Below are 72,089 nucleotides of genomic sequence, written 5' to 3'. Positions count from 1 at the left end.
TGAGAAGCTGTTGATTTCCCTGATGGCCACCTGACTTCCATCTAGCCGCCCTTGTGGTGCTGGAGTGCCCATTGTTGGCGGTATGTGCGTGAGACTATCATCCATTGGCTGGGAGATGAAGTTGGTACGAAAATTCTTCTTGTCAAGATGAAACTGTATTCCTCTAATCTGCAGCCAGGATTCTTCCTTTGACATAGAACATGTTTTCTCTCCTTTTTTCATGATCCATTCCAAAAATATTTGAAGAGTATGACTTCTGTGTTTTCTCTTCTGCATGCTAAGCATATCAGATAATTCAGCTCTTCTTATGTTTGTCTCACTGTTCTAGTCACTGTCAGTCTTTTTCTGGACTAACAGTTTGTGGGGGTCCTTCATGAAGCCCCAGGCTGGAAATAGAACTTAATTCTCTGGATAGGGTCACTCACTCTAGGTTAAGACCATTTGCCTATTCATGGTGCATAATGTGACCTGTCTTGGTGAATGTTCCATATGAGCTCGAGAAGAATGTACATTTTGCTGTTATTAGATGAAGTAGTCTGTATATATCTGTTACATCCAGGTGATTGATTGTGTTCTTGAATTCGATTATGGTTTTCTGCCTGTTGGATCTGTCCATTTCTGATAGGGGATGGTTGAAGTTTCCAATAGTGATAGTGGGTTTTTCTGTTCTTCTTGCTCAATTCTTGGTTCTTATAGTTTGACATTGCATTGTTAGGTACATATATGATAGATTGTTATGTCTTCTTGGAGAATTGATCCCTTTATCATATGCAGTGCTCTTGTTTATCTTTGCTTACTTTCCTTGCTTTGAAGTCTGCTCTGCCTGAAGTTAATGTAGCTGAGAAAGTAAAAGTCACTCAGTCGTGTCTGACTCTTTGTGACCCTGTGGACTATACAGTCCATGGGATTCTCCAGGCCAGAATACTGGAGTGGGTAGCCTTTCCCTTCTCCAGGGGATCTTCCCAACGCAGGCATCGAACCCAGGTCTCCTGCATTGCAGGCGGATTCCTTACCAGCTGAGCCAGAGGGGAACTCTTTTTCATTAGTGCAATCTTTTTAGTGCTTTCTTTTCATTAGTGTTAACCTGGTGTATTTTTCTCCATCAATTTACTTTTAATCTGTATGCATCTTTATGTTTAAGGTGGGTTTCTTTTTAACAACAGTTAGTTGGTCTTGTTTTTGAACTATTCTAACAATCTCTGTCTTCTAATTGGTGATTTAGACCATTGACATTCAATGGGATTATCGATATAATAGGATTAATATCTACATATTTGTTACTGTTTATTTATTGCCCTTGTTCTTTGTTCCTATTTTTATTTTTCACTCTTTTTCTGCCTTGTGTGATTTTAATTGAGTATTTTTATGTGATTCCATTTTATCTCCTTTCTTAGCCTATCAGTGATACTTCTTTCTTTTAGTGATTGCCCTAGAGTTTGCAGTATACATTTACAGCTCATCCAAGTCCACTTTCAAATAACACTATAACACTTCACGGGTAGTATGAATTATAATAAAATAATCCTGTTTTCTCCCTCTCATCCCTCATATTATTGCTGTCATTCATTTCAGTTATATATAAGCATGTATGTGTGTACATGCTAAGTCACTTTCAGACCTATATACTTTAATTCTTTCTGAAGAATATCATTTAACATTTCTTGAAAGGCAGGTGTATGGCAACAAATTCCCCCCAATTTCTGTTTGTCTGAGAAAGTCTTTGTTTTTTCTTTCATTTTTGAGGAATAATTTCTTAGGATACTGGATTCTAGGTTGGCTGTATTATTCTCTCAACATTTTAAATATTTCACTCCACTATTTGCATGGTTTCTGAGGGAAGTTGATTGTTCCTCTGTAGGTAAGGTGTCTTTTCCCTCTGGCTTCTTTCAGGATTTTTTCTTTATCTTTGATTTTCTGTAGTTTGAAAATGATATACCTATGTGCAGTTTTTGTTTGTTTTTTTATATTTATCCTTCTTGGTGTCCCCTGAGCTTCCTGAATCTGTGGTTTGCTGTTTGACACTAATTTGAGAATATTCTGTCATTGTTTCAAATACTATTTTCTTTTTCTTTCTTTTACTTCTGGTATTCTCTTCACATGTATGTTATACCTTCTCCGTTGTTCCACAGTCCTTGCATGTGTGCTAAGTTGCTTTAGTCATGTCTGACTCTGTGCGACACTATGGATGATATCCTGCCAGGTTCCTCTGTCCATGGGATTCTCCAGGCAAAAATACTGGGGTGGGTTGCCATTTCCTACTCCAGGGGATCTTCCTGGCCCAGGGATCGAACTCATGTCTCTTATATCTCCTGCATTGGCAGGTGGGTTCTTTACAATTGGCACCATGTGGGAAGCCCCACAATCCTTGGATATACTGTTTGTTTTCAGTATTCGTTCTTTTTGCTTTTAGAGATTTCTATTAAGTTATCTGCAACCTCAGATTTTAGAAGTGTATGGAAAATTATGTTAAAAAGATATAAGCAAAGTCATTTGCCCCAACTAGTTGGGAGTCTGGCCTAAGACCTTCTTATGCTAAGTCCTGCTAAGGCTCTGTAGGCATATGAAACTTGGGACAAAAATTTGCCATGTACTTTTCCCCTTGCCAAGGTAGAAATTTATTTAGGGTTCTTTTAAGGTACTGCCCTCATACAAGAAGGAGTAAGTGAAAGGGCATTTTAAAGGGAACCCTGAAATGGGATTCAGGGAAGCCAATCTCACTGACCATCAGGAGAGAAATATTAGCTCTTGGAGTTCTGGGTAATAAGAATGATACATGGAAGAAGGAAAGGGGAGATGGGGATGATAGTTAAAGAATATGTAATTTCTTTTTGAGATGGTAAAAATATTCTAAGATTGACTTAAGATGGCGATTGTTGGATGTACCTGTGAATGTACTAAAAATCATTGAATTACACACTTTAAATGCATTAAATGGGTCAATTATACAGTTACGAATAGTATATCAATAAAGCTTCTTTTAAAACCTTAAAAAAGGAATAATACATTATTTTCTTTGGCAAGATTTTATATAACTAACACGTAGCTGTGCCTGACAACTTCTAGAAAAAATATATGTGTGTCAGTTGACATTTTAGACATTTAACCATTTAAAATCTTTTCTATAAAAAGATTTTTATGGGCATTTATGATGAACCATAGTAAGTAAACCAGGTCTAAATACCGTTTTTTCAATTTACATATATTTGTATCTTTTGTACTTTTGTATCTTTTTAAATCTCTCCATATAATTTAAGTAAGAGACATATCTTAGTTTATAAGAATAGAAGCCCAAAATTATAGTCATTTTTTTCTTAAATAGACAAAGCTCTTTTACTTTTCTGTCAAATTATTTCATGATTTCTGTAGCTCTTCTTTAAGCTTCTGGTGCCCCTTTTCCTGTGACTTTAGTAGCAGTGTATGGGGCTCCTGTTATAATTAATGAGGCACCTTACTGTAGACTGGTTGTGGGTGGCTGAGGGGAAATAGAGAATCTTTAAGTGGTGAACCTGAACAGCCTCAAAGCCTTTTTTCACCATGACTGAGGTTGGATTTTTCTGACCACGTGGACTTCATATGTCTAGTTCTACTAAGGCTGATGTGGCGGCATGGAGTATGATGATAAATCAGCTTGACCTTATCAAAGAGTTGCACAGTATCCTAGTGATAACTGGGAACTGATAAAAGCTTGATGCTGCTGCTGGTGAAATAAACTTATTAATGAAAATTTAGAACCTAGTATATATGCTAATAGGAATAGCATTAAAAAAAAATGGATAGCATCATGTCATTGAGGATGCCTTGGCTTCAAAGGAAATAAACAGTAAGACTTTTAAATAAAGAAGAATTTATTATTTCACATAATAAAAACCCTAGAGGTAGGACAGTTTCAGGATTGATTAATTCAGTGGCTCAACAATGACACGAGGACCCCAGTTTCTGTTTTACTGTTCTCAACATGTTGGTCTTTTCCTAGGTTTATCCTCTTATTGTTGTAAAATGGCTGCTGGTGCTCTAGGTATCATAGCCTCAATTCACTTAGATGAAGAGAAGGATGGTTTCTCAATTAGTCTCTTTCAAAAGAGGAAAACTTTTCCTGGAAGATCATTAGTGGATGTCCCCTCACAAATCATTAGACAGAAGGAGTTATGTTGCATGCTTATTCCTAAATAAATTACTGATTTGAGAAATGAAATTATTATAATTGGAATAGTTTAGATAGGTAGATAAATATGAAATGAAACAGAAGTATTTTCACTGAACATGTGGCCCCATGAAGGGTGATAAAGATCAGCGTTCATTTAGCAAAGAAGAGCTGGTGCAAATATTTGTAGGGTGGACAACCAGCACTATCTGTTACAAGTACTTTATGCTTGAGCAGCACTCCTCCTATCTCATTTCATAAGATAGTTTTATGGCACTGAAAGAGAAAAGGTAATTTGTTTTATACCAAATTATCCTTGGAAACAAAATGGACATACTCTACATAAAAATAAAAGTCATATTTCTGCTTTTATGTAACAGCAGAAAAAGAATCTGAAGTTTTTCATTGAGATAGAAAACAAAAACAAGGGAACACGAAGACACTATTCACTGAGTACTCAGCTATCATGTTCACCCTCTTTACTCTTTCTTCCTTGCTGATGAAACTTGATTTCTTTTGACAGTACTAGACTGAAGGCTGAGGCTGAATCATGATTATTCAAGCTTATTATAGTAGTTTCATTACTAGATACACACATGTCCTTGCTGTTAGTGGTGTCCAAATGATACAATTCTGGTCTATAAGTAGAAATCCTCTGGGGATGAGGCTTCTGGGAAAGTTTTCATTTTCTGGTTTAAAGGGACAAGTGTTAGAAGAGAGTTTCCTGGGACCTTCCCTTTCCTCTTCTTCCTACTGTGAATGTAAGTGTGATGTCATCAACTCTCTTTGCAACATGGATAGCAGTCATGGGGAAAAAAAATTCACATTTGCAAATGGTAGAGGAGAAAGGTGAAAAGATCCTGAGTCACAAGACCAAGATTTGAACTACCTATTTTCAAATTTCTGGTTATGTGAGATGACCTAATGGCCTCGTTATTTAAATGACTCTAGTTGGGTATTCCATCACTTAATCCGTACCTACTTAGTACATTCTAACTGGTACATGAGCAATGAACAATATCTCATGTAGATATTACAGCTCTCCTGTTACCTGTCTTCCCCAAGCATTTATACTTTGACTCTGGGTTCAGAGAACCTGAATAACTTGCCCATAGCTATATAGCCCTTCAACACCATCTCACTCAGATTACTCCATTCTTATACACCCTCAACACTTTTGGTTCTCTACTTATTTTTATACCTATTTATGTTTTCTTTCCCAACTATGTTTGAATCATCTCCTGGACAGAGGCTGAGTCTTGCTATTTTAGCGTGTATTCCTGTACCCAGCATAGAGAGGGCTCCCAGTGATGGGGAAGTTAATGACTACTGTGGCTTCTCTTCTTTGTCTCAGCCAGCAGGGAGGGGAGTAAGTAAATGACTTATTTTAAGAAGATACAAACTTAATACCTTCTCTCAATTGGAAAACAGAAGATAGGGAATATCCTATGGAGATTTCTTTCACTAATCCTCACAATTGGATGTAATTTAAATTTTGGTTGCATATCAATATTTCCTTTTTTTATGAACAATTTAGATATATGATATGTTGGTATCCTTTAATGATTAGCTTGAAACAAAGCAGTTTTAGGGAAGCACCCCCATGTATTTGAGTTATATCTGGCAAATGTGGAATAAGGGAACTTTGTAGCTTAAGGAGGATCTCCAGTGGACATTGTGTTTTTGAGGGCGGTTGGATTGCTACAGCTAAAAAATTCCCTTGCATGAGTTTGTCAGTTTCAGGGGATTTTGGTCATGATTCAGTGAAGTGGAACTTTCAGTTAAAATGAGAATCTCATGGCTTTTTTGCATCTTTGCTCATAGTCAGGGTATAGCACCTTGGGTGTGTTAATGTCCATCACCCATGTCGCTGCTTAGGGCACATGCTCTCTCTGGGTTGTTCTCCACATCCAAAGCCTCAACTGCTATTTCTTTCTCTATGAGCACAAGTGCCTTTTGTGGCCACAAGATGTAACTCCAATACAGTGCTTTATGCTGATGACTGTGGGTTTTCCTTAAGGTAACTGTGGGTGGCCCCTTCATTTATTTTCTTGCTTCCTTTTTGTTTCTGTAAATTCTGCCCTCCACTTTCCCCTGAAGCACATGCTGTTCATGTAATCTGAATGGCCATTTAGAGGAAAGATCAGAAGTTTGTTGTTTCATTAGGAACATAAATCAAAACTTTGTGTTCACACTGCAATCTGAGTGAGTCCAGGAATAGCTTTGGGATTGCTAAGTGTCTGGAGAGCACTGACTACACAGACATGTTTTGAAGCCGGCTATAATAGTTTCTACAGCTGTTAACAGTTTGCAGAAGAATGGCAGCATTATATATCAGCGATTAAAATGTGCATGACTTGCATTGCACAGAAGTCAGATTGGGATAGAATCAGATTTTTTTTCTTCTGAAACTTGGCCAGGAAAGTCTTCAATAACTAGAGAAATTCTTTTCACTGCTGAAATCAACATGAAGGACATTGTGTTATTATAATTGCTTATAGCTCACCATGAAGGTTGTCTTTGTATGAGTGGATGTACGGGCTGTACTGTTTTGTTTTTATTTATTCTGCATTCTTTATTCTAATGTCCTTTCCTTTTTCCTGACCAGAAAGATTGTTATTGAGCCCTTTACAAAGCTGAAATAATGCAGTGTGTTAAAAAATGTTAACAATTCAAAGAAGTTATAAAAATTTATAACTTGGCTGAATGCTTGGGAAATTTCTGCATATTTTAATATAAATAGGTAATGCAAATATTTGTTCTTTGCATTGAGAGGTGAGTCTCTGTTTTCCAAAAGGCTCTGTTATTTAAATTAAGTTCACTTGATTGTATTGAAATAAGGACACCTTCCATTTTGAGTGATGGCAAAGATTAAATACCACAGCTGTTATCAAATACAAAAAGCTTAATAAGTTAGATGTGTTACTGCATCATGGGGTTAAAAAAATTTCCAGAAATAGTAGGAATTGCTTCATGACTAGAATTCTCATGACAGTAACTTACTTAGTAAGTTTTTTTAAGATTTCCAAGTAGACATTGAAGTTTTGCATTCAAGAAGGACTACCTGCATCATCTCTGTACCTTGTCAGTTTTACTGTCTCTTTAAAGAATTAACTGACAGACTTAATTCAAGGTTGGAGTTGGTGAGATATCTTGGAGAATCTGTATAAATAAAGGAAAAAGTAGAGTAAAAATCAGAAAAAAATAAAATTGTGAGAGGATCTCCTTCTGCTGAGCTATAACATCAAATTATACACATTTTGAATGACCATGCATCAAAGGTCTTTGCTGAAGGATTAAGATCTAAGGTCTTAGATCTTTCTGATGAAGTATGCCAAGGCTTACCTTGACGATGAGAAGCCAGAGTACCCAAGTGGCACTACACAGGGAAAGCCCACCTAGCGGAGTCAGTTTCTAGAGGTGAAGTTGAGATTTGATCCTGAAATCAAGTCCTAGACCCAGGACACCCAGCATTCTGGACAAGTGACAATAGACTGCTTCTTCATAGGCCATGCAGACTGTTGAGTCAGCTTGATGATCTGAGAAAACCTCACCATGGACCTTGAGAGGCTCCCTTTGAAAGTGCTAGTGAATTCTCATATCTCACTTTGTCAGCTCCTCATTTACTAGCTAATGCTTCAGCAGTTAGCTATCGGGGTGATAAGGACCGAGGGAGACAACAGGAGAGTATGAAAGGAGTCTCCTAGAGTGGTTGGAGTGCCCCCCACAAACTTTCCATACCACCACACAATTTTACCCAAATAGGCATTGGCCATCATCCTCTCACTTCATACTGATGGCATAGGTTCACAAGCATCGTCTTCAAGGCCAGTCTGCAACTTGCTGTTTTCCTGTGCCTCTCATAGGCTTGTGGAAACTAAGGAGACATCTGGAGGAGTTTACTTTTCTTGGGGAAAGTGATTTGCCTAGGAATTAAATCAGTATTTTCCAGGGAGAGCAATGTTTGAAAACATTGAATTTTCACTTTCCTATACTAAGTGGGCATACTTGATTGAGAAATAAGATCAAGAGCTGACATTTTTATTGAGTACTTATGATGTGCCAAGCATTGCATTATTTAAAAACAGAGATGACAGCTAAGTAGTATGACCAGCAGAGTGAAATGTAAAAGTAGTCTGATGGAAGATAGTGCATAGGCCAGAAATGAACTGGAAAAGAAATAGGAAAACTAGATTTAAATTCAGGTTTCTCTAGTCACTGAGGGTTCTTGGTATACTTTCCTCTAATAAAGCTTGATTTTGTTATAAAATAGGAGTAAGTACCAGCCTGGAATTTGTAACTGAGTTTGAACAGTCAAGAAGATGGCCCTAGAGCAGTGGTTTTGTTTTTTTCTTCTCAGAATCATGAACTCTTAGAATCTAAGTTCTAAGTGTTCTTGCTCAAGAAGCACATACATGCATATATGCAAACAAAAGGTTACACATGATTTCTGGGGTTACCAACTCTCCTGGAGCCAATCTTCTTATGTAGGCAGAATTTGACATCAGTAAAGTCTGGTAATAGGTAATACCTTTAGATCCAGGCAGAGAGGGTGGCAAGTTCAGAGAGAGCCTAGCAGGAGTTTCTCAGCTGTAGGAGGGGGATCAAGCAAAGAAACATGTTTCATTGAGGTGGGAGCTGCTGCTGGGAACAACTAGCTGTAGGTGTTGGACCCTTGGCATGGGTACTGAGATTTAGTGGTATAATGCCCAGCTGGATACTCTTGAGCTATGAAAAGGAGCCAAGAGAAAGCATCAAGAATCATAGGAGAGAAGAGCAACTGAAAGTGGGCTAGAAAGTAAAGGCTGGGTCACCAAGAAAGTTCAGTAACCAGAGCTAGGTCTAGAGCTGACTTGGGTGGGCTCAGGATTTTCCTGTCTGTGCGATAGTTGGCTTCTGGCCCTAGTAGGGGCTAAGCCCTTAGGCAGGGCAATGTGGACCTGTCTCTGGGAATCTGGTAGGTAAGAGGGAGCTGGGCAAAGAATCTCCTTAGTTATTGCAATTCTCGTGTTATCCCTCTTCAAAGTTTTAGTTTTTTTGGCCAAGGATGTGCATTAATTACCATTTTAAAATCTTTTTAACACATTAACTTTGAGACCAGAGAATGTTCTTTACCTTTTATACTTTTCTCATCTTGAGGTTTTGTCCATTTATATTCAGTTACTTTTAGCCTGCCACTCCTGTACCATCAGCAAGTTATGTTCTAGTCTTTCACTGGGATAACCACTGATTTTCACAACTTGATGTTCCTCAGCAGAATAAAATGTTGGAAGCATTTGTTAGTCTATCAAAATATATTGGGAATTTTACTAGTCTGTAAAATCTAAATACTGGGAACTATTGGATTATAGTATACTTGATTGGGTAAAGTAGGTACTCAGGAATATTTATAGTTATATTGAATGAATGATTAAATGAGATATGAATTGTATCACTTAAAGCTAAGGGTTGAGTTGTCCACTACATGTTTACCTCACTTCGAAATCTTCTCGGAGGATAATGCTAAGATAAGTTGAAGTTCATATAAATGTGGTAAATTAATGGATTGTACCACGCTTGATTATTCAACAGAGTAAACTGTCTAAGTGGTGGTACTTTCTTTGATGGCGGTTAGTATATTAAAATAGTGCTGTTGTGTTTGTTAAAGTGGTGCTTGTTTTCAGCTATTATTAGTTGCTGGAATTTCAAAAGAGAACTTCTATAAAGGAAGAGACCATTTAGCTGATAAGGTAAATTGGGACAGGAGAGACTCCCAGTTCTTCTTCACTCTGGAGGGTACTCTTTCCATAGAGTGAATCTGTAGCCTGAATCATGAATGCATGCGTGCTAAGTTGTTTAGCCATGTCCCACTCTCTGTGACCCTATGGACTGTAGCCCACCAGACTTCTCGTCCAGTGGATTTTCCAGGCAAGGATACTGGAGTGCCATGCCCTCCTCCAGGGGATCTTCCTGACCCATGGAGTGAACCCACATCTCTTACGTTTCTTGCATTGGCAAGCTTGTTCTTTACCACTAGGCCACCTGGGAAATCATGAATCATGAATGTTTAACAGCAATTAATTAATCTGATTTAGGAACTTAAGTAAGTACTAGCTGAAATTTAAGATGTAAAATTTGAAGTCATGAGTACCATGAATGTTAGAGGGAAAAAGAAATGGGGTATGAAGGAGAGTTATAATTCTGCTTGGAAGATCAGGCCAAATAGTGCAATAGAGCTTTTGTGCTTGAATTCATGAGTTTTCTTCCTCAAATAAAAGTTATGAAAAGGAGTTTTTTCTCTCCTTGATGGCTATATTTAACAGGAGAATAGTTGCTCAAATTTATTATTTGACCCAGTAGAAAAAAGCACAATGTAACTCAAAGTCTAAATCAATGTAATTTATTTATTTTTTTTTTTTTCCATTAATTTTATTTATTTATTTTTCCATTTATTTTTATTAGTTGGAGGCTAATTACTTTACAATATTGTAGTGGTTTTTGTCATACATTCACATGAATCAGCCATGGATTTACATGTATTCCCCATTCTGATCCCCCCTCCCACCTCCCTCTCCACCCGATTCCTCTGGGTCTTCCCAGTGCACCAGGCCCGAGCACTTGTCTCATGCATCCAGCCTGGGCTGGTGATCTGTTTCACCCTAGATAATATACATGTTTCAATGCTGTTCTCTCGAAACATCCCACCCTCGCCTTCTCCCACAGAGTCCAAAAGTCTGTTCGTACTTTCCAATAGCTTTTAGTATATTCAGAGAGTTGTGCATCCATCACCAGGATCAATTTTAGAAAATTTTTATCATCATGAAAATAAACTCTACACCCTTTAGACATCATGGTCCAATCCCCCAACCACTTATCTACTTTCTGTCTCTACAGATTTGCTCATTCTGGACTTTTAATATGAATGAAATCATGCCACATGTGATCTATTGTGGCTGGCTTCTTTACTTAGCATGTTTTTAAGGTTCATCATGTTGTATCACAGCACTATTTCATTCCTCTTTATGGCTGAATAATATTATATTATTATAAGAGGATATACTACATTTTATTTATTTATTATTGAATGAAAATTTGAGTTGTTTCAAACTTTTGTTATTTTGAATAAAGCTGCTATGAACATTCATGCTCAGATTTTTACGTGGACTTATGTCTTTATTTATCTTGGATAAATACTTAGGAATAGTATTGATGGGTTGCATAGTATGTGTACGTTTAAAATTTTAAGAAACTGCCAGACTATTTTCTAAAATGGCTACACCATTTTACATCCCTACTAGCAATGTATGAGATTTTCTTCACATCTTGCCAACCATTGTTATTGTCTATCTTTTTTTTTTTTTTTTTTTTTTTTTGTTTTTGTTTTTTTTGTTTTTTTTTAATATTGTTTTATTAGTTGGAGGCCAATCACATTACAGTATACTAACACATATATACGGAATTTAGATAGATGGTGGCGATAACCCTATATGCAAAACAGAAAAAGAGACACAGAAATACAGAACAGACTTTTGAACTCTGGGGGAGAACGTGAGGGTGGGATGTTTTGAAAGAACAGCATGTATATTATCTATGGTGAAACGGACCACCAGCCCAGGTGGGAGACATGAGTCAGGTGCTCGGGCCTGGTGCACTGGGAGGACCCTGAGGAGTCGGGTGGGGAGGGAGGTGGGAGGGGGGATCGGGATGGGGAATACATGTAACTATATGGCTGATTCATGTCAATGTATGACAAAACCCACTGAAATGTTGTAAAGTGATTGGCCTCCAACTAATAAAACAATATTAAAAAAAAACAAAAAAAACAAAATCAATGTAATTTAAAATATAATTATGTGTGTATGAGAGTGTCCATGGCAAGTGAGATGAATGTGTTCTAAAGAAAGAATAAGAATCCAGGGATTGGAAAATTCTTGTTAAATAGGAAAGAATCAATAAGTAGACAAATTTCCTCATTAAGAGATGATCGCTGCATTTCTGAAATAAATGATAATTTAAGTGACTGAAAAAAATATGGCATTCCCCATGGAGATTCATAATGTCTTTTAAAAAAATTATTTTTTTTTTTATATTTTGCTTTGCTGGGTCTTTGTTTCTGTGCTCAGGCTTACTGTAGTTGCAGTGAGTTGGGGGCTACTCTTTGTTGTGGTACGTGGCCTCTCATTGAGGTGGCTTCTCTTGTTGTGGAGCCAAGCTTTAGAGCACATGGACTTCAGTAGTTGTGGTGCATGGGCTTAGTTCCCCTGCGGCATGTGGGATCTTCCCAGACCAGGGATCAAACCCATGTCCCCTGCATTGGCAGGCAAATTCTCAACCACTGAAGTACCAGGGAAATCCCTCATAATGCTTTTAAGTGGCTGATGTGTATGTATGTTTGTGCACATGCACGCATGTGTGTGTGTGTATGTGTCACATACCACAGAGTAGTCAGATAGGAAGAAATCACGAGAGACAGGGGATGGAGATCCGTTGGGTAGAGGTAATCATACTTGACTCATCTCTTCTTCCCCATTAGCACCTTGACTCCTCACCACCTCTCAGTGCCAACACTTTCTACCCAGGTGAGAACCCAGTTACTTCCAAAATAGGGCATTTTTTTTTTTTTTTAAGATTTCTTTTTTATTTCTTTTTATTTTTTTTTAAATTTATTTCTTTTAATTGGAGACTAATTACTTTACAATATTGTAGTGGTTTTTGCCATACATTGACCTGAATCAGCCATGGGTGTACATGTGTTCCCCATCCTGAAACCCCCTCCCACCTCCCTCCCCATCCCATCTTTCAGGGTCATCCCAATGTACCAGCCCTCAGCACCCTGTATCATGCATCAAACCTGGACTGGTGATCTGTTTCACATATGATAATATACATGTTTCAATGCTATTCTCTCAAATCATCCCACCCTTGCCTTCTCCCACAGAGTCCAAAAGACTGTTCAATACATTGGCTGTCTCGCATATAGGGTCATCGTTACCATCTTTCTAAATTCCATATATATGCATTAGTATACTGTATTGGTGTTTTTCTTTATGACTTACTTCACTCTGTATAATAGGCTCCAGTTTCATCTACCTCATTAGAACAGATTCAAATGCATTCTTTTTAATGGCTGAGTAATATTCCATTTTGTGTATATGTACCACAGCTTTCTTATCCCTTCATCTGCTGATGGACATCTAGGTTGCTTCCATGTCCTGGCTATTGTAAACAGTGCTGCGATGAACAGTGGGGTACGAGAAATTTTTTAATCTTGTTTTCTTTTTAGCATCACTTAAGGGTAGGGATCAGGACAGAGGGAAAGAATGAGGTGAAATTTTGATGTGGGCCTTGGGAAATGGCAAAGTTTATGTGAGGTGAAATGTGCTATAAAAGGAAGGGTATAAATAAAGTCCTATAGAAGTTCTAGAGGAAAGATTACCTTTATGGGCAATCAGGAAAGTCTTCAGAGAGGAGGTGACATTGAAACTTGGCATGGAAGGATGGATTGAATTTTGATAGGCACGATTAGAAGAATATTCCAAGGGGAAGTACACAGCCCAAAGGTATCATGGCAAAAAAACAGCAACCCCAAAACAGCAAATACTACAAAAATCTATTATTCCAGAAATGATGTGTGATTCAGTGTAGCTGGAGATAAAATGGGTACAGTAGGTACAGGCCAGGTTATAAGAGACCATGAATTCTAGTTTTTATTTAATATACAAATAAACTCCTCACACAACTCACCAAATATGAATGTCTGTCTCCTAAAACTTATGCTTGAGAGATTGATTTCTTTTGTAAGCAAACTTTTTCTAAAAGTAGGGGCATCTTTAAGGCACACACCCATCTCTTAGTGTCTTAAAGGCAGGGGCTTGGCCAGCTTAACCAAAGCTTAAACTATCCATGAGGTTCAGGAGATCCTTAAACACTTTGAGATTTTAAGATGCTGTATGTGGTGGTTTACTTTTTCTTTTTTTAAATATATGTCTTTATCAAATGATCATTTACAAGGTAATTGTGCCAGGTTATATTTTCCATAAATGACCAAGTTTTCCCTTTCCATATAATCTTATTACACAGTGACCTTGACTTTCCTCCTGTTGAGGGGTGGGATTTGTGTTCTCCTCCTTAGACTGCTTGAGATTATAGTGGAACTGACACCATATGACTTCTGAGGCTAGGTCATAAAAGGCCATGCAGCTTCCTTCTAGTTTCCTTGGAATGTTGGCCTTTGGAGCTCTGAACCCCTATGTAGGGATTCAGGGGTCTCCATTCTGTGGGGAAGCCTAGGCCACATCTGTAGGCCTTCTGGTTGAGAGCTGGCATCAATCTCCAGAAACATGAACGAACAATGTCCCAGATAATTCTTGGCCACAGAGGTTGAATCTTTAGGTCCTTCCTGTTGAGGTTCCAGATGTTACAGAGTAGACCAAATCACCTCCGTGTGTTCTTTCCAAATTCCTGACACATAGACTCAGCATAATAAAATGGTTATTTTATGCAGCTAGATTGAGGTAATTTGTTATGCTGTGGTAGTAACTAGAACAGTAAGCAGTGATGGCCTTCTCTAGTTCATCTTTCTCTGTTCAGCAGGTTCAGTTTTATAGGGAGGGAATTATCATTGGTTAGAAGGCCCTATTAGGGGATTCACATATATTATCTCAATCTTTCTAATAATGTTTTGAGGTTAATATTATCAACCATATTTATGGAGACATAGGCTAAGAGAGGTTAAGTGATTTGTGTAAGGCCACACAGATAGAAAGCAAACCCAGTTTTTCTAGCTCTGTTCTTCAAAAGATTTCTTCAATCTGGTGAAGGCTCCCTAGGCTGGATGAAAGTTCCCATGGTATCATATGAACAATGAATTCTGCTACCTGTCTCACCTTCCCCTCAGATGGCACACTTGCTAAGCACCTGGGCCAGGAGCTGTGAAGGAGGAGAAGAGAGACATGCCCCCTGATTTCAGCAGTGATAAAACATTTTGGTGGCTAAACTAGGCAGCTGTAAGTCCCATGGAGAGATAAAAGCAACCCAAGGCAGTCTGATCCAGTACTGTAGCCCTTCATAGAGGGGTACGGTCACTTTGGTGTTTTGGGCAAATAGGTAGCCTCCCAGTTGTCTCTTTTCTAACTGGTGAAAGTGGGAGGCTTCGTGTGCCCCATTTCTCTCAGGTAGTCTTGGTTTATGCCTTGGTTTATGCCTGTTGTCCCAGGGGAATTATCAGCAAAGCCTTATTTTGGACAATAAATTACAAGGTCTCCTTAGGGTGGTGCTTTTTCAAATTGGACTTTTCAAGGGAATGGGGTGAAACACTATTGAATAACCTTATGAAATGGTGTGAAGGCAGTGACTAATGGCCCAAAACAATTAGTAGAGTGCGGTAATTCAATGAAAAACTTGTCCATTTATTGTAAAGCAAAAAAAGAATAGTGATTTTGTTCAACATAGACAAACGTTTATTGGACATCAATTATATGCCACAATTAAAAATCCAAATTGACAATAACAAACAACAAAACCTCCCCAACAAACCAAACAAGCCACAATTGAATTGGTCATCTCAACTGACCTCATTGGTTTGTGTCTGGCCAGAATGGCAAGGACAGTCCATATCTTTCTTGGAGTAAATGAAGTATATGAATGTAGTACAAGGACTAGGCTTCATTTCTCAAAGTGTGGTCCACAAACCACGGGCATCAAACTCGCCTGGAGGTAGTGGGGGAAGTAAGAATGCAGAGTCTGGGCCTTCATTTCCAGACCTTGAAATCATTCTTAAAGGATGGGCCCAGAACTTGGCATATTTATAAGTTCTCAGGTAATTCTGCACCCTAACGTTTGAGGATATCTGGGATTTGATGCTTGGAATCAACAAAACACTAAGGCCCTAGAGAAAGTTCATTATTTGGATTTTATTATTAGTTGGTTTGTTATTTTAAATGACAAATACATTTAGAACTTGGGCAAGCAGATTAGCCCCGGGGCAGTGTTAGCTTCTGTCAGCACTGTTGAAAGAAGTTGGCCTTGATTTCAAACTGCTTCCCCATGTTATGAGCCCTGTGAAGATAAAGAAAGGACTGCATCATTTTATTACAAGAAAAGGGATTATGTTTAAACATCAGTCTTGTTCTCATTATAACTTCTGTCATTGGAATTAACTTTGTAGTGGATTTGTTAAGTGTTCTCTAATAGTATTTAGGAACTGCAGAAAAGAGGGGCAGTATTGATTGGAGTTTGGCCCATTTTTCCCAATTCTAACAAAGTTGGGTAGAGGGTAGAGCAGTACAAATGGATTCCTGCAAGTTCAATGTGGAGTAGGTTGAATAGTCACTTTCCCTGAATATTTGTGAAAGAGACCAGATATTAGAGCTAAAACAGATTTTTGCGTTCATCACACCCAATGTTTGTATTGTATAGATGGATAATGGCTGGAATAAATCCTGACTCTGGACATGACACTTACTGTGTATTCTTGGGTACTTACTTGTCATCTCTGAAATGCAGGATAATAACAGTGTCTGCTTTTTGTAGTCTTGGGGAAGAATAAATGAAATGAGGGCATGAACATGAAGTGCTGAGCATAGCGTTTGGCACCGGGGTTAGCATTCCTTCCCGAAGTGCTGTTTACTATTGTTAGCCAAAGTCACAGAGCTAGTTAATGCCAGAACCAGGCCTAGACCTGGACCTTACATCTACCTTTGTTTTCTGTAATATCTGTGGAGTTCCTGAGATCAGTCACATGAGATACCTGTGTGTCTCCACATCATCAAATGCTATTTTAAGACCTTCTTTCAGAAGGGCCCCAGGACAATGGGCTCTGGCTGGCTGCCTTAATCCGCACAGTCTGTTCTCAGGGTCATTCGGCTTCTGTGCTCTGGCTGGTCCTCTGTCTGTGCTCCACAGGGCCCTGTACTGCTGGCCCCCTGACTGCTCCTGAGCTGTGTGGTGGTATGAATGGGCGACTGAGGCGGAAGATGCCTGAGCCATTTTGTAGGGAGTGTTCCTCAGAAGTGAGATAATCAGGAGGCCTGGGAAGTGTGGGGGCAAAGTGTGTGGGTCCTGAGGACAGACTGTCTGGTTCTACCTGGCTGTGGGACTTGGCTAAGTTCCTTGCCCGTAAGAAGATCCTCAGTCTTCTCATTTGTAAGATCTGTAACAAGAATGCCTACATCACAGGACTGTTGTGAGGGTCGGTGACTAAATTCACACAAAGCAGAGAGCCTGGCCCACTGTCTACAAATGGTGTCGTATTGCTAACTTATAATAATGCTTCATGAATCTAGAGGGGAATTAGGATATATAGAATGTCCTGATGGAAAGGATAAAAATCAGAACAGAGAAATGTAATTTGTAATGAGTAATATAAAAATATTTTAAATATCGCTGAAAGGTAAAACTGAAATTGAGAACTGGTTAAAAATATTGTATGGCCATTGATGAGATCAGAGAAACTGGCAGTAACTCTGCAAAGGAAAAGCCGAAAGTGCCTTCTACATATTTCTGCTTTCCAATGTCCTCCCCTTACATGCCCACATCTCCCTCAGCGTTTATTATGGGTATTTAAATATGCCAAAAGTTTCTCTCCATGTTTATAGGTCTACAGTGTAGGCACTTTAGAAAAATTTTAATTAATAATAAATTACATCAGTGGAAATTATTAACATTGATACTCTTCAATTATATAGAAACCTGCTGGCCACAGTATAGTAGGCAAGTGAAATGAATTACTAACTACTAACTCTCTTTAAAAGAATTGCTGCTATAGGTTAACTAATGTGGATAATGACTCACAAAACCTCTGGCTTCTTAAAACTTCTGCCATGTTGGATATTTACTGCATTAGTCAGCATGGGACAAACAACTGCCAAACTCAGTGATTTAAACAGCAAGATTTCTATCTTCCTTATGAGACAGGCCCTTATCAGTTTGTCTGAGGCCCTGCTCCAAATTAGCCTCCCTGGGGACCTTGGCTGATGGAGCAGCCACCATGGGACTTGTTGCCAGTTATGGCCCAGGGAAACAGCCCAGGCTTTTGAAGCATCCAATTGAAAGTGGCACCCACCCTTCAGCTCCAGCATCACTGGCAGAAGCGCGGACACACTCTACTTTTCGGAAGCAGAAACTGTAAAAGTACAGTCCTATTCTGTTTCTGGCTAGAACTACTCTAATACTACATTTACACGTGTCTTACTAGTTATAAACTTCTTGAATGTAAAAACAGTGGTGTTCTTCTTTACCTTTCTCCTGACCCCAGCCTCCAATAAAAAGGTGATACATGTTAGGTAGACATTAGAGCTTAGCTTGTGATAGGGACAAAATGGGAAAGAGGGCCAGAAAACTTGATCTCCTCTTCCCACCCCATCTAATGCATCTCTCCTCCCCTTGAGCTGGGATCCTGTCTCTGGAATTGATTATTTGGATGATCCTGAACAATCATTTAGTGACTCTAAACCTCAGTTCCTACAGCTGCAAAATGGGGATATTATTCAGTTCAGTTCAGTCACTCAGTTGTGTCCAACTCTTTGTGATCCCATGGACCACAGCACGCCAGGCCTCCCTGTCCATCACCACTCCCGGAGCTTACCCAAACTCATGTCCATTGAGCTGTTGATGCCATCCAACCATCTCATCCTCTGTTGTCCCCTTCCCCTCCTGCCTTCAGTCTTTCCCAGCCTGAGGGTTTTCTCAAATGAGTCAGCTCTTCGCTTCAGGTGGCCAAAGTATTGGAGTTTCAGCTTCAACATCAGTCCTTCCAATGAACATGCAGGACTGATCTCCTTTAGGATGGACTGGTTGGAGCTCCTTGCAGTTCAAGGGACTCTCAGGAGTCTTCTCCAACAACACAGTTCAAAAGCATCAATTCTTTGGCACTTAGCTTTCTTTATAGTCCAACTGTCACATCCATACATGACTACTGGAAAAAGCATAGCCTTGACTAGATAGACCTTTGTTGACAAAGTAATGTCTCTGCTTTTTAAATATGCTGTCTAGGTTGGTCATAACTTTCCTTCCAAAGAGTAAGCGTCTTTTAATTTCATGGCTGCAGTCACCATCTGCAGGGATTTTGGAACTCAGAAAAATAAAGTCAGCCACTGTTTCCCCATCTATTTCCCATGAAGTGATGGGACCAGATGCCATGATCTTGGTTTTCTGAATGTTGAGCTTTAAGCCAACTTTTTCACTCTCCTCTTTCACCTTCTTCAAGAGGCTCTTTAGTTCTTCTTCACTTTCTGCCATAAGGGTGGTGTCATCTGCGTATCTGAGGTTATTGGTATTTCTCCTGGCAATCTTGATTGCAGCTTGTGCTTCATTCAGCCCAATGTTTCTCATGACGTACTCTGCATATAAGTTAAATAAGCCAGGTGGCAATATACAGCTTTGACGTACTCCTTTTCCTATTTGGAACCAGTCTGTTGATCCATGTCCACTTCTAACTGTTGCTTCCTGACCTGCATACAGTTTCTCAAGAGGCAGGTCAGGTGGTCTGGTATTCCCATCTCTTTCAGAATTTTACACAGTTCGGATGTTGGCAATTTGGTCTCTGGTTCCTCTGCCTTTTCTAAATCCAGCTTGAACATCTGGAAGTTCACAGTTCACGTATCACGGAAGCCTGGCTTGGAGAATTTTGAGCATTACTTTACTAGCATGTGAGATGAGTGTGGTAGTTTGAGCATTCTTTGACATTGCCTTTCTTAGGGATTGAAATGAAAACTAACCTCTTTCAGTCCTGTGGCCACTGCAGAGTTTTCCAAATTTGCTGGTGTATTGAGTGCAACACTTTCACAGCATCATTTCACAGCATCAAGGGGATATTATTACTCCCTTGTAAAGACTGAATCAGATGGCATGTATAAAAGACACTGGTCATCTGTGGCTCTGGCCATTTCCCAGTGGGACCCCACTCTGGGGCTCTTGGGTGTCCATCATTGCCTGCTGAACTGTCCCACTGAAGCCAGTCCTCAGGCAAGGCCTTACCATGCTCTCAGTCTCTGACCTTTCCCCCACGTGTCTGGCAAGTGAAAGTGTATTTTCTTCCTAAGCACCTTAGAGACCATCTAACCTTATGGTATTCAGACTTAGAAGAGGTAGCTGTACCTCCAAGTTCAGCTTTCCCCAACCCAAGAGCCCTAGAGTACATGCAAAGAATTCCACTGATTCTAGAGTAACCTCATCTTACAGAAGAGAGGCTAAGGCCCAGAGAGAGGGGGGAACTGAGGATCTCGTAGATGGGCAGGACTGGGCTTGAAGCCCCCCTCACATGAAGGCTGATCTAGACTGTCTATTTTGACAAACCTACCTGGGAGAAGAAGGTGACCAGAGATGAAAGTTGGGGCGGAGGGGTTGGTTATTTCTGATGACTCATGGATATGCTCATCAAAGGGCAAAAGCAAGTGTGTGTGAATTTTTTTTCTTTTGAGTCCCTAGGTAACTCTAGTCAGACATAATAAGATACAAAATCTTACCTCTAAGCTACTGGTTTGAGTGTAGTACAGTCTGTTAGTTACTCAAGGTCATTATTGTGTGATGGGTTATCAAAGGCCTGATGAAGTGTGTGGGATTTTTATGAGCTTGTTTTTGTTATAGTAGAATGTCTAAAGGCCCCTTGTGTACAAAGTGCTTTGAAAACTCTAATGGGGCCCCATAATCACCTGCATAATTATGAAGATCAAATTGTGCTGAACAAACTTGAGAGCTATTTTTGACCAGGTTTGTGGATGAACAGGATGCAGTATTAAATGCACACATACACATATACACAGAACTTTTTTTTTTTTTTTTTGGTCACCCCTTTCAGTTCTGAGCACAACAAAAATCTCTCTCAAAACTGACTAAAATTGCCATTCTGATGCATTTTCCCACTTTGTGTAGAAGTGAAGAAGTTTTCTTTCTCTGGGTTTAAGATACAGAATGGACAGACTATATACTCAGTTTCAAAGTAGAGTTGGTTGCAATAAATGTTCAGATATATATATATGTATATAATACACACACACACACATACAGTGTAGTTAGAGTGTTTCAATTTGTTTTTATGTCTGTCCCCCACTGCCCCACAGTCAACATATACCCCTCAAGAGCAGGCCAGCCTTACCGGATGTCCTTCTATAGAGATGCCTGCTGCTTTCACTTGCTGTCCTCAATTTTCCATCTTACTCTAGGAAACTGCAAGTTTAGAAAAACAATGGACTGTTTCCTTCCTCTTTCTTTAAACTAAGAGGCTGAGAGAAGGACTTCATATTAATTACTCACAAGCCAGACTTGAGGATAAAGGTCATTATGAACAGTCAAATGGAACAAAAGTTAAGAATCACAGGTCTCAGTGGGTCTCTAGCCCAGCTAGGATCAAAATGGCATCTGTGCTTTCACTAGGGTCCTTGTCTTAACCAAAGGTTTGCTTAAGCTTTGTATTTCAGACTGATGTTTGAAATCTGAGCTTCCAAAAAAAGTTCACGAATATGTGCATGGAATGGGGTAGGGTGGAGAACTGACCCAAAGCAGGCTTAAGTTGGGTTAAGTCTTCTCTTCTAGGGCCTTGGCCCCCAGGTGACCCAGAGTTATCATTGTTATTATCAGTTTTATAGAAACATTTCTTAGAACCCCAGATTTAAGAATGCTCCTCAGTAAGCAGTTAGGATGGTTTTTCCTGACATTTTAAATTTCCTATTTGTTATATCCTTTGGCTGTGCACTGTTTTCTTGTGGCTAGACAGTTTGTGGCCAGGAAACTCTCATCTGTTGAGTGATAGACATCCCGTATAGCCACTCATCATGCTGAAAGGGAGAAGGAAACCACCTTTCTAACACTTCTCATTGGGCTCCTTAGTAAGTGCTGTTTATGCTATAGAGCAGCTATCATTCTTTTTACAAGCCAGAACTTCTCTGTCACACTTGATATTCACGGGGAAGAGCCAGAAGTCACAAAGCAGCAGCAGTTGGCCTTGGGGGTGATGAGGGAGGGTACCATGAGAAACGGTGATGCAGAAAGTGCCCCTAAAACCTGTCAACAGACAGGGCCTTAGGGGGTCTTCCAAGGGGGCCTTAGACATTTTTGCTGTAGTGGGCCCTTTCCTCCATAAAATTGATATGTATAAGTCAGTAACTATATTTGATAACTATGTTGACTTGAAGATAAATATATGAATGTTACAGATCACAACATTTCTTTCCACCTGAAAGTTTATTTTTTTCTTATTGTATGAAAGGATATTAAAAGATTTTCATGGGTCCCTAAATGTTTTGTGGGTTATAGGCACTGTGCCTGCTGTACCTAATGGATAAATCAACCCTATCAAGAGGAAGCAGACTCTTCCTTGGTACAGTTTGAGAAAACTGAATATTTATGAATTAGTGCAGTTTCATTACTTTAAATGACAATGCCCGTTCTAAATGGGTTTGGTTCATAAAATGGAACAGGTGAACTAAATGTGTATACAAATCTGGAAGTCAAGGTCTCACTATTAGCAATAAGCTGGTTAACACTTTGAGTAAATTTTGAAACTTTGGTTTGGGGGAAAAGCCAAAAATGTTATAAATATTTAGGTGGTAGAATCTTGATTTTGCTACCCACACAATTGGGTAAGCTACTATACTCCTTAAGCAACTTACTTTATTTTTCTATGCCTTAATTCTATCTCTGTAGTTCAGTTCAGTTCAGTCACTCAGTCGTGTCCGACTCTTTGTGACCTCATGAATCGCAGCACGCCAGGCCTCCCTGTCCATCACCAACTCCCGGAGTTTACTCAAACTCATACCCATTGAGTCGGTGATGCCATCCAGCCATCTCATCCTCTGTCGTCCCCTTCTCCTCCTGCCCCCAATTCTTCCCAGCATCAGGGTCTTTTCCAATGAGTCAACCCTTCGCATGAGGTGGCCAAAGTATTGGAGTTTCAGTTTCAACATCAGTCCTTCCAATGAACATGCAGGACTGATCTCCTTTAGGATGGACTGGTTGGATCTCCTTGCAGTCCAAGGGACTCTCAAGAGTCTTCTCCAACACCACAGATCAAAAGCATCAATTTTTTGGTGCTCAGCTTTTTTCACACTCCAACTCTCACATCCATACATGACCACTGGAAAAACCATAGCCTTGACCAGATGGACCTTTGTTGGCAAAGTAATGTCTCTGCTTTTTAATATGCTGTCTAGGTTGGTCATCATTTTCCTTCCAAGGAGTAAGTCTCTTTTAATTTCATGGCTGCAGTCACGGTCAGGGACAGCGGCCAAGAGGAGTAACCCCACCTCCAAGGAGCAGCTGCTCCGGGGTGCAGGAGGGCTGAGAGGAGCTACTCCACGTTCAAGGTCAGAAGGGGCGGCCATGAGAAGATAGCCCTCGTCCAAGGTAAGGAGCAGCGGCTGTGCTTTGCTGGAGCAGCCATGAAGAGATACCCCACATCCAAGGTAAGAGAAACCCAAGTAAGATGGTAGGTATTGCGAGAGGGCATCAGAGGGCAGACGCACTAAAACCATAATCACAGAAAACTAGCCAATCTGATCACAGGACCACAGTCATGTCTAACTCCATCTCTATAAGTGAGACATAATCATGGCTACCTCATCAGGCTACTGGGAGGATGGAATGAAGTCATGTTCATAAAGCACTTAGTATAATGCCTGGAATATTATAAATTTCTGATATGTTGCTTATCATAATTACTATTATTATCATAAAGTGTTGTTATCATGTTCATCAGATGAAAAAACTCAGACTTCTTTATAATTTCACTGGACAATTTTGCTTAACTCAGAGAGGTATTATAGTAAGTAGTTAAAAGGATTTATTTAAAAGTAAAAGAAGGATTTATCTGAGATTAGAATTAATCAATAGCGTGTGAAAAGAGGGCTTTTCTGGTGGCTCAGACAGTAAAGAATCTGCCTACAATACAGGAAACCTAGGTTTGATCCGTAGGTCAGGAAGATCCCCTGAAGAAGGGAACGGTTACCCATTCCAGTATTCATACCTGGAGAATCCCATGGACAGAGGAGCCTGGCAATCTATGGTCCATAGTGTCGCAAAGGATCTAACAAGACTGAAGCGATTTAGTACGTGTGAAAAGAAGCGTGAGAAGTGACATGGAAGGTTCAAAGATAATTAGAATATAGGTCCTGCCTTCATAAAGAGGGTTTCATTGTTAGGGAGACAAGACATATTCAGAAAGGTTCAGAAACAGTCTAAAGGGTAGTGGGGGAACTCGGGGGCAGCTGGGAAGGGAAGGTGTCTCAGACAATTAAAAGCCTACTCAGGGACTTCTCTGTTGGTCCAGTGACTAAAACTCTGCCCTCCCAATGCAGGGGGCCTGGGTTAGATCATCCGTGGTTGGGGAACTAGATTCCACATGCTGCAACTATGAGTTTACACACTGCAAGAAGATTAAAAATCCTGTGTGCTGCAACTAAGACTCTGCTGCTATTAAGACCTGGTGTAGCCAAATAAAACAAACAAATAAACAAAACCCTACTCAGTAGGTGAAGATTCCTTCTGCACATCCCCAGGAAGAGAAGTTGCTTCAGACTTTTTAATCAGCAGCATCCATCACATCCTATCTAGAACTACCAGTTTTCAGTTTGGAAAAATGTCATATTTTAACCAGATAGAGAGCAAAGGTGATTTGGTGCTGCCCCTACCACACTGGCAGAATCAAACTAGATGAGCATAGAATTCTTTTGTGTCTGACTGGAAGCAGGACAGGGAAGGCAGCAAAAACAAAAACACAAGGAGTATTTGGCCTTTCTAACAGTACTAGCGATTACATTAGTGTTAATGTAATTAACTTACATAGTAATTACTTACATAGTAATTTTAAATATTTTTACATTTTAGGTTCTCACTATTAAAAGTATATACTCTACAAGGATTGCAACTGTTATTTTCATTTAAGAATGAGGAAACAGCTTCATTGATTTGCCTCATATATTTGAGACCTTGAGGAGTGGAACTTAGATCTACTTTCTCTTTGTTGAATTTCCATGAAATCTTCATGTTGCTGATAATGAGAAAGTATTTGTTGAGCCTCTGCTATTTCTTAAAGCTACCTTATAAGGTGAAGCTTCTCAATTCCATTTAAAGTTGAAGAAACTCGGGCTCATTCTGGTCAAGTAGCTTATTCCAGGTCCTCTTTCTAATGAGTTGAGATCTTACTCTAGGTTTGAGATCTTACTCTTCTCCACACCTTTTGCTCATTACTTATTGGGATTTGAGTGGACATAATTTTACTTTAATGAATAGTGGGCCATGGGAAAACAAGTAAAGATTCTTCTAAAATAATATCCAGTTAATACTTCAGAAAGATGTCTTTGAAAATAATCTGCAGTGATTATACAAATGAGTTGAAGTGTGTATTTTTCAGAAATTAGGTTGAAGCCTCAGGGAAACAGTGTTAATCTTACCCTTAAACTTGATCACGATAAGATTATGTATGTGTCCTGGAGGACTTAGATCTGAAGGTCTGAGCTAAACAGTGTTGACCTTTGTTTTTACCTTGCTGAGTAGGGTGAGATGAACCTGCACTTTAAGCCCAAATTTGGGAACAATTGCTACTCCATAAACTACCTGACCAGAATGGCCTCTGCATGGGGTAGTCTGAAACACCAAGTTCTTTGCCATACATCTTATGCAACTTTTAGTGTGGGTAGTGTTGAATCTGACGTTTCCTGCCCTTCAGAGCAAGAGGAGGTTTTAAATGGTGAGAGACCTGTTGTGAATTGCTCTTTTATGCCTGGACCTCAACCTTGTCCCCATTTTGAAGGATTTCTTTTTTGCAGTGGCTGGCCTATGTGTTAAAATAGCTCCTGCTTCCTGCCTCAGTGATATTTTTTATTGCTTTTGTGAGCCTAAATTTCATTTAAGCTCATGGGTTTGATAAACAGTCAATCATAATTTTGAGAAATGAAAATTTTAGTGAACATCCCAAGTCAAATTCAGAGTTTTAAAAGAGCTCTGCAATAATTCTCATCAAGTATATGGAAGCATTGGGTTAAGAATGCAGCTAGCTATTTATTACTGTTTTGTATTAGCTATTGGAAAATACCTAAATTATAACTAGCCACCCCCACAGTTTAGGATTGATTAAACAGCCCATGACACTTTTTTCACACATAGGTTGTCTTAGGAGTAATTATGATGACTTGCACGTTGGATTGAGGTAATTATTCCTCACTCTTTCTAACTCCCTCTCTGCAAATGTCCTAAAAATATCCTAGCATCTTGCACTATTTTTTCTTATATTTAATAATGGATACAGATACACCAGAAAAGTTAAAACAATTGTTAGATTTGGCTTGGTTAATTCAAAGGAATAGATAAATCATCATGCTACAACATGAGAGAGGAAATGACAGTTTTTATCTTTTATTCAGGTAGCCTATATTTATATGAGACCACAAAATGTTCCTGACAGGATGTTATTGATTGCGTTTACCCAACTGGGGCTTAAGATGTATTTTTTTGCCACATCACAGGACATGGTCTTTTTTTCATTCTTGCCTGAGAATAAAATCCCAGGTCTTTTGGACTCTCCCGTGAAATTCTGAATTTTCGGAATAGAGATTTCAGACCCCTTGACATTAATTATTCTAATTCAAGCTCCCTTCAGTCACACTTTCTTCTGTTGAAGACCTGGAATAATATAATAGCTCCAAGGAACTAAGTGAAGTTCAAGTATTCACTGTAGTAATAAAGGCCCTCTTATAAGTGTTTTATGTTTATTTGCTCATTTAATCCTCACAATGACTTTATGAGGGAAGGACTATTTTTATCTTCACTTTATAAGTGAGGAAGCTGAGACACACTGATAGTAGGCCTTCTCCCTTCCTTCCTTCTTTCCATCCATCCATCCAAGTTAAAAATATTATTTGAGCACTCAGTATGTGCTGTGTAGCACTGTGGGTCCTGGAGATGGCAGGGACACAGCTATGTCCATGCCCTCACGGAGCTCAGACACGGTCCTAATACTGCCCCAAGTCACACCTCCACCCCTAGGAGCTTCCCTAGGTTAGTGCCACTCAGCTTCTAATCCACATGGATAATCTCAACCCATCTTCCATTTCAGTTCATTTAAGGAATTTAAAAATTCAGAGGTCTATGTTTTAGCTATCATGACTGCCTCAGAACCTGTATGTGCCCCCAAGTAGAGTCTATAATGTGTCTTGGGCACCTCGGTGCGTGGTCTTGCTTTCTGTGAGGGGTCACAAAGTTCAGTGTAACTGCTGGACTATCTTTGTTACAATGAGAGAGGGAGAGATACCTGGGACACAATTGGGATAACTTTAAAAAGGATATTTTATCTTACCTGATGCATTTAAAGCAAGTTTAGTTTTCAATGAATATGGTCTGGAAGCTGACTTAGGATTTCCTGAATCACATCTGCCATTTGGGATTGGAGCATTTAACTCCCAAAGCCATGGATCATGCTAACTTTGGACATCAGCCTGAAATTTATTAAAATATTAGCCCCTATCTAGAAAATTTCTAGATATTTTAATTAGAAACAATTGAGCTCACTCTTTACTGTCCAGTTTCCCTGCTTCTCATGTTACACTTTTCCTCATGTCAAAGGGATATGGGTTAAGTCATGGTTTTTATATATATTTTTAAAATCTGGCCTAGAAAAGTACAACTGGGGATACACTTACTGTAGATTTAGTGGGATATATTTATATGGTTTTCAGTCACTTCTGTATTATAGCTTGTTATCCTGGTATATGTACATCTTCCAGGAAAATTTTTGTTGCTCATTGTGCCAACTCACCTGACATCATAACACAGAGACTCAGGCAGACATTCTGTCTTGATATTAATGTGTCTGGTGGTCCCAGCAATGGAAGCATGTGGATTGATGAAGAGAAACAGATTTGAGGTATATAGAGTTGGAAGCCCATCAGTGGATAATTCTTTTAAGCCTTACACTTGTACATAGCAGAAATTTGATAAAGATTTTCCCAAAGTTCACAATAATCCTAAATGTGCACATAATATTGCCGTCAATAATAAAAACAAATTTTGACTAACTGTTTTAGAAGAAAGACACTTATCTTTCTGTTCTCACTATTAAAAACATAGAATATCATTGTCATAGGAAAGGGGTAATAAAAGAGTATGCAGTGTAACAATGGGAATATCATATAGGCATATCAGGCAGTTAATAAAAATATTATGTTTTTTTGATTTTGTGATGCTTATATTTGTCAGCTTAAAACTTTTTTCAGTTTATTGTTATTTATTTTCTAATTCTCAATAGATATTTAGTTTTGTCCCTAATTTCATTTGTAGTTTATGTTCTTCAAGAAGACCCTTCCCCCACTTATATTAGTTTCTGTCCTTTCAAAGCCTGAATTTACTATCCAAGAATGATTTGATAAAATATAAAGCAAGATGTGTGTGTGTGTGTGTGTGTGTGTGTGTGTGTGTGTGTATGTGTTGTGTGTATGTGTGTCTGTGTGTATAAAACTCACCAATCCTGGACTTTTTGTTAAGATTTTTCATTGTCAAATAGGAGAACACTAAAAATTGAAGACAGTTACCCCCGTCTTTTCTTTATCATTTAAAATATTCAGTGTCACTATATCCTAGGCGTTAAAATATGATATTTGCTTTGTTCTTTGTATTAGTCAGGATAAATCACTGGTGCTTTAACAAAGAACCCTTACATGTCAGTGGTCTTCGCATTAAAGGCTTATTTTTCATTTGTGTCACAGGCCATTGCTGCTCCATGTAGCCATTCAGTGACCTCACTTCTTCCATCTAGTTTTCTACACTGATTCTGTTGCATCCAGGCAACCAATGGGGTAAGAAAAAGAACATGACTAATTGTAAGAGTGATCATAAAAGACTAGGCTTAAAAGTGGTAGTGCCATTTTTGTCCACAGTCCGTTTATCATAACTCAGTGATATCTCTTTACCTAACGAGGGTGAGAAATTGCTAATATGTCTTCTTTTCTAAAGGAAAAGGAGAAGCATGCATTTAGGTTAGTAGAAGTGTTCTCAACCATAAGCTTCAATAGATACATAAAAAAAGAATTTTTTAATAGATGAGAATGGTTTCTCAGGGAAATTGTCACAGCTCCCAAATCCACGTGAATTTAATTGGGAATGCCTTTGGTGAAAAGAGTATGGGATTTGAAATCAGAATACCTGGTTTTGTGTTTTTCATAGCTCATCACTTTTTAACTCTGTAACTTTGCATGAACATACTTTTCATATAAATCAGTTTCATTAGCTATAAAATGGTGATGATACTAATACAGGTTTTACCTACTGCAAAGGTTGTTTTCAGGGTCACCTGAGGTCAAAGGAAGAATTTATTGTATTCTGTGAAGTGCTGTTCAAAAATAAGTGCACCCCTTTCCTCCTCCCTCTCCTCTTTGGTCCATATTCCGCTTTCACCATGTTGCATCTCCTGACTATAAGGAGGACCAAGAAAGATGCTAATGCCTACATTACTGGAAGACTAAACATTATTTTTAGTCTTCCTTCAGACACTGAATATTTATTTTATATATAAAAATGTATTTTAATTCCTGGGTTTTCTAGGGAGGGGACCAAGATGAAATGTATTCCTTTTAAACCAGTGTTAAAAACAAATTAGCAAATTGTTAGCATCCCCAAGTGTTGACTTATGCCTCAGCTCCTAAAATTCAGTGTGAAAAATCTTAAGTGTCCTTAAAGTCACCTCTTTCCTTCTATGGAAGGAAGACTTTTAGAACGAGGTGATACATGTATGGAGTATGGTCTCTTGAAATATTTTCTTGGGGAGAAAACAGTAGAGGATAGATGTACTATCTCAAATTTTCCTTGCCACTTGTCACTGAACAAGTAGTATACTTAAATGGAGTAGAATTTTCTTATGAAGATATTTTATATTTTAAATATCTTTGTCACAAATTATTGATTAACTATCAATATGTATATATTAATTTCAACAAGTCAAAAGGGATTAATTCATTTTTACCAGTGTAAATTATTTTATAGGCCTTTGGGCGTCTCTCTTGGTTATTTAAAGAACTTCCAAAATGTGTACAAAAGATACAATTTGTAGAGATCATGGGGAGTTTGTGTGTGTGTTTGTGTGTGTGTTTTCTTTTTCACAGTTTCCTTCTTTGCATCCCCCTACCTGTTGTATCAGTGGAATTTATTACTTGAGGAGAAGGCTAAATTAGCTGATCCCCAAAATTGAGTTGAGTTTATGGATTTATTTTTTAAAGTCTTCACAGTTACAATACTCTCAAAAGCTGAAACTTTTGCTTCATGAGCTAAGCTTCAAAAGCTTGAGTCTGGAGGTTTCAATGCATACAGTTTATTCCAAAGCACAGAGTGGGAAGGAATGGCTTATGAGTGTTTTCCCACCCAAGAAAGAGCAGGTTTGAACAGGAGTCATTCAGGAGGATAATAGAGGTTAGAGGCTGGTGAGGAGCTGGAGCAAGTACTTAGTGCCCTGTTTTCCTCCTCCTGAGACGTTGGAGAACCTAAGGATAGGTTGGATAGGTTAGGAGGGGATGAATTTGGGAACATGTAACTTGCTTAACCAGATAGTCAACACCGAAGTCAGACTGATGATATCCTTTGCAGCTGAAGATGGAGAAGCTCCATACCGTCAGCAAAAACAAGACTGACTATGGCTCAGATCATGAACTCCTTGTAGCCAAATTGAGACTTAAATTGAAGAAAGTAGGGAAAACCACTAGACCATTCAGGTATGACCTAAATCAAATCCCTTATGATTATACAGAGGTAGTGAGAAATAGATTCAAGGGATTAGATCTGATAGAGTGCCTGAAGCACTATCGACGGACGTTCGTTACATTGTACAGGAGGCAGGGATCAAGACCATCCCCATGGAAAATAAATACAAAAACACAAAATGGTTGTCTAAGGAAGCCTTACAAATAGCTGAGAAAAGAGAAGTGAAAGGCAAAGGAGAAAAGGAAAGATACACCCATCTGAAGGCAGAGTTACAAAGAATAACAAGGAGAGATAAGAAAGCCTTCCTCAGTGATCAATGCAAAGAAATAGAAGAAAACAATAGAATGGGAAAGACTAGAGATCTCTTCGAGAAAATTAGACATACTAAGGGAACATTTCATACAAAGATGGGCACAATAAAGGACGGAAATGGTATGGACCTAAAAGAAGCAGATGATATTAAGAAAAGGTGGCAAGAATACACAGAAGAACTATACAGAAAAGATCTTAATGACTCAGATAACTACGGTGGTGTGATCACTCACCTAGAGCCAGACATCCTGGAGTCCAAAGTCAAGTGGGCCTAGAAAGCATCACTACAAACAAAGCTAGTGGAGGTGATGGAATTCCAGTTGAGATATTTCAAATCCTGAAAGATGATGCTGTGAAAGTGCTGCATTCAATATGCCAGCAAATTTGGAAAACTCAGCAGTAGCCATAGGACTGGAAAAGGTCAGTTTTCAATCTAATTCCAAAGAAAGGCAATGCCAAAGAATATTCAACTACCACACAACTGCACTCATCTCACACTCTAGTACAGTAATGCTCAAAATTCTCCAAGCCAGGCTTCAAAGTACATGAACCATGAACTTCCAGATGTTCAAGCTGGGTTTAGAAAAGGCAGAGGAACCAGATATCAAATTTCCAACATCCATTGGATCATTGAAAAACAAGAGAACTCCAGAAAAACATCTATTTCTGCTTTATTGACTATGCCAAAGCCTTTGACTGTGTAGATTACAACAAACTGTGTAAAACTGTGAAAGAGATGGGAATACCAGACCACCTGACCTACCTCCTGAGAAATCTATATGTAGGTCAGGAAGCAACAGTTAGAACTGGACATGGAACAACAGACTGGTTCCAAATTGGGAAAGGAGTACATCAAGGCTGTATATTGTCACCCTGCTTATTTATATGCAGAGTACATCATGAGAAATGCCAGGATGATTGAAGCACAAGCTGGGATCAAGATTGCTGGGAGAAATATCAATAACCTCAGATATGCAGATGACACTACCCTTATGACAGAAAGTGAAGAGGAACTAAAGAGCCACTTGATGAAAGTGAAAGAAGGGAGTGAAAAAGTTGGCTTAAAATTCAACATTCAGAAAACTAAGATCATGACATCTGTTCCCATCACATCATAGCAAATAGATGGGGAAACAATGGAAACAGTGACAGACTTAATTTTTGGGGGCTCCAAAATCCCTGAAGATGGTGACTGCAGCCATGAAACTAAAAGATGCTTACTCCTTGGAAGGAAAGTTATGACCAACCTGCATATTAAAAAGCATACACATTACTTTGCCAACAAAGGTCCATTTAGTCAAAGCTATGGTTTTTCCAGTAGTCATGTATGGATGTGAGAGTTGGACTATAAAGAAAACTGAGCACTGAAGAATTGATGCTTTTGAACTGTGGTGTTGGAGAAGACTCTTGAGAGTCCCTTGGTCTGAAGGAAGGTCAAACCAGTCAATCCTAAAGGAAATCAGTCCTGAATATTCATTGGAAGGATGAATGCTGAAGCTCTAATACCTGATGCAAAGACCTGATTCGTTGGAAAAGATCCTGATGCTGGGAAAGATTGAAGGCAGGAGGAGAAGGGGATGGCAGAGGATGAGATGGTTGGATGGCATCACTGACTCGATGGACATGAGTTTGGGCAAGTTCTGGGAGTTGGTGATGGACAGGAAGGCCTTGCGTGCTGCATTCCATGGCGTCACAAAGAGTCAGACATGACTGAGTGACTGAACTGAACTGAACTTGCTTCTTAATGAAGCTCAAGAGAAAGAAAGCAGTTCTTGTAGGTAAATCTCCCATTGCATCATGGTTCTATAGCAGCAAGGTACAATAAAAGGCAGCAGAAAAGTCTAAGCAGAGAAAGCCTAAAGCAGCTTCCTAAAATGCCTTACAACCCCAGGAAATACTAGATAGTCAAAATTTTTTCATCCCTCTGAGATAGTTTGTAAGAATGGTTTTTTGTATTTACTATTTTTTAACATGTAAAATTCATAATTGCTACAAATGTGAATCTTTGCGGTCTAATTTTTCTTTCTTGTGTTTAGATGTCAGATGACTGAAAAGTCTCTCTAGTCCTCTGTGTGACCTTTGAGGACTCATCAACCTGGAAACAGAGCAGAATGCTAGTGTTTCAACCATGGATGCCATAGTGGTAGGTTCCATGTGTCATAAAACAAGCTCTCTAGAAGTCACTGGATGGATGATCGTGAGTAGGGTTGACATCACCTGGTACAGACTAGCAAGGCCCTATCAGTTGTGACATTTGGTGTCTGTTCTGATTGGTTGATGCTTGCACCCTATTGCTTTTTAAACATTTTAAGTGTCACATCTACTAATAACCTTGGCCATGTAGTGGAAAGTTTCAACAATCCTCTCTCCCAGCTTGGGTCACCCCATTGTTGTTGTTGTTCAGTCGCTAAGTGGTATCTTATTCTGTGACCGTATGCATGCCAGACTTCCCTGTCCTTCACTGTCTTTAGGAGTTTGGATCAGCCCATAGGGATAACGAAAAAAGAAATGGAAGGGAGCATCCTGGAATGACTTATGATCCGCTTTCAAGGACTCTGGAATAAACCAGTGGCTAAATATACCTTGATTGTTAGGCTTAAGTTTTCCTTTGTCAGTGAACTGATTTAAGTACATTTACAGTGAATAAAGGGAACTTGACTTTTTTTACCATGTGAAATTCATAACTGCTGCAAATGTGAATCACTGTGTTCTGGCTTTCACTTCTCATATCTAGATGTTGAATGTGCCCCAGAGCCTCTAAAGCCATCAGGCATTAGGTTGGGGAGATCAGAAGAGGGGACACTGTCCTTCTGTAATTTTAGGGAGTGGGCCTTAGGGGGGACTCAGTGGTGATATTACTACAGTGGAGTTTGACTTATAAGCTGGTGTAAGTCAGCTTACCTTTCTACATTGTAGAGATTGAGAATTTTTGTCAAGCAAGCCCCATAACAGATAAGAGGCTGAATAATATGTTTCTTTCACATGGGTTAAAATCAGGAAACCTCAATTTCAAATAGGAAAAACAGCAAGTGGAAGAAGAATAAAAACCAAAACAAAAATAATAGAAAGGAAATGGACTTATGTTCATAGCTTACCACAGAGTTAATCAAAAGGGCTTAAATAGTTTTCTGGGGAAGGGATTTCTCAGCATGTTTGGGAATGAATTTTTAAGAATATTAAGAAGTACTATATGTATTTTGAAACTATGCTTGAAAGTAGCAGATAAATTCAGGGGAATTTAAGGCATGATCTTTGTGGAAAGATTCTCATTCCTTAAAAAATGTTTTATTTGCCTACATAGACTAGATTGGGGTCATGGGATGTCACTGGTTAGGGTTTTTGAGACATGAACAACCAATTCAGAGATACATTCATCAGATCAAGGATGAGTGCCTCCTGTGAAAGCAAATTGAACATTGTTAGACATTGGAATGAGTGACTGGACAGAGTGATCAAATCTTTTTTCAGGAAGTTATGAAAACCAGGAAACATTTTCATTGGTCTATTTAGATTACTTGAAGGTGGTAGGGACAAAAGAAGAAATGAGGCAACTGAGTCAGATGTAATGAGCATTCTGGGTCAGTGCTGTACTAGGTTGTCTTTAAATAAGAACTACCTATATTTGGAATTTAAAACAATTACAGAATTTTTACTTTAAGTATTGGATGACAAAAATGGGTAAAAATGGAGAGCATGGGAGAATATGACTAACATATGGAGCAAGGGAAATGGTCTCATTGGTTTCAACACTTGATTTAAAGAGTCACAGTTTTTGAAAATTCCATTGGAAGGTATTTTATTAGATTGATACAAAATATCATTTGACTCTGATAATGCTATTCATCACAATCTGGGGTGTTCAGAGAATTTGCTGCACTTAAAAAAGGGCTTGTGTAAGTTATTGGTTATTCAGTATGTCTAGGTTTCAGGGTGATTTTTATAAATTTATATGGGATCAGAGTCATATTGAGGTGATACTTGAGAAAATATTTTTTTGCAGGGGCCCTGTCTATTTAAATAATTTGATTCAAAAACATAAAAATAATGGAGCCATTTGAGGCATAGGCATTTATCAATGAAGATTGAGAATAATATATAAAGAAGTGGTACTTAACATATTTTTTTGTTGTCCATTCAGTGCATGTGAAATTCTTAATGGTGTCTAGGCACCACATCTTCCCATTTAGGTTTAGAAACTACCTCTCTGTTTTCTGTTTTGTAAAATACACAATTCCTGTCTAACTTCATATCTCCCATGGTGGGGTAAAGTTAAGAAATATGTTACTATTCACAATGCCATCACTCTTTGGAGCCTGTTGATATTGAAGCAATATGGATCGGTTTCTAATAATCATTTATTTAGTGCTGGTCGTATCATTATTCATAGCACTTCATCCTCCATCATGCTGCCTATAAATATTGGCCTCCGAGGATGCTTAAGGATCGTTACTATCCTCTTTTGCTGATGACCACAAATGTCAGTTTTACCCAGAATATACAGAAAAATGAGAACAATAACTCATTTTTTGGTCATGTAAAATTTGCTGTTTGCAATTTTATAGTATAAATGTAGAATAACAGATTTTTCAACCATGTCTTCTCTTGATTGCTTTAGGCTGCATTCCTAGCCATCTCTTTCAGTGTTGATTCTATGGGCTCAGTGAGAACAGTGGTCACATTCCCACAAAAAGGCCAACCTTGGAAAATACGATGTGGTATGATCTGCTGCAAGAGTGTGTGGCCATTTTACTCTATTTGTAGAGTAAGTCTCCAAAAACCTTGGAGGAGTGAGTGAGGCCACTCCTGAAGACTTGCTGACCTGCGGCAAGGAACATGTGGGAATCACTCTTGGGCCAGCAACGAGGGTGGGCACAGGGTAAAGGGTGCCAGCTGCCCTGGGGTTCTGTGCACTAGAGGCAGCACTGCAGTGGTAACACTGACAGACCCTCAAGTGCCAGACTCAAGCCCCAGAGTAGACAGTTATTCTCAGCCCTGAATGATCCTCTGTCCAAGCTGAGCAAATCATCCGAAACCAGTAAGCCAACACCACTCTGGTAGCCCAGTCTTATGGGGCTGGGCCGCTTGCTTGGGTTTAACAGTGATGCTATGTAGAATGTTGTAGATTGGGGAACACTGGAGAGATCATGTATAGACCATCATACTGTTGACTTACAGCAGGAGATTCTTCAGCCCTTCCCTTTGCAGTGGGCTGTCAGAGTGAAGTGGTGTAATTACCCAAAAGACAACAGCAATGTATAGTATTTTAGGGAAGCATGTGTATGTGTGAATTCCCTTAATGCACATGTGTACACATACACATCTGTATATGTAAATACATACGTATGTCCATCAGTGCTTAGCCACTTCAGTCGTATCTGTTTGCGACCCTGTGGACTGAGCCCACCAGGCTCCTCTGTCCACGGGATTCTCCAGGCAAGAATACTGGTGTGGGTTACCATGTCCTCCTCCAGGGGATCTTCCAAATGCAGGGATCGAACCTGTGTCTCCTGCACTGCAGGCAGATTCTTTACTGCTGAGCCACCAGGGAAGCCATATATAAATACATGTAAAGTAATATAAATGCACTCAATATGCCAGCAAGTTTGGAAAACTCAGCAGTGACCACAGGATTGGAGAAGGTCAGTTTTCATTCCAATCTCAAAGAAAGGCAAAGCCAAAGAGTATTAAAACTACTGCACAGTTGCACTCATCTCACACGCTAGCAAAGTAATGCTCAAAAATTTCCAAGTCAGACTTCAACAGTATGTAAACCATGAACTTCCAGATGTTCAAGCTGGATTTAGAAAAGGCAGAGGAACCAGAGATCAAATTGTCAACATCTATTGGATCATCAAAAAAACAAGAGAGTTCCAGAAAAACATCTACTTCTGCTTCAGTGGTTATGCTGAAACCTTTGACTGTGTGGATCACAACAAACTGTGGAAAATTCTTTAAGAGATGGGAATACCAGTCTACCTGACCTGCCTCCTGAGAAATCTGTATGCAGATCAAGAAGCAATAGTTAGAACTGGACATGGAGCAACAGACTGGTTCCAAATCGGGAAAGGAGTATGTCAAGGCTGTATATTGTCACCCTGCTTATTTAACTTATATGCAGAGTACATCATGAGAAACGCTGGGGTGGATGAAGCACAAGCTGGAATCAAGATTGCCAGGAGAAATATCAGTAACTAAGCGAAGAGGAACTGAAGAGCCTCTTGATGAAAGTGAACTAGGAGATTGAAAATGTTGACTTAAAACTCAACATTTGGAAAACTAAGATCATGGCATCTGTTCCCATCACTTCATGGCAAATAGATGGGGAAACAGTGACAGACTTTATCTTCTTGGGCTCCAAAATCACTGCAGATGGTAACTGCAGCCGTGAAATTAAAAGACACTTGCTCCTTGGAAGAAAAGCTATGACCAACCTAGACAGCATATTAAAAAGCAGACACATTACTTTGCAGACAAAGGTCCATCTTATCAAGGCTATGTTTTTTCTAGTAGTCATGTATGGATGTGAGAGTTGGACTATAAAGAAAGCTGAGCACCAAAGAATTGATACTTCTGAACTATGGGGTTGGAGAAGACTCTTGAGAGTCCCTTGGACTGGAAGGAGATCACATCAGTCAATCCTATAGGAAATCAGTCCTGAATATTCATTGGAAGGAGTAATGCTGAAGCTGAAGGTCCTATACTTTGGCCACCTGAAGAACTGACTCATTTGAAAAGACCCTGATACTGGAAAAGATTGAGGGTGGGAAGAGGAGACGACAGAGGATGAGATGGTTGGATGGCATTACCAACTTGATGGACATGAGTTTCAGTAAGCTCCAGGAGTTGGTAATGGACAGGAAACCCTGGTATGCCATCCATGGGGTCGCAAAGAGTCAGACATGACTGAGCGATTGAACTGAACTGAATATAGATGCATATTTTATTTTATTACATATGTATATATGATGTTTATTATATATATAAAATGTGTATGAACATAATTGGGCTTCCCTGGTGACTCATCAGTAAAGAATCTGCCTGCCAATGCAGGAGACATGGGTTCAATCCCTGGGTCTGGAAGATCCCATGCACAAGGAAATGGCAACCCACTCTAGTATTCCTGCTTAAGCATTCCCATGAGCAGAAGAGCCTGGCGGCTACAGTTGATGGGGTGGCAAAAGAGTTGGACACGACTTAGCAACTAAGCAACAATGACAATAAACATAAATAGACTTTATGTCTTTTACACATTTATCTCTTCCATTTGGTAGAAGAACTTGGCCTCACTTATTCATTTTTACTCATTCATGTAACCTATTTATTGCAAAACAACCATTTTCATGTTTTTAATATAACGAATCATTTCAATATGTGAACTAATGGTATTAATATGGCACCAATCTTCATTTCTTCACTTCTAAAGGGAGCCGGATAGGTATACTTTCAATGAATACTGAGTTTTCTTTGCAATCATATTTTCTTTATGGCTGATACTTTTGTGTAATTTTGTGTAATTTGGAAGATTTCTTATTAATTTGACCAAGCTTGTCTAGTCTGTCTCCTTTCAGTATATAGTACTTCTTGTTATATTTTCAAGAGAATACTTTATAAAGAAAAGTTATTCAGCAAATAAAGGAAATGAAAACCCCAATGGACATTGTGTAAGAATAGAATTGTATCATTACGAATGAAATATTTTTTCCTATAAACAAAATGAGGAACCAGACTAGAGAGAATTAAGTGTGCCTAAATGTGCTGAGATCTTGGAAATTTAACTCTAAGAAGGACACACATCACTGCATGTGTTTAAGGGGTATAACTCTCTTATTCTCTACTTTCACTGAAATTTTGAGTAGTACCAAGTATGTTTTGATCTTTGTGACCTTTGAACTCAGTGGTAATGGAAGAGACACCTGGAAGTATCTTATAGCTGTGGTGGCTGTATCTCAAGTATGAAAAGAGAGAATATAGGGTCAGTCCACCATGGACTTCATGGTGGGCCAGTGGTGAGTATGAGCCTTGAGGACTGGGCATTAGTTTGGAAATTGGGGTAGTGGATGAAGTGGAGAAGCCCTTCCAACAGAATATCCACATTGCCCAGTTGTGGGGGAGGTTGACTACTGACAGATCTCAGTGTCCCTCTCTGAGAATTGCCCTTTGCTAAAGGTTATGCCACCTGCCTGAGGGAGTCACACCTGCAGTGACTGGTCAATGTGGGATAGAGTGCACAGCCCCTGGATACAATTACGACATCCCTGAAGGGCCATCGGCACTCTAGAGTGTCACATGGGATCATCTGAGACCTCAGCAGTGGAACTTCATCATGGTTTAACTTCTCCCTTTGCTCATCCTGCACCCTCGCCTTCTCACAGTCTTCCTGAGAGCTCCCCAAATGTCGCCCTCACACAAAGCTCAGTGTCTCATTGTTTCTGGGATATCTGATTTAGTACAGTGTTAGGCTTTCCAGACAGAGGGTGACTTTGGGAAGTAGTGAGATGTCCAGTTTGGCTAGTGTGTTGGGTTGCGTGTATGGGCAAAGTGAGGCAGAAGTTTGGGGAGGATTCACTATGGTCGAGAAGGGGCAGGGTTGGGGCCTGGGGAGGATTGGCATTTCTGAGCATGGGGCAGCCTTATCGCCAGTTTAGGTCAAATTACCAAATTTTTCTTTGGTGTATCTCAGGGACTATATTATAATAAGAAATATAACTGAAAGAAGTCAGTTTATAATGTGCTCACTTTAGGTGCAAATACCATCCCTCATAGCTCAGTTAGTAAAGAATCCGCCTGCAATGCAGGAGAACCCAGTTCCATTCCTGGGTCGGGAAGATCCTCTGGAGAAGGGAAGGCTACCCACTCCAGTATTCTTGGGCTTCCCCTGTGGCTCAGCTGGTAAAGAATCCGCCTGCAATGCTGAGACCTGGGTTTGATCCCTGGGTTGGGAAGATCCTCTGGAGAAGAGAAGGCTACCCACTCTAGTATTCAGGCCTGGAGAATTCTATGGACTATACAGTCTATGGGGTCACAAAGAGTCAGACGCGACTGAGCAACCTTCACTTCACTTCACCTCACCTCACCATCATCAATGGGCCATTCCTTTTTGACTTTTTTTTTTCTTTAAGAAATAAGATAGATTTGAGCATACTCTTCACATATGCAAACTCCACATGCATTTGCAAAATAGCTGGAAAGGGTTAAAGCTATTGTCTCTTCCCTTTATAGTACTTATCCCTATTTATGTTGCAGCATGTAGGATCTAATTCCCTGACCAGGGATCAAACCTGAGCCCCCTGCATTGGGAGTGGGAAGTCTTAACCACTGGACCACCAGAGAAGTCCCTACAGTACTTATAACTATTTATGAAAAACCTCTTACATACCAGAGATTATTTATGTTATTTCTAGGTTTCACAGCAACACTTCAAGATAGTATTAAAGTCCCAATTTTAGGACTGGAGAACATGAGACTTGGACAAGATAAGAGACTTTCCTAGTGAATTAAGGGGTAGAAAAGGGATTCGATTCCAGGTTTCTTTAACTTGGAAGCTCTTGCTGTTCAAGTCAGATGAGCTGGTCCCATGCAGCCCATGATCTGGGCCTCGTGCTCTTGAGTGCTGACTCATTAGGCCTAAGTGATGACTGAGACATGTGCTTATTAACCCTTAAAATCATCTGTTCAGTTAACTGAAGCAGTTGTTCAATAGCTTAGCAATTGACCCAAACTATTCCTTCTTTAATAATGATAATAATCATAGAAAGCACTTTACTTTTTATAGTTTTCAAAGCCCTTTTAATGTGTCATGCTGTTTGAGCTGTGTGTTAGGTAGAACAGAGCATGATCCCCTTTCTACACGTAGAGGAACTGGGGTCAGTCAAGTTCATGTCCTGACATTTACTTGGCTTAAAAGGGGCAAGACCAGGTCTGCTGGTCCCTTTTGTGCTCTGCACTGCTCTTCTTAAGACACTGACTTAAGGATCTGAGAAGGCATGGGAGGCTCTAAGGCAGGTGCACCTCTTACTTTCCTTGACCTTTGTTGAACTACAATGCTCTGTAGAAACACTGACTGTCTTTTGTCTGTGAAAGATTCACCAGCCAAGAAATAAAAATGGCATGTTTGAAGTGATTAAAAGTGAGGTTCAACTATATTTGCTGGGTAGATACTCGGATTCTGGCACCCTTGTACTTGACTGTAATTATCTCTAATTATCATTGCATTCTGGTGGATGCTTTCTACTTCTATAAAATCCTGATCTTTTCCCCTCATGTCACCTGGAGGGCCCTTTTTTCTAAACTCCCTAGGATTGTCACTTAAAGTTGACTGTTATGTCTCACCGGCAAAAAATTCCCAGTTTATTGAAACAAGCACTTACTTCTCTATACTTGGGCTTTCTGTATCACTGCTTACCTGGCACGTTGTACTTTAAGAATTAAAAAAATTTTTTTTTTCTGTTTCTGATCTCATTTTATCCAACAACAATGCTTTCTAAGTAATGTGTTTGTGTTGAATTCCTGGCTTAGCCACAATCCTGCAGGAGCAAAAACTCAGGGTGGGGACTCTCTATAACTCAGAAAAGTGGGATATACTCAGAGTAGCTGGGATGGGGGTGGGCAGAAGTGTGGGGAGAGATGGGAATAGCAGGGGAGGGACAGAAATGGCTTTCGTGAGAAAATGCTTTTTTCTGGCTCAGTCAGACATGGAGGTTTCTCTGTTGAGAGAAACTTCTCCTTTTTTTTACAAACTCCATGAAAGTGAGTTGTGTGTGAGGGAAAAATGATCTCACACCTTGCTCTGCATTCCATGAAGTAAAAACATCGTGGTGGAAAATTTAAAAGGAAAGCAATTTGATTTCTCTATTTCCCTTGCCATATATTTTCAATATTACTCAACTGTTGGACCAAGCCTGCTAAGTGTCTGTCCTTATTTACCTCATTTGTCATTTCCCAATGACTTTATTTAGCAGCTTGCTAAATATAATGCTCCCTTACCCTGTTTTTTGTTGTGGTTTTTTTTCTTTTTGAAAAAAACATGAAAGATAAGATAGGAAGTAGTGACATAATTTCTCTGGATTCACACTGCAAGTTAACAGCAAAGACTGGGGCTGGATAAGATCTCAGATCCACTGTTTCCCAGCTCAGCTCTAGGGCACAAATACTAGAAGATGGACCATGCCTCCAGGGTGAAATGTTTATCAGGATTAATAATTCAGTTACATAGAAGTGGGCTGGGCAAACCCCAGCCAAGAGTCAGATCTGGCCCACTGTCTGTTGTCTTGTGGCCTGACCTGAGAGCTAAAAGTGGTTATTTGCATTTTATAAGATTTTTTAAAATCAGAAAGAAAATAGTATTTCATAGCACATGAAAGTTATATGAAATTCTACTTTCGTGTCCATGGTACAGTTGCATTGGAACACAGCCACACTTGTTTGTTTATCTATCATCCTTGGCTGCTTTTAGGCTATAATGGAAGAGTTGAGTGGTTATAACAAAAACTTGGAAAGCCTAAAATAGTTTATAATTTGTAAAGTAGACAGCCTGCTAAGCCTAAAATATTTATTGTGGGGCCCTTTTCAGAAGAAGCTTGCTGACCCTGGATAAAGAAGATTCTGAGGGATGAGGCATATTAATTTTTGACTCATGCCTAAAGTCCAGTGTCTGTCATCAATGGGAAGCAGAGAAGGGTAGGACAGTAGATGAATCTTCTACAGGAAGATTCCAATTTTTCTCAGAGTGTGTTTCATATGAATTCCCAAGTACATAAGGACTCCTCCTTTTTTTGTTTTTTAAGTCAATTCTGAGTTTTTCAGTTATGGGAAAGGAAAATGGTACTCAGAGAAGCTTAGTGACTTCCTGGAAGTAAGTCCAGATCTTCTCTTTCAAATCCAGGGCGCTTTCAGTTACACCATGCTTGTGTAAATTGGGGTAGCCAGAGAGAAGCCAAGGGGGAGAGTTTTTCCAGGCCTGTGTCACCAGCATCTCCCCTAGTACTCCCTAAACTGTACCACTCTTGTATTCTTAGTATGGTCTTCCTGGTAGCCCTAATGGCCCATGTGGTCACATCTTGTATTATCAACTAAAGGATGAGTCCTTTGGACAAAGGGTTTTCAGATTTAACAAGTTAAATATATAATATCCAGTTAAATTTGAATTTTAGATAAAGAAATGCTTTTTTAGTATATGATGTCCCATATAATATTTGAATCCTTGCATGAAGTACATTTGAAAGTTATATTAAAATTGTCTCTTGCTTATCTGAAATTCAAATTTAATTGGACATCCTGTATTTTAACTGATTATCCTTCTTTTGAGGGAAGGGATCAGGGACTTCCACGTTCATTGCACTATTATTCACAGTAGCCAAGATATAGAAACAATTTATGAATTCAACAGAAGAATGGATAGAAAAGATGTCATATGTATTCACACACATATATAATGGATATTATTGGATACATATATTCCAGTATATGTAATGGAATATTACTTGGCCATAAAAGAAGGAAATCCTGCCATTTGCAACAATATGGATAAATCTGGAGAGCATTCTGTTCAGTGAAATAAATCAGATAACGACAAGTACTGTATGGTATCACTTATATGTAGAATCTAGAAAAAAGAAGAAGAAAAAAACCAATCTCATAGAAACAGAGAATAGAATGGTGACTGCCAGGGGCTATTAGAGGGGAAGATAGAGAGATGTAGTTCAAAGGTGTGAACTTTCAGTTATAAGATGGAAGTTCTAAGGATCTAAATACATCTAATGTACAGAATGGTGACTATAGACAATAACATCATATTGTATACTTGAAATTTCCTGAGAACAGATCTTAAGTGGTCTCACCATTCTTAAGTCACAGAATGATGACTATAGACAATAACATCATATTGTATACTTGAAATTTCCTGAGAGAAGATCTTAAGTGATCTCACAGCAAAGGATGAACAAACAAAAGCAATTAAATGAGGTAATGTTTTTAAAGCATTTAGCTTGTTGCCCTATATAATGGGATTATTGAAATGCCTAAGTACTACTCATAGACCCATCATTTTCATTGTGTCCAAAAATTAGCCTTCTGATTTGAATCAGTACCTTCCAATAAAACTTTCTGTAGTGGTAGAACAAGTTTGTATTTGTGCTCTCCAGTATGTGCTTATTAAGTAGATGAAATGTAGCAAATATGACTAAGGAGCTGAATTTTTGTTTTAAAATTGTTTTAGAATTTGTTTTAAAATTGTTTTAAAAATTTAAATTAAATTTAAGTGGCTATACATGGCTCATGACTACCATATTTTACTGTGTACATCTAGAGAGTAAACATAAAAGGAGCAAGTCATTTCGTAAGATCACTGATGCCATTTGAACATGTCAACATAAAAGCCATAAAAATAGAATAAAATCAGAATTATCAACTGTTCATGGTTTTAGAACCTGATATGATACAGTGTATGCAATACTCATAAAAATATTTCTTGACTGGAGAAAGCCAATAGATCGAATTTATATATGTAAATACATAAACATACACTTACAGGAAATATTTTGGATAAATTTATTTTAAACCAGATTATCTGGATAATTATCTCAATTTCTCATTTTCCTGTGTGTGTGTGTGTATGTGTTGCTCAGTCATGTCTGACTCTTTGCAGCCCCTTGGATTATAGCCCTCCAGGCTCCTCTATCCATGGAATTCTCCAGGCAAGAATACTGGTGTGGGTAGCCATTTCCTTCTCCAGGGGATCTTCCTGACCCAGGGATCAAAATCAGGTCTCCTGCATTGCAGGCAGATTCTTTACCATCTGAGCCACCAGGGAAGCCCTCTTTTACTTTGGCTCATATTAACATGAGGACTTCTCTGCACCTTGCCCTTCCAGTGTCCCTGGTAGACATTACTCACCAACACGACATTTAGTCCTGCTGAACCCAGTGGGACCTTCCAATCCTCAACTAGACAGTGGAGGAAGGTATGACCCATTGACTGGAAATGGCATATGAAGTAAAAACCATTTCTTACCCTGGATTTAGACACATTCTTTTAAGGAAATACTTGGGTAATCTGGAAAGAAAAAAAAAGTTATGTATTAAAATGATAGCATATCTGCTGCATATCTTCTGATTATTCCCTTTTAGATTCAGGGTTCAGCCTTCTCCTGCTAGCTCTGTGCCCTGGGAGGCTGATCTGTGGACTACCTCCTTGCTCTGGGCTTCCTGTTGTAATGGGCCATTTGGAGGCATCAGCAGGAGATCTGGCAATCAGATAAGAGTGATATTGGAGTATTTATTCCCCTAACTGCCTTCCTGTGGGGACAGTGTGGATTATCTGGGTCCCCATACTATGAATCATAGCTTGTGCCTCCTGTTAGGGACCCTCTCCTCACAATTATCTCTCTTCTTGGAAACAGCTCCTTCCCATTGCCTCTTCAGGCCTAGGGAGAGTCAGGGGTGTCTAGCCATTGCTAGCCCCAGAGGTTACTCTATTACTTGTTTCCTCACACCTTGACCACTCCTCTGAAAAGAGTCTCTTTATCATAAACTCTCCTCATATTACACAATTTGAGTGTGCCATTATTTTTTGCTGGGACTTTGTCTTGTGTATCTGTGAAATAGTATCTGGATGCCCTCTCTCTGGGGCTTTCTTCTTAGAGACAATTGCTATAGGGATAATTTAGGACATTGCTCTTTAAAGCAGTTGTTTAATCTCACTTCCATACCAGACACCAACTCAGACCTCTCTGGGGTGAGTCATTCTATTTGTGTGGGTGGGGTTAGTTAAACTCTCTAAAGTGTAAGAAAGATTATCTTGATAATGGTGATAGAATTTTCTCAAAAGTCCAAGTGTACAGGCCCCAAATAAAATAAACAACCAAGAAGGCCTGTGCATTTAGATGCCTTGGACAGTGACCCACAACTCAGCTCCTCCTTTCTGGGCAGGATGTGGTCAGAGTACTATATACGGTTAAGAAATTTCCCTTCTGAGCTTCTTTATCCTGTAGTTTGGTGTGGACGAAATCAATTCCAAATAATACCTAGAATTTGAGTGCAGAATTAGTATAAGAGTTTTGGAAGAATCAGGATAATTTTCTTCTGCCCCAAAGATTGTTAAAAATGGTTCTTTACAGAATTCCCTTCCTTTATTTTGGATTGAGTTTTTTTGGCATGGGATGATACACTGGGGACTCACGTGGACTTCTGCCTTTTCAGTATCATGCTCGTAAAAGTGCTAAAACCCCTTTCCCCCCTCATGTCCCTCAGATCCTGAAATACCTTTCTACCCAGAAGTTCTGTCACAATTCCAGAAATCACCATTATTAGCACGATAACCTTAAGGGTATTACGGAGTGCTCCATTTTGCTGGGTTAAGGCATCATTTTGTGGGAAAGGAGATGATGTCTTGTCAGGATTAAATGTATATGGTTTAATCTGTGTCCATCTAGTATCCTCTAGTGCAGGGAGAATGGAGTAATGGGAGTCCTGGTTGGGAAAGAGGTAAGCTAAGGTGTGAGGCATACAGGGTCACTCAGGAATAGCAGACCTGCTCTGGGCAGCACAGAGGTAAATTAGATGACCAGGGAGCTCTGGATGCCTGAGTGTGCTGGGTGTAGTTAACACTGTCATCAAAGGATGAACTCTGCTGAAAATGACAACACAGTCTGTGTAACGTGTTTAGGTCAAAGCTTAATAAATATCCTTCCTTTTCTCCTTCATTCATAATGTGGCTGAAAACTGTCCCAGATGTCCCAGATTGTCAAAGGATACCTAAAGATGTGTCTGATCTTAAAGAACTAAACTGGTATGATAAATCAGAAGCCAGAATGGCAATCATCTGTCAGGCTGACAAATTAATTGATAGTGGCTGCGTGAAATGTCATGTTGATAAGGAGTGTGAGGTGGCATTCAGTCTTAATGAATAAGGATGGCACTGTTGATTAGCAATGGGCTTGTAGGCTTCGTAGGGGGAGGTGATGTCTGTGCTGCTCATTTTCCAGGCCTAGCAAGGGTCTTTCCCCACTTTAATCCATAATAAAAGTCTAATTTCTGGATGTTCAGGGGCCTTAGACTGACTTCAGAATCCCTAGTATTTGCCTCCTGGGAGTTTACTGTCACTGGGTTAGTTTATGCATGGAAGGTATATTTGCATGAAACTTTTCATTTTTCCTGTGATTACGTCTGTAATTTGGCTTAGATGCCAGTGGATAGTTTGGGGAATTCAGCTGGGGTCTAATGGCCCAAGGGACTAATGGCCCACTCAAAAAGTGGCTGATAAGGGACAAATCTTCATATGCTTGTTTTCTCATTTCACACTTCCAAACTAGGTTAAGTCTGAGTGAAGCCCTTGGAGACATCCTTGACTCTTCTCTTTCCCCATGCAACCTGTCAGTAAGATCTGACAGAGTATATGCTGATATGACCACTTTTTATCACTCGCACTGTCACCACTCCAGTCTACCCTCTGCTGTCTCTTACCTTGTCTGCTGTCGTAGAGTCCCATCTGGCTTCTTGCTCTCACTGTTTCTCCCTTCAGTCTGTTCTCCATGCAGATTTTAAAAACATAAAAATATCACTCATCTGCTTAAAATCCTCACTGGTTTTGCAACACACTTGGAGTAAGATCAGAATGCTTTACCATGGCCTCAGCTATCCACATAGTGTATGCTTTGGCCCCTGCCTGTCTCTTTGGCCTTATTTCCTGCTACTCTTCCCCTCTCCTGCTCTTCAAGTCACCCTGGCTTACTTTCTGTTCCTCTGTCTTATCAAGCTCATTTCCACCATGGCCCCTTTGCCAGGTATATTCTCCCCATAGATATTCATGAGGCTTTCTCCTTCATTCATCTAGGTCTCCTTCAAATGTTACTTTCTTACTTGGACCCTTTATCTGAAGTGACACCCCCTCCCCATGTTACTCCTCATTTTCTAACTTTATTTTTTGTTGTTGTTGTTCATTACTACTGGCTATTATATTGTTTTTTATGTGAATATTTTCTCTGTTTTTTTTTCTGGAATGTAAGTCTTTGAGACAGGGACTTTTATCTGTTTAATATTGTATCCCAATGCCTAGAAGAATGTCTAGAACATAGTAAGTAGACAGGAAATATTTGTCAAAAGGATGAATGGATTTCTAAAAGTAAGGGATCTTCTTTAGGCTGTGGGATTGCATATCAAGTCATGTGGATGCTCAAGATAGTGGCGCTTGGGGAGATGAGGCAGCAACCCTTGGCAAGGAGTGTGGCACCTGTTTGGCCAGGTCCAGACTGATGGGCTGATGCAGGAGCTCTAAGGTAGGCAGGCCATGAAAAAGCACAGAGCTTCCAGGGAATTGTGAATCGATGCCAGAATCTAAGTAAATGAGCACAACAGCAGCTATGAGTTCCTCACTCAAAGAGGTTAATGCTGAGGCACTTTCTATTTCAGATGGAAAGCTTCTTAAATGCTTATAGTTGAAACAAGGCCATGGTGTAGGGCCTGAGTAGGTTCTGAAGTTGAGCTTGAGCTCAGTTTAGAAATGGTAAACTGATTCATCCAAGGAGAGAGGAGATAGAAGCCTACCTGCTATGAAACCATCATTGGTCAATCCATTTAATTCTGCAGAGTCTAGGGAGAGACTCAAGCCTTCCAAAACCATTTCCTGACATACTATAACCCCCACCTTGCAGACACCCCCCTCCAAAAAAAAAACCCACAATTTTTAGGGGAGATGTCATGGTGCTGATAGTCCCCCAGAGACCAGTGAGTTCTGTGGCCCACTCACTTCTCATGTTGGGGAACTCCACTCAGCAGCAGGGGCCTCTGTGCTGGCCGGGAATCCCCACTGCCGCCGTCTCTATGGGGCTGAGCTGCACACTGCTTTTCAGATTTAGCACACAACCTCATGAGAAGGCAAAGTTGTATTGTCTCTGATGAGACCCAGAGCAAACGATGCTGAAATATCTGGGAAATGGGAAGATTATTTCTAGAGGTTGGAAATGCCCTCTGGAAAATGCTCAAGCTGGAAGTGTAGCAGGCACTGGCTTTTGTGTGTCCCCATCCCCAATTCTATTTGTTGATTTCTGATATTCTATACAGAAAGTACATTGTTGTGTGTTCATAACCTAGCTCAACATCTGAGGGTAAATAGAAAAGAGACTTGGCGTGGCTTTCAGAGGAAGTAAGGTGAAGATTCTTCCCCACCAACCTAGTAAGTAAACCGCTTAGGCCTTTCATGACTCAGAAACCACAGACCCCACAGCCAGCATGCATTTATTCATTCTGGTCTACAAATATTGATTGAGAGTCTATTGTGTGTGACTAACACAGTGCTTGGGTTGAGGACGTAATGGTAAAATAAGATTCACTCTCTCCCCTCAAAAGTACTTAATCCCACTGTAGTGTGGTAATTCTACAATATGGAGGGCAGTATAATCTAGTAGCTAGGAATGTAACAAGCTGAGTTTTGTTACTGTCTCTATGACCTTGGACAAGTCCCTTCCCTTCTGTGAGTTTCAGTTTTCTCATCTATATTTCAAGGAAATTACCCATATTGTGGGATTTAATAACGTAATTAACATTAAGTGGTTATTCATGTGTCAATAAGTGTAAGTTATGATTCTGGTTATTCTTTTATGATAAGAGTAGAGAAAGTTGTGGCACATTTTTATATTGAAATGCCATATTTCTAGGCAAATGTATTTCTATTTCTGTTCAGGGCCACTCCTGGAAAAAATTAGAGTAATAGAGAAGCTCAATCTACTGAGCTTCTCTCAATAGATTGACTGATTGGAAGGAATCCAAGCAAGATATACATGTAATATTGTCATTGATTCAGAGCATTATCCTTCTTGGAGATGTTCACATCTCTCCCAAAGAATGATGTTATTTCAGGTATCAGTAAAAACTGCTTTTTATGGAAGTAATGAAAGAGTTTGATATTTATGTAAGTAGGGACAGATTGACAGACTGGTCCAAGAAATCAGAAAATGGAAACTTGGATCATAACAGAAATGACAATACAAATGTGCAGAGACAGAAAGAACTATTCAAGTGCTGGGATAATTGACTGTGAAAAAAAAATTATCCCTACCTCACACTACATATACAAGCAAATTCCAGATAGAATTAAGGCCTCCATATTAAAAGGAAAGTTTAAAATTTTGAGTAGAAAACAGAGGACACTTAAGCATAGGGAACTATGTTTCAAAGGGTATATACCAAAAAGAAGAGGTTCTAAAATGTGACTATATTGAAATATTACACTTCTGTACCAACAAAGAAACAATAAACAAAGTTAAAATATGAGCTGCAAACTGAAAGAAGATATTTATAATTCCTGTAAGTAACAAATAATTCTTTATAAAAATTTGTATTTTTGATTCCTAAAAGTCAATAAAAAAGATAATCCAAGAAAAATGGACAAATAATATGAATTGTATAGTTGCAGAAAAAGAAAGAGCCCCATCTCATTAATGACAAGGGAAATTCAAAGTAAAATCATAGTGTGATACCATTTTACACTTCTCTTGTTGTTCAGTTGCTAAGTAATGTCTGACTCTTTGCAACCCCATGGACTGCAGCACACCAGACTTCCCTGTCCTTCACTATTTCCCGGAGTTTGCACAAACTCATGTCCATTGAGTTGGTGATGCCATCCAACCATCTCATCTTCTGTTGCCCTCTTCTCCTCATTCCCTCAGTCTTTCCCAGCATCAGGGTCTTTTCCAATAAGTCAACTCTTCCCAGTAGGTGGCCTAGGTATTAGAGCTTCAGCTTCAGCATCAGTCCTTCCAATGAATATTCAGGATTATTTCCTTTAGGATTGACTGGTTTGATCTCCCTGCTGTCCAAGGGACTCTCAAGAGTCTTCTCCAGCATCACAGTTTGAAGGCATCACTTCTTCAGCACTCAGCCTTCTATATGGCTCAACTCTCACATTCAAATATGACAACTGGAAAAGCCATAGCTTTGACTATATGGGCATTTGTCAACAAAGTGATGTCTCTGCTTTTTAATACAGTTTAGGTTTGTCATAGCTCTTTTTTCCCGAGAAGCATCTTTTAATTTCATGGCTGCAGTCATCATCCGCTGTGATTTTGGAGCCCAAGAAAATAAAGTCAATCACTCTTTTCCATTGTTTCCCCACCTATTTGCCATGAAGTGATGAGACCAGATTCCATGATCTGCATTTTTTGAATGTTGAGTTTTAAGCCAGTTTTTTCACTCTCCTCTTTCACTTTCATCAAGAGGCTCTTTAGTTCTTCTTCACTTTCTGCCATTAGGGTGGTGTCATCTGCATATCTGAGATTACTGATATTTCTCCTGGCAATCTTGATTTCAGCTTGTGCTTCATCCAGCCTGGCATTTCACATGATGTACTCTGCATATAAGTTAAATAAGCAGAGTGACAATGTACAACCTTAACATACTCTTCCCAATTTTGAACCAGTCTGTTGTTCCATGTCTAACTGTTGCTTTTTAGAGCTGCATACAGGCTTCTCAGGAGACAGGTCAGGTTGTCTGGTATTCCCATCTCTTTAAGAATTTTCCATAGTTTGTTGTGATCCACAGGGTCAAAGGCTTTAGCATAGTCAATGAAGCAGAAGTAGATGTTTTTCTGGAGTTCTCTTGCTTTTTCTGTCATCCAACAGATGTCAGCAATTTGATCTCTGGTTCTTCTGCCCTTACTAAATCCAGCTTGAATATCTGGAAATTCTCAATTCATGTACTGTTGAAGCCTAACTTGAAGGATTTTGAGCATTACCTTGCCAGTGTGTGAAATAAGTACAGTTGTACAGCAGTTTGATCATTCTTTGGCATGCCTTTCTTTGGGACTGGAATGAAAACTGACCTTTTCCTGTCCTGTGGCCACTGCTGAGTTTTCCAAATTTGTTGGCATATTGAGTGCAGCACTTTAAAAGCAGCATCTTTTAGGATTTGAAATAGCTCAGCTGGAATTCCATCACCATCACTAGCTTTACTCATTGTAATGCTTCCTAAGGCCCACTTGAATTCACACTCCAGGATGTCTGGCTCTAGGTGAGTGACCACACCATCATGGTTATCTGGGTCATTAAGGCCTTTTTTGTATAGTTCCTCTGTGTATTCTTGCCACCTATTCTTAATTTCTTCTACTTCTGTTAGGTCCTTACCACTTCTGTGCTTTGGTTGCTCATCTTTGCATGAAATGTTCCCTTGGTATCTCTAATTTTCTTGAACAGACCTCTAGTCTTTCCCATTCTATTGTTTTCCTCTATTTCTTTGTAAAAACACCTAGTGGAAGTGTCAAAAACGGGCCCGGTCAGGGCAAATATCAACTGGGGGACCAATTTGGAGTTGGAGGAAAGAAAAGAGTAGGCAGTGGTTTGGTGTTGGAAGGCTTAAAGATTTCACCAATATGATAAAATGTTATTGTTAAATCTAGGTGGTTGATAGTATATACACAAATGTGTATACATTTCCTTATGTTTGATGTTTTAAAATTTAAGAACAAATGGAAAAGAACTGTCTCCCTTTCTTGATGCTGAGACTGACCTTCCCTTCAGCTTTTCCAATTAGCTTTCCAGATTGGTAATCAGTGTGGGGGTCAGTTTGTTTCCGGCAGTACCTGTGGATCTGCAATATGAAGTTTAGCTCTTTGTCGTGTTCTCTTCTTTGCTGACAACTGGGTTTATCTATATAAGGGATGTCACGTATGGGTGTCACTTCCCTTCACAGAGGTGCTGGCTGCGAGGTAAAAGAGCCTGAAATACAGCCTGTGTCACACTTCCAGGCTATACCCCCTGGCACAGGGCTGCATCCCTTGTCTGGCCACATCCAATCAGAGTTCTTGCTAATTCAGATGCCTGTGGAGGGGCCAATTTTTTAATGTGATTGTGTAGTAGGTGGTACCTTTTTCTATTTGTACAAGAGCATCCTAGAGTAAAAGCAGACCTGACTTAGGATATTGAGGCTGCTTCTAGGGTATCCTACCCCTGTTGGGGTAGGTGTTAAGTAAGTGGGGTCAAAAGCATGTGTACTCTGCCCAGACAGCCAGAGAGGATGGAGGAGGGTCCAGCTTTGTTCACTAGTCTGTACTTCAGTTAACATTCCTCAACATTCCTTAAATCTGCAGCACATGGGAGCAAACCAGGTCCTACTCACCTTCCCCCTTCTAATCCAGAAGCACTCACATGCAGACCACCTAGCAAATTTTTTTTTTTTTTAATTTGAGGGCATTTTCTGATGACCTTGAATGGGAAAGCATAGTTGATGAATGATGAATTAGGTCTTGTCTGGGAAGGCAGATTGTAGGTGCTGGATAACAGCTATTTGAGGTGAATTGTTCTGACAATTTCAGCTGGTGTGTTTACTTAGCATCTGCTTTGGATTAGATATTACATGAGACAGGCTGTAAAATAATCTTCACAAAGCTGATTAATTAACGGTACTAACAGACATAGCACACCTCCATTTTCATTCCCTGGATTGGGAGAATGACAATGATAATCTTCACTCTTCATATGTAGGAACAGCAAGAGATGAGATGAACAATGAGCTATTGAGTACAAACATATTTATTGGGTTGGCCAAAAGATTCAGGTCTTTCTATAACATTTTATGGAACTTAAAAGCTGTAACTTAAATTTGGTACAGTCCAGATTTGGTAAAAAGTCAGATTCATTCACTGGTCCAATTTTCCTTCCAACCAGTCATCCATGAAGCAGTCATTGAATCCCTACTGTGTGTTAGGTGCTATAGAAGAGTGAATAATAACTTTTTTTTCTTCTCTCAAGGAAGTCAGACACTCAGATAAATTATACTCCAATGTTTTAACGGCAACGAGAGAAAGGAACGCAGAAAACTGAGGTTCTTAACTCAGCAGCTGGTGAGGGTATGTGCATGAATCAGGGAAGATTTCTTGGAGGAGATGATTTCTGAGCTGGATTAAAAAGGCTGAGTAGGACCTGCAGTAAGGAAAGGCATTTCAGTAGAGGAAGCAGCCTGATCAAAGGTGCTATGAATGGAATCTTTTGGTTTTTTTGTCCACCCACATGCCCTTTTTCTTTTCCTGGATAAAACTCAATGGGGAATTCCTTCACCTGTGTGTGGAACAGTCTTGGTGGAACTGCCAGTGTCCTGAAATCTAAGTTTGAGGCAGCTGAGCCAACCCAGGGCTGTGGAACTCTCTTGCCCAGAAATTTGATTCTTTAGCCCAATTATTGCAAAGATGGAAAATGGTTGTTGTAGGACCCTGAAAATATTGTTCGTAGCTACTGAATGGGTCCCAATGCTCTGGTTCTCAACTTTTCTGTCTGGTTCTATAGTTTTTCCCTTCAGATCTATGAATTATCTCACATTCTTCCAATAAAATCTTTTTTGCTTATTATCCAGAATCAGTAGCTGTGACTTGAAACTACCAAACCCTAACTGATACAAGAAAAAAAAATCAATGGTGGAAGCTATAAATAGAAGTTTAGAAAGTTTACTCTTTATCTTCCACAACCTTCCAAAAAATTTCTTAACTCTTCAGAGGTAAGAGGTAAGAAAGAGAGAGGTAAGAAAGAGAAGAGAAGGAAGGAAGAAAGAAAAGAAGGAAGGGAGGGAAGGGAGAAAGAATAGAGAAGCAAGAGAGAGAGAAAAAGAAAGATTGATTGCTTTATCAATTACGCTGTGATCAGCCATCTTTCCCAGATAGACATGTGATAGGAAGGTACATTCCTGGGAATGACTGGGTTTGCAGGGAGAATCACATTGGTATCATTTAAACCTCTGCCACTGGCTGGCCTCTGTCTTCCATAGAGTAGCTGTTACAAATAGCATTCAGGGGAAAGAAGCTGTTTGATGCGCCTTCACACAGAACCCAGTAGGAATCCACCAGGGACCACTCTGCATTAACAATTTACCTGACTGGCCCTCAGGGCGGAAACACAAATGGTGAGGGTGTCAGATTTTGAGTCTGTAGCTGACTTAGCTTCTTAGCCTCTAGCCTGTAAATCCAAGGTATATTGTTGAAGAGGAAACAATAAAGCCAGGGAAAACTCTGGGTTTTTCATTGTATTGTAATTATAGCAATATCTCTGATACAGATTATGACTCATTTACTCTTCAAGGCAATTAGCATCTGGACAGCCACCAAGGAAACCCTTTCTAGGCTGCAGAGCAGTATCACTTGGTGCCCTCAGAAAGCCAGAGCCTCCAGTTCATGAAGAAAGAGGCTTTGCTCAATGTAGGAATGTGGAGAGGGTTCCCCTCTTCATAGTTGTGGCACCTAACTGAAAATACTTGAGTTCTCTTGATATGTTATTGGTGGTTATAAAACTTTATTGTTTATTTTTATTGTTGTATGTATTGCTATTCTCAGAGTTTCCCTGAAGAAACACCGTGGCAGTTTAGTTTGCAGGGAAGTGCCTTATGAATTTACGTGAATTCTTTTCACTTAAATTTTTGCTTTCTTTTCCATTTGCCTGTTGGAGACAGCCAATGGAGGATTTCCTCTGACAGATTTATAGAATGTAGTATCTGAAAGAAAGCAATCAATCACAAATTCTGTAGTAGCTTTGGGAGAATCAGAATTTTCTCTATCATGGTGAATACTGGCTCAAATATTCCCAAATTGTTTCCAGCATCAGTCACAACTCTTGCCAGTGACAGTTTACAGGTTTGAACTGGTTTGAATTGGTTTAAGCCTAATGGAGAACATACTGGTTATTGAAAACTCAAGGTGCTAATTTTGCTTTGACTTGATTCAGAGTTCAAGTTTCTCTCGGTGACTCTGCCCTCTCCTGTGTTAGATTCATTTCCACCTCATACCCCTAGAAACGCCAGGTTTATCCCATCACAAGGCCAAACCCATTAGAAGAGAGCAAACATTTTGACCCCAAAATTCCTGTCGTCTGTAAAATTCACAATATTGGATCAACTGAGGTCACATGCCCACCCACCCTTATAAGAATCACTATGACCAGGAAGGGCTATGATCTCACTGGCTAATGTACAAGGTAAGGGTGGAATCTTACACCCTGTGGAGGTGAAAGTCAGGGAGGATGGGTCACCAAAAACAAATCAGCAAACAAACAGTCCTAAGAAATCAGTGTTATTGTAGAAAGAAAGGGAAATAGTTGCTAGAGAGGAAATTTTCAAATGCCCATTATTGTACCTCTTTACAATCTGAGGCACCTCTAAGTATAATCTGAAGACCCCAAGGATAATAGAGGCCATGAGGCTTTTGCCCTGAGGTATTGCCTTAATCTCTTTCAGCTAACCCCAAAGGCTTAGATTCTTTTAAACACAGACATGCTTGGAGAGCCATAACCCTGTTGTGAGGGTGTGAGAGGGATTAACTAGCATGTAATCAGCAGGTTTATTCTGAAAGAAATTTCCCGATGCTTGCAAATCTTCCCAGAGCATCTGAAAATTAGTTCAATAGTTATTTTTTTCTGAAGGAATTTTGGAGTGTAGAATTATGCAATCTAATAATTTTTACACTGGCTCCTGAAAATAACTAACAAGAATTTTTGGTCTCATTGACCAAAAGCCTAACCTGTGCCAGGCTTGGAGCTAGATGCTTGGTCAGTTATTTCTCACAACACATCAGCCCACAGGGGAGGATAGTGTCATCTTCTTTACAATCAAAATGAAAAAACTGCAGGTCAGGGACAGTAAGTAATTTTCTGAGCCCAGCAAGGATTTAAACCCCACCCTGTTCAGCCTCAGAGCTCCAGGCATTAACCATCAAGCTACATTCTCTGTAAGATTATACGTGCTGAGAAAATCCATCTGCCTTTCATCAGAAAACAACCTGGATGAGGAATTATCTCTCTGTAGTGTTAGGATACATTTTTACCCCTTTTGCAGTAGGAAAGAGAGGATAGCACCAACATTTCTGGAACATCAACTGGATTAGAACCACCAGGAGTAAAGGGAAAAATGCAAGGTAGTCTATTTGAAAATGAGTTTTGAGTGATTTCCAAGGCCTCTTATTAGATCCAGTTTGTGCACCAAGTCGTACATAACCAGTCAGTGCCAATGAGAGTTAGAGATCAGCATTGGCAAGCACCACCTGGCTCCCCACCTGCCTTGCAGCAACTCCCAAGGTCTAATGAAATGATGCATCAGAAAGCTGCCCTGAGTCACTCCTGAAGTCTGTCCACACCAGCCTCTGCCACCCCCTCCCTACAGAGACCACATTTACTAAGATCACCGAAGATCCTCCAACTCCTAAAGCTACTCAGAAGTTCTTGGTGCCTCTTTCTGATCTCTAAAGTGCCTGATCTGATGGACCACTTCTTGAAGCTCAGTGTGGGGAGATCCCCTGGAGGAGGCCATGGCAACCCACTCCAGTATTCTTGCCTGGAGAGTCCCATGGGCAGAGGAGCCTGTTGGGTCACAGTCCACAAGGTTGCAAAGAGTTGGACACGACTGAAGCGACTTAGCCAGTATGCAGTATCCTTTCCAGCAAGCAGTAGCACCCCTGCGGGGCTGTCTTCTCTTTTAGGACATTTCTAAGATAATTCTCATAATTGGGAGAAGCTCCTAAGGGTTCTAACTGATGTTGATGACTGTGTTAATGACAAAGCAGGACCCTGAGTGATCCCACTTGTCCCAGTGTGTTCAGTATGCAGGAATTCCTTGAGATCGGTTCAATGGGAAATCTTAAGAATTTTGTAAATGACTTGATTCTGCATAAAGGTTGTTCAAAAAGAGTGCTTGACACATATCTATTTATAACCCTTTGCCCAACTGTAAATGTGCTGTATAACTATGCTTATATCTTGAACTTTGCTATATAGATTTTTGGGCTACCCGGGTGGCTCAGTGGTAAAGAACCTGCCTGCCAATGCAGGAGATGTGGGTTTGATCCCTGGGTTGAGAAGATCCCCTATAGAAGGAAATGACACCCACTCCAGTATTCTTGCCTGGAGAATTCCATGGACAGAGGAGCCTGGTGGGCTATAGTCCATAGCGTTGCAAAGTCAGACACAACTTAGTAACTGCACATGTCGTACACAGTTTTGCCATCAATTTAATGCGAGCACAGTATATCTTCCCTTACTTTTGCTCTGAGAATCTACCAGTGTCCCAGTTGTTTGATTGTGAGGAAATGACCATGTTTATCTCCATTATGCATTGAATCACCTTGGTACTCTAATACTCACTTCTTTTGCTTTGATTTAAATCTTAGTTAAATCTTGGTTTGCCCCCTTCTCCTATCTTCCATATGACAATGTCAGCATCCAGTCAGGAAAACAAAAAATTATACAGAGACTTTGATAAAGAATTAAACAGGTATTAGAGGACTGAAAATATACAAAGGGGAATACCAAAGTATCACAGAAGTCTTGCTCACAGGAAGTAGCTAAGAAAACAAAGGGGAGAGATTGGAATGATTGGGAATTTAGAAGCTTAGTGAAGGGGCGTGAAGACCAAGGCCACGGAGGAGGGACAGTGGCCAGTTGAGGCAGGTGCCTCTGAGGGAGTTCTGAGAGGGTAGAAGAAACTCTGGGGATGGAACTAGCAGCTATTGCTAGGATAAATGCCATAGATTAGACACAGAAATTAAAAACAAAACAGGAAAGAAAAATTGCTTCTCCCTTTCTCTCTAGTCTCCTTCTTCTGCCCCCATGAGCCACACCTTAAAGACTTCATCTGGCAAAGGTGAAATATGGCTTTCCAGATCTGAGCAAAGCAAAGCACAGAAGAATAGATTGCAGCAACAAATAAGAACTTAATAAATACATGTCTCTGACAGCCCATTATCCATTCCCTCTCACTTCAGTCTCTGAACTTTGTTCCAAGAAGCATCATTTGTTCAGAATTTTCATTCTCTAAATCTATCAAGTCATTATTCCTAACCCATAAAAAAAAAACCTAAATATACATTTCTTTCATGACATCTTTCTTGACCAGAGGAAAAAGGAAGGTTGTCCTTGAGCATTGTCTTGCATGCACTGCTCTTCAGCGTCACCTACCACTGTTTACAGTGATGAAATCCTAATTTTACAGCTGTGTTTCCTTTGTGGTGAAGGGTATATGTATATTTGTTATGACAGAATGATTGAATACAGGCTTGCCTTGATTTACTGCACTTCATTGTGTTTTACAGCTACTGCAGTTTTTGTTGTTGTTATAGTTTTGTGTTGCTTTGTATTGTTTTTACCAAATTGAAGGTTTTTGGCAACCCTGCATCAAGCTAGTTTATTGTTTATTGGTGCCATTTTCCCACGGCATTTGCTCACTTTGTGTCTCTGTGTTACGTTTTGATAATTCTCACAATATTTCAAACTTTTTCGTTGTCATTGTGTCTGTTATCATCCCTGGTGGCTTGCACAGTAAAGAGTCTGCCTGCAATGTGAAGTTCAGCCCCTGGGTTGGGAAGATCCTCTGGAGAAGGAAATGGCAACCCACTCCAGTATTCTTGCCTGGAAAATTCCATGGACAGAGGAGCCTGGGGGACTATAGTCCCTGGGATTGCAAAGAGTCAGACATGACTGAGTGACTTCACTTTAACTTTTCTGTGATCAGTGGTTTCTGATGTCACTACTATAATTGTTTTAGAGCCCCACAAACTGTACCCATATAACATGGCAAACTTAATTAATAAATGTGTGTGTTCTGACTACTTCACTGAATGGCTGTTCCCTGTCTCTTTCCCTCTTCTCAGGCCTCCCTATTTCCTGAGACACAGCAATATTGCTATTAGGCCAATTAATAATCCTGTAATGGCCTCTAAGTGAAAGGAAAAGTCACATGTCTCTCTTTAGGAAAGGAAGAATTACTCTTTAAATCAAAAGATATAAATGATTATTAAGCTTAGTGAGGAAGGCATGTCAAAACTTGAGATAGGTTGAAAACTTAGGCCTCTGTACCAGTTACCTAGGTTAGGAATGTGAAGGAAAAATTCTTGGAGGAAATTAAAAGTAGTACTCCTGTGAAGACATGAATGATAACAAAATGAAACAGCCTTACTGTTGATATGGAGGAAACTTTAATGGTCAAGGTAAAAGATCAAACCAGTCACAACATTCCCTTTAGCCAAAGCCTGACCTACTCCAGTACTCTTGCCTGGAAAATTCCATGGATGGAGGAGCCTGGTAGGCTACAGTCCATGGGGTCGCAAAGAGTCAGAAACGACTGAGTGACTTCACTTTCTTTCTTTCTATAGTTCCTTTTGAAGAAACAAATGGCAACCCACTCCAGTGTTCTTGCCTGGAGAATCCCATGGATGGAGGGGCCTGATGGGCTACAGTCTATGGGGTTGCAAAGAGTCGGACACAACTAAGCAACTAACACACACACACACAACCTAGAGCAAGACGTAACTTTTGGGACTTCCCTTGTGTTTCAGTGGTTAAGAGTGTGCCTTGCAGTGCAAAAGATGTGGGTTCAGTTCCTGGTCAGGGAACTAGAATCCCACATGCCATGGGGCAACTGAGCCCGCCATGCCACAACTACTGAGCCCACAAGCTCCAGAGCCTGAGCAACCCTAGCAGAGAGCCTATGTGCCACAACTAGAGATTGTGTGCTGCAGTGAAAGATCCTGCATGACACAACTAAGACCTGACACAGCCAAATATGTAAATAAAGAGGTTTTTTTTTTTTTTTTTTAAAGACCTAAATTTCTTCAAATCTGTGAAGGCTGAGAAGAAAAGTTTGAAGCCAGCAGAGGTTAGTTCATGATGTTTAAGGAAAGAATCATCTGCACATCATAAAAATGCAAAGTGAAGTAGCAAGTGCTGATACAGGAGTGGTAGCAAGTTACATAGATGATCTAGCTAAGATAATTAATGAAAGTGGCTACACTAAACAACAGATTTTCAATGTAGATGAAGGAGTCTTATATTGGAAGAAAATGCCAGGACTTTCATAGCTAGAGAGGGGAAGTCAATGACTAGCTTCAAAGCTTCAAAGGACAGGCTGACTCTCTTTTAGGGACTAATGCAGATGGTGACATTAAGTTGAGTCCAGTGTTCATTTACTATTCTGAAAATCCTAGGGACCTTAAAAATATGCTAAATTGACTCTACCTGTGCTCTATAAATGGAATAGCAAAGCCTGGATGACAGCACATCTGTTTACAACATGTTTTACTGAATACTTTAAGCCCTTTGTTAAGACCTGTTGATTAGAAAAAAAGATTTCTTTCAAAATATTACTGCTCATTGACAATGCACCTGGTCACCTAAGAACTCTCATGAAGATGTACAATGAAATTAATGTTGTTTTTATACCTGATAACACAGCATCCATTTTATAGCCCATGGATCAAGGAGTAATTCAACTTTCAAGTTTTATTATTGAAGGAATACATTTCATAAGGCTATAGCTGCCATAGGTAGTGATTCCTCTGATGGATCTGAGCAAAGTAAATAAAAAGTCTTCTGGAAGGGATTCATCATTATAGATGCCATTAAGAATTCTTGTGATTCATGGGAGAAGGAAAAGGTTATTGTTATTAATAACAAATATTAAATATCAACATTAACAGGAGTTTGTAAGACATTGATTCCAGGCCTCATGAATGACTTTGAAGGGTTCCATACTTTGGTGCAGATGTAATAAAAATAGCAAGAAAACTAAAATTAGAAGTGGAGCCTGGTGAGATGATTGGATTTCTACAATCTCATGATAAAACTTAATGGACAAAGTTTGCTTCTTATGGGTGATCAATGAAAGTGGTTTCTTGAGATGCAAGCTATTCCTGGTGAAGATGTGAAGACTGTCGAAATGACAACAAAAGATTCAGCATATTACATAAACTTAGTTGATAAAACAGTGGCAGCATTTGAAAAAATTGACTCCAATTTTAAAAGAAGTCCTGCTGTGGGTAAAATACTATCAAACAGCACTGCAAGCTGCAGAGAAATTGTCGTGAAAGGAAGAGTTCATCGATGCAGCAAGCTTCATTCTTGTCTTATTTTAAGACACTGTCACAGCCATCCCAAACTTCAGCAAGCCACCCTTGATCATTAATATTGAGGCAAGACCCTCTACCAGCAAAAAAGATTACAACTCACTGAAGGGTCAGGTGATGGCTAGAGTTTTTTGTCAATAAAGTACTCTTCAATAAAGGCATGTACATTGGTTTTTAGACATAATGCTATTGCAAACTTAGTGGACTACAAGGATAGTGTAAATATAACTTCATATGTTCTAGGAAACCAAAAAAATTGTGTGACTCATTTTATTTATTGTGATATTTTAATATTCACTCTATTGTGGTGGTCTGGAATAGAATCCAAAATATCTCTGAAGTGTACCTGTAGTCACCTCTCAGCTATGTGCAAGCTGCTTAATTATCTTTACGAAAGCACTAATGTTTCACCAAATTTCATCCAAATGATGAAATTAAGTCTGATCCTAAACATTTTGAGTCATTTATGGTTTAGAATAGCCTCTTTCAAATAAATATTCAATCCAAATCAAGTGTTGTTATAATTAGCCACTGTCCCATTAAAAATATCAATTTCCTGGTTTCTGTCCTTTTCTCAGAGTTTTTCCTTTCTCCCCTCTGGGATCTTGGGCTTGCCTGTTTTAGCACTTCCATTGCAGGAAGTGATCCTGCAGGTGAGGGTACATGAGTGGAAAGGAAATTGATCATCTGGGGTGGAGTCAAATTTCTCAGCAGGACTCAGCCGTTGGTTTCTTGCTGGTCTGATCTCAGATGCTGGTGATGCCTGCTGTTCTGACTGGTGGCTCTCTTAACCCGGATGATACCTGCCGATGCTTTCTTATTGAGCATGTTAGGTGGCCATCAGTTGCTTGACTGAAGTGTGCATGATGTGTACACATACATGATGGTACACTCTAGCTGGAAAGTGTCAGGGCATCATTGGATAGTACCACTTCTCTTTCCTCAGTCTTGGAGAGCAGTCTCCAGGGATACCACCACTCTTCTTCTTCCAACAGTGGAAGTCTCTGGGACATAGCTAGCTGGCTTCTGCTGCTCTGTCACCCTGTGCCAGTCTCAGGCATTTTATTTTGGGTTCATTTCTCATCCTCCTGCTGCCCTCTGTTATCACAAGGGGCTGAACCTCTAGGCTATATTGCCCAGGCTCCTAAGTCAGCAAATGGGAGTACTGATAGGAGATTGAAGGTTGCTTATGGCATTACTGGCAACTCTGGGTTGTCCTCTGTGACTCCAAAACCATTGGAAGGGTGCTCCGTGGTCCCCAGACCCTGCACACTAAGAACACCACCTCAATCCTTTGTGTCTCCATCCTAGAGCTAGTTTTTGTGTCTATTTTGCTAATTTCTAATTTTTCTGTTTGACTTTTGACTCCTTCATCACCTGTATAACCAATTCCCTTCTTAATTTCTTTTGTAATAAATACTGAAGTGCCTTGTTTTTCTTTATGTATAGGCCCAGCCTGGCCTGGATCAATGGGAATGTTAGGAACCCCTCCACACCCAACTTGGCTGTATGGAAAAGGCATGGATGATCTTTGCCAATTCTCACTATGCTGCTATGCCAGGGCAGATTGGCAGATCCTGTCACCCAGGAAACCTCAGATGAGTAACTGGCTCCAGCTCTAATACTTTGAAAATCACCTAAATTCAGGGGATAAATGTCCAGGAATTGCAGTTTCCCATGCCACAAGGTTTGCTGGGGGGAAGTTCAAGATGCAGGAAGCTCCACTGTGTCCTCTCCTTTTGTGGGTACTTTTATTTTCCAGGTGGAACAGCTACCAACTCAGTTCTGCCTTGGTCACACCTTGATGGGGATTAGGTGGATATGACTCTGAGACCTCTGTCTTCAGTAACTCCTATAACTTCTGCTTGACCAGTGAATGAGGGGCTAACAGGCTGGTCAGATAACCTGAGGAAGCAAGAAGGAGCCTCAAAGAATATTTTATGCCTTATGCTATACATGTACCTATATAAGACCTGCCCAGAACCTGAAGTATTAAAGTATTCCTAGAAAGCTATCATACTGATGTGCTGGATTAAGATAATGAATACTAAATGAAATCTTATAGGGGCAGAAAAACATCACAACAGGAAAACTTTCAGCCTTATAGGAATATGAACCTCAGAGAAAAGAGAAGAAAGATCTTTTCCTCAATGATACTGTATTCCTAGATATTTCTAATACCATCTGGTAGAAGTTAACCTCCTTTCTCAGTGACCTGCACCCCCATCATGCTAACATATGCTTCCCTGAGACTAAACTGTAGTCACAAAAGGACAGAAATGGTATGGACCTAAGAGAAACAGAAGATATTAAGACAAGGTGGCAAGAATACACAGAGGAACTATACAAAAAAGATCTTAATGAACCAGATAACTGTGATGGTGTGATCACTCATCTAGAGCCAGACATCCTGGAGTTTGAAGTCAAGTGGGCCTTATGAAAAAAGCTAGTGGAGAGGAAGGAATTCCAGCTGAGCTGTTTCAGATCCTAAAAGATAATGCTGTTAAAGTGCTGCATTCTATATGCGAGCAAATTTGGAAAACTCAGCAGTGGCCACAGGACTGGAAAAGTTTAGTTTTCATTCCAATCCCAAAGAGTGGCAATGCCAAAGAATGTTCAAACTACCATACAATTGCATTCATTTCACATACTAGCAAAGTAATGGTCAAAAATCTCCACACCAGGCTTCAACTGTACATGAACTGAGAACTTCCACATGTACATGCTGGATTTAGATAAGGCAGAGGAACCAGAAATCAAATTGTCAACATCTGTTGGATCATAGAAAAAGCAAGAGCATTCCAGAAAAACATCTACTTCTGTTTCATTGACTGCACTAAAATCTTTGACTGTGTGGATCACAAAAAACTGGAAAATTTTTAAAGAGATGGGAATACCAGACCACCTTACAAAACTTGCGAGACCTGTATACATGTAAAGAAGCAATAGTTAGAATCAGACATGAAACTACAGACTGTTTGAAAATTGGGAAAGGAGTATGTCAAGGCTGTATGTTGTCACCCTGCTTATTTAACTTAAATGCAGAGTACATCATGTGAAATGCCAGGCTGGATGAAGCACAAGCTGGAATCAAGATTGCAGGAGAAATATCAATAACCTCAGATACGCAGATGATACCACCTTTATGGCAGAAAGCAAAGAGGAACTAAATAGCCGCTTGATGAAGGTGAAAGAGGAGAGTGAAAAAGCTTTCTTAAAACTCAATATTCAAAAAACTAAGATCATGACATTCAGTCCCATCACTTCATAGATGGGGAAACAATGGAAACAGCTACAGACTTTATTTTCTTGGGCTCCAAAAATCACAGCGGATGGTGACTGCAGCCATGAAATTAAAAGATGCTTGCTCCTTGGAAGAAAAGCTATGGCAAATCTAGACAGGGTGTTAAAAAGTAGAGACATTATTTTGTCAACGAAGGTCCATCTAGTCAAAGCTATGGTTTTTCCAGTAGTCATGTATAGATGTGAGATTTGGACCATAATGAAGGCTGAGTGCTGAAGTATTGGTGCTTTTGAACTGTGGTGTTGGAGAAGACTCTTTGAGAGTCTCTTGGACTGCAAGGAGATCAAACTAGTCAGTCCTAAATCCTGAACATTCATTGGAAGGACTGATGCTGAAGCTGAAGCTCCAATACTTTGGCCACCTGATGTCAAGAGCCAACTCATTAGGAACGACTCTAATGCTGGGAAAGATTGAAGGCAGGAGGAGAAGGGGAGGACAGAGGATGATATGGTTGGATGGAATCACTGACTCAATGGACATGAGTTTGAGCAAGCTCTGGGAGATGGTGAAGGACAGGAAAGCCTGGTGTGCTGCAGTTCATGGGGTTGCAAAGAGTCAGATATTACTGAGTGACTGAGCAACAACAACAATAGAGAGACATTTATTGTTCTTTCATTTATTGCCCAACCCCGATATCTGCCCATGGTTTAATCACTAACAGTTACATTGAAAACCAGAGTGGCTCTGTGGAACCTTAAAATGAAGTCATTTGGGTAAAATAAAAACAAATACCCACTAAACTAAAAGAAACAAATGCCATTAGTTTTAGCTCTATATGTTATGCTAGACACAGTGGATTAAAACTGTGACACCCAAACTTATCAAGTCCAGGCCTTGCCACAACCCCTTTAGTTTTATTTTTATTGTCTGAAATTTTCCAATGAATCAATGTCACTTTTTCTCTTTGGGACCATTAATTCTCATGGTTAGATGGAGATCAATAGTCATAGTTAGAAATTGGCATCTTTGGAGGAGAAATATGTTGTGCCTCTGTTTATAGATTGGATGACTCCCCAGTTAAGAAAATGGTGTGCTCCTTCATGATTGTATTCATTGACAGTACCCCAAGCATTGTTTTATTCTGTTGTGATGATTCTGACAGTCTCTTATAGTATCTTATCTATCACCAAGTTTTCTTTCCTCTCCTTTAATGTTTGATCTCTGGAGTGGAACTTTATTTAAAAGTCCCTGACATGAGAAAGAATGGCCATGGCCAAGCCGTTCTCCTTAGGCATGAAGGAAAGTGATCAAGTAGCCAAACACCGAAGTCAAGGACCTAGTCTAGTACCTGCCCCTCCTTGGTATGGCTTCCAAAGTAATCAGTCTTAACTGGGGGCCTGTGTGATAGTAAGGATTTTGACCTTACAGAATCTTGGCAAAGTTGGCAGTCATGTCCCTGAGCATGGTCACTGCCTGATGCCTGATTCAGAAGAAGAAAGTCTTTAGAGTCACTCTTCTGGGAGGGAAGAATTCATCTTATTCATTTATCTTTCAATAAATATTTTTAAGTGCCAGTAATAGAGGATGAGATGGTTGGCGGGCATCACCGACTCAATGGACGTGACTTTGAGTAAACTTCAGGAGTTGGTGATGGACAGGGAGGCCTGGTGTACTGCGATTCATGGGGTCACAAAGAGTCAGACACGACTGAGTGACTGAACTGAACTGAAGTGAATAGGTCAGATGTTATAAAATGTTTTCCCTCAGGGAAACTGTATTTGTGTGTGTGTAGACAAACAATAATAATATCTATAATATCTACAAGGACACTATCTGTTATCCCTCTATTTTTTAAATGGTAATAAATATTATGGAGGACAATAAAGCAGGAAAGGTTGTGCCAGGGTATGTGAGTGGGAAGAAAGTTGCCTTTTTAAACAGAGAGGCCAGAGAAGGCATCACTGTCAAGTTGACATTTGCTCAGAGACCTAAAGGAAGTACAGGGATAACCCACGAAGGTATTTGTGAGAATAGCAAAATGCCAAGCTCTTAGTGTAAAAGGAGGCTTGGTGGACCATCCTAGAAGCTGGGTTGGTGCAAGCCAAATGATTAGAGGAGAGAGTGGTCAGAGGTCAGTGAGGTAGTGGGGACCAGATTGAACAATCTCTTATTTGGGGTCTGCTAAATATTGTTATTTAATGTAACACAGAAATTCTTACTAATCACAAGTTTGGACTTATTAATTTTGTTCACTCTATTTCATGGCTGGTTTCTTTCTTAATCTTATGTGTCTTATGCATTTTAAAATGTTATTTTAAGAAGGAGTCTGTGGACTTCAACCATCTGCCAAAAAGATTCACATCACAAAGAAGTTTAAGGATTCTTGATATAAGGCCTTGAAATGATAGCAGGACTTCAGCTTTTGCTCTGAGTGAGATAATAAATAGTCATTCTGGCTGCTATGTTGAGCATAGACTAAAGAGAGACAAGGGTAGGAACAGGGAGACCATTTAGGAAGTTATGACAATAACTCAGGAAAGATGTGATGGTGGCTTGAACCAAAGTAGCAGTAGTAGGTAGTGGGAGGAGGTCAAATCTTAGAGAGAGTTTAAATGGGATTTCCTGATGGATTGGATTGGAGCTGAGAAAGAAAAGAAATCAAGGGTGACCATGAGATTTTTGGCTGAACACCTGGAAGGATGAGTTTGCTTTCCTTTGAGGTAGGGAACTATGCAGGGGAGTCAGGGAAGTGGGATAAAGAAAAATCAGGTTCAGCTTTTGGACATCTTATGTTTGAAATGATTATTATATATCCTGGTGAAAATGTCATTAGGCAAGCTGGAGATGTAAAGCTGGAATTACTGGGAGCAGTCCAGCCTGGAAAGGCAAAGTTGAGAACCATCAGTTTATAACTGTGTAACTGGATGAGATTGTCATTGTGGAAAATGGGACACATGAAAAAGATGAATTTTGATGGCTGTGACCTGGGGCAATGTAAATATGTAGGATTTGGGAGGAGGAGAAGCAATCAGTCAGGCAGAGTGGCCAGTGGTTTAAGAAGAAATTATGAGAGTCTAATGTCCCCTGAACCCTAGAGAAGAAAAGGTTTCGAGGAGGAGTGGTTAACTGCTACAAGCTTCTGATACCTCAAGTCAGGTGAGGAGACAGTTGGTCATAGATGTAGCAACTTGAAAGATAGTTTGGCCAAGGGCTGGGACCAAAGTCCCATTCATATGGGTTCAGGAAAGAATAAGGACAGAGGAATTGAAGACAATGGGAATAGTAAACCCATTTCAGAAATTTCCCTCAAAGGGAAACAGAAAATTCAGATGATAGCTGGACAGGAATAAGCATCAAATGATTATTTTAAGATGGGATACATTTCAGCCTATTTGATGACAGAAGTAATTTTAAAAAAAGACCACACAAATGATTCAAGCATCATTTTTGAAGCAGTGTCTTAGGTAATAAGAGACGGATAGCAGCTAGCGGAAGAGCAGGGGGGTTGACCTTAAATAGCACCTGAAGAACCTATGGTAATAAGTGGGAAAGCAGAGTATATGGGCAGAGTATTGAGGGTAGAGTTGATAAAGAAACCTGCGAAATTTCTTTTCTGATTGCCACTATTTTCTCAAGAGAAATAAGAGGCATGGGAGTCAACTAAGAGTAAGAATGGATGGAGAGAAGAGGATGGAAGTATGAGAAGAGAGGAAAAGGAGTTGAATGGTTGTCTAGACCTGTGGAAAACTGAATGGAATACAAAATGCAATGGAATTGTCAGGTAGCATTCAGGGGCCTCTTGGGATTCATTTCAAACATTTAAAATGGATGTGTTCATAATGTTATATTTTTATCTTGTTATATTCAAGTCTTTGGGTATAGACCTGAAGTAGGTGAAGAGTTAGAGTCAATCAGGATTGGGTTTTGCCATGTAAGTAAGATGTAAAGAGGACCAAGCAAGAGAACTGAGGGCAGACCCAAGGGAATACTTGATTAACTATGGAATTTAAGTAAAGTGATGAGTCTGTGAAGGTGGTATGGACAGTAAAAAGGTAGTAGAACCCAATGTAGATGGACATTTTTTCAGAGTCAAAGCACTAGAGGAAGAGAGTTAAAAAGATAGGAAGTGGGGGACAAAGACTAGGATGGTTAAGTAGAGATTATGGAAGGAACATGGCTATTGGTAAGGATTAGGTTAAAGTGTGGCCATTAGAAAGAAGGGCTGATTTAGTGTGGAGAGTAAGATCTTCAAGAGGGAAGGAGATAAGCCTCTTGGAAGGATCGTCTACTTGGATACTGGAATCACCAAGAATTAGAATTAGGTCAGGAGTAAAGTTGACAATGGTCATAATTAATCCTGGAAATCAAATCTTCCCAGAGTAGGAATGGTGGTGACCATGGGTCTTTAGATACCTGCATCAGGTAGAAGATTAAGTATAGTCTAATGGTATAATATTTACAGCTGGGGCTGGGATAGGATCTTTTGCCTGCCAAGACAGTGACAATGGTCTTTTTTAGCACCAACTCTCCTCAGCTATATCTCTGGGAGATTTCTTCATCAAGTGGGTAGATAGAGGAAGTATATAATTTATTTTGTTTTTTTCTTTCAGGCAGATTTTGCCTTAATTTTGATGGTTCTTCTACTTTTTCATTGTTCATTAGGGTGAAAGACACTTTGTGAGTGATGGTGATGTTTGACCTAACTTTCATCCGTAACAGCCTTTTGTATAATCACCTTCTAGTGGTGCTACTATGTGACACTATTCTAGCCAAAGAAATCTAAGCAGAAGTAATTGAGGGAGGTTTCTGAGAAAGTTTTTCCTTTCCTGAGAAAAATAGACAGACTCAGCAATCATTTCCCTTTTACCCCTTGCCCTTCCTGCTTCTTTTCCTTTTTTGCAAAGCAGATGGTCAGCCTCAAGTTGCAGCAACCATCTTGTAATCTTAAGTGACAGTGTGAAGCACCAAGTGTGCCCCCACACAGAAGGTGAAGAACAGAAGTCTGGGCCCCCAGTGCCACTGTTGAGTCACTGCCCCAGCTCTCAACTTCTACATCTGGAAATTGTCCTTGTCACATATCCTTGTCATGTGAGATAAATAAATCCTTCTTCTTTGAAGTCAGCACGTCAATTTTGATTTCTCTTATTTGTAACTTGTTGCTCCTGTAACTCGTAAAGCTACTTTCTTGTGAAGATAGAAATGCTTGTCAGTTGGATTTAAGAGGAAATTTCACAGACTTATCTGTAACTAACTATTTTGATATGACTGCCAACCAAAACTGTTTGCTTGACTCTTCCTCTTCAAGTTACTGCCTTAGTTTGCTGTCAGATTTCTTTTAGAAGTATCCCACTCATGCTTTCTCTGCTCCTTCACCTTCCACTGTGTACCAGGCCCCCAGAGTTGATGTCTAGGTAACTTTCACAAGCACTGTCATGACCAAGATTATTGATGACCTCATGGCATACTTTTTGGGCCTTATCCCTCTCGAAATCTTTATAGGGATGTATCAATTGGAGAGTCATGGGCTTCTGCAGTACCATTTTTTTTTTTTCCTAGTAGAAATTCTCAGCCTCGGAATTATTTTTTTGATCCCTTCATAGTTCTTTGTCATCTGCCTCTCTCTGTTTCTTTCTTTCTTCTTATTTCACTCTAGGTTTTCCCAGGATGATTTCATATACTACTAAGTCTACCTGCTTTCAAGAGTTCAATAATTTATAAATTTATAACTTTATTCCATACTGCTCCCTAGAGCTTTAGATTGCTATTTCTAACTGCTTTCAGAACACCTAACTTCAAATATTACCAAAAATGGATTTAATCACCTTTTCCAGAAATCCTGCCCTCTCCTTCCTATCTTGTTTTTTTTTTTATCACCACCATTCATCCAAGTACTCAAGCAAGAAACTTTGAAAGCAGCTTCAACTCTCCTTTCTCTTTCTCTAATTTTTTCACATATGATTGGTAAACAGCCCTATTAATTGTGCCTTGGAATTATTTCTCAAACATCTCCTCTCTTCTTCATCCTCATCACCTCTGCCCCTGTTCAGCGTATGCATGCTTAGTGGCTCAGTCGTGTCCGACTCTTTGCGACCCCATGGACTGTAGACCACCAAGCTTCTCTCTCTATGGGATTTTTCAGGCAAGAATACTGAAGCAGGTTGCCAAGCCCTCCCCCAAGGGATCTTCCAAACGCAGGGATTGAACCCAGGTCTCCCACATTGCAGGCAGATTCTTTTCTGTCTGAGCCACCAGGGAAGCCTAGTCATGTTTCTTTTTCAGGACCTTCCCTATTTGTGTATGCTTCTTTGGCTCACTTCCCGTGGAGAAAGTTTTTCTCTTTGGGTTCCTTTATCTGAGGAGCCATCATCAACTTTTATAAGACATACTAGTCCTTTCTCCAACTTGGTTATGTGCTAAGACAAAAAGACCTGTGATCAAAAGTAGCACAGAGTAGCTTGAGACTCTTGTTAGTGGAGGCCCTTTCTAGCTTTGAACCCCCCAGTTTGTATCAAGAGCTTGACCCAGAAAAGCAATATGAAGGGAGAATGACTTGAGGGCTCCTCCAGATCAAATCTAACCCTCTATCAAACCAGATCTGCAGAGAGCTAGATTATCAAGGGTGCTATTCATGACTTCACAGAGTCCTCCTTCACTCAAGAGACGTTCCTGTCTCGTGTTAATACCAAGAGGAGTGAGTCGTACTTCTCTTGAGCAATCTGTGACAAATATATAGAGCACTTATTTTTAACTCTTGGTTTGTAACCGCATCTCAAATAGATCGTTTGACCTTTTTTTTTCCCATTCCATTCTTCTTTGGCTCCACATTTATTTTATTTCACTTTATGTTTCATATATCCTTGAATACTAGTTTCAATTTTCTCTAGAACAAGG

General features: G+C 39.7%; 2 long non-coding RNA genes and 1 pseudogene across 2 annotated transcripts; 2 read left to right on the top strand and 1 right to left on the bottom strand.

Moving 5' to 3' along the window:
- Positions 1 to 16,047: 16,047 nt before the first annotated feature.
- Positions 16,048 to 47,628, bottom strand: LOC136158093 (uncharacterized). Its single transcript, XR_010661319.1, has 3 exons — positions 47,563 to 47,628; positions 45,113 to 45,154; positions 16,048 to 16,177 (listed from the first exon to the last, which is right to left on the bottom strand). It is a non-coding gene; the product is annotated as an uncharacterized lncRNA (long non-coding RNA).
- Positions 24,949 to 35,848, top strand: LOC136158092 (uncharacterized). The gene is made up of 4 exons (XR_010661318.1): positions 24,949 to 25,157; positions 28,810 to 28,899; positions 33,142 to 33,248; positions 35,721 to 35,848. It is a non-coding gene; the product is annotated as an uncharacterized lncRNA (long non-coding RNA).
- Positions 47,629 to 56,033: 8,405 nt separating the features above from the next.
- LOC136159015 (tigger transposable element-derived protein 1-like) lies at positions 56,034 to 62,079 on the top strand (annotated as a pseudogene).
- Positions 62,080 to 72,089: the final 10,010 nt, after the last annotated feature.

This window comes from Muntiacus reevesi, chromosome 2 (assembly GCF_963930625.1).
Source record: "Muntiacus reevesi chromosome 2, mMunRee1.1, whole genome shotgun sequence".
NCBI lineage: Eukaryota > Metazoa > Chordata > Mammalia > Artiodactyla > Cervidae > Muntiacus > Muntiacus reevesi.
The sequence above is the reverse complement of the archived record's forward strand: the minus strand, read 5'-3'. Positions and strand labels throughout refer to the sequence as shown.